Source organism: Wolffia australiana, chromosome 12 (genome assembly GCF_029677425.1).
Source record: "Wolffia australiana isolate 7733 chromosome 12, ASM2967742v1".
Lineage (NCBI taxonomy): Eukaryota > Viridiplantae > Streptophyta > Magnoliopsida > Alismatales > Araceae > Wolffia > Wolffia australiana.
The window spans coordinates 10,978,861-11,049,560 of record NC_135846.1 but is presented as its reverse complement, the minus strand read 5'-3'; the positions used below and the strand labels follow the sequence as shown (position 1 = coordinate 11,049,560).

Below are 70,700 nucleotides of genomic sequence, written 5' to 3'. Positions count from 1 at the left end.
ATATTGACATAAAGAGATAGTCAAGAGACTTACCAGAAGTAATTAATCTGAGAAAAGAAGATTGGCAACGAGACTAATGAGCCATATAGCTGATGAACCCAGCGCCAAGGACACGAGCAAGAACACGAAGACGCCGGCGATGATCGTCAGAGGTGGCGGGCCATCTACAGAATTTGAATCTTCTTCGGCTTCCATCTGCGTTGTATCCTGATCCTCGGAGTTTGCTCGAACAGCAAGGGTCAGAGCACCTCGGCTTTGGTCGTCGAAGTTTATTGGGAACCTAATCCGAAGTTAATATGCAAGAGTCATCTTGAAGTTTTCACTTTTGCCCAGCAACAGGGCCAAAATTGAGCACTCAAGAAAAGAACAGCGAGGATGAGGTCACGATGGTGTTTTGGAAGTTTTCCGATCACCAATGTTGAAAATTTTGAACACAAAAGTTCAAAAGATGTTTTAGCATTTTACAGTTCTTGTGCTGAATCAGGTGTCCATGAATTTTATGAAACATGCGTGACGAAATTTTACTGGGAGCCTGTGTCATATTTATGAAGCAATGCGTCATCTAGATTTATGAAATTTCACTTGTAAGAATTAAAATACAGCGGATGCATTGACTGAGGAGATGTAGTGATGACTGATGATGACATTTTTCTAAAACAAGAAATAATTTGACGATGAAATATACTCCCATACAAAGCCGGACCAACTGTCCGTGGATAAAATGGAGGCGAAGTCGATGCGCTATAGTCAAGCTCAATGAACATAGAGACAGAACACAAACATCCGCAGTGCTCCGTTGAAGAAAACTCTCAATCTTCCCCGCAGATGAGAAAACAAACCTCATTTTACAGGAAAATAATCCACACTCGACCTCTTCCAACAATGGAATGCACATAATTTGGCAGAAAAATCCGTACTCCCTGATTTCCTAATACAACGGAAACAAAATTCTCCGATATCCGCCGAAGAAACTCCAGAGATCGAGAGGAAGCCGGACAAATCCGCACGGAAGACTGAATTTCTCAGCTAGGTTTACGAATCTAACCTGGAAATCATCCGTGCCGAATAAATGCGACAAACCGAGGGAGCAACCATTCTCGAAGCTGGAGATTGTTCAAGAATCGATGCGCGCCGGCGATGGCACCCGGAGGCGGCTGCAATTGGGAGATGGAAGAGAATTGCCGTCATCGTTGCCCACTGATCGCGCGTTCGGGACTGACCGCATACTTATATAACGGTTTTATGAACTAACATAATTATACCATATATTAAATGACGCTTGTAGCTTTATTATTAATTACTTTACGAATTGACATTTTATTATCCTTAATATATTGCATATTATTTTGAGTTGCTCAGATACATCAAATTTAATGAAATTATTGTCTTTATATGGTTTGAAAATTTCAAATAAGAAGAATACTTGCCCAAACCTGAAATTCTTCTTCTCAGACGAGTTTTTTTTTTGTCTTCCTTCTACATTGATTCGACGATCAAATAGGTCCGATATCCATCATTTCATCGCGTTTACAGGAATTCGAACTGATTTACAAAGGTTTTTTTTGCTAAAAAAAAAAACAAATCAAACGTACACGAAAAAAGTTTCTTCATTAATTGAAGAAAATATTTACAGCTCTCCCTAAAGTAGAGAAAGACCAAACAGCTACATATCGTGTTTCCAGAAATTTTTTTGACAAACATGTACATATCAAGCTGATATATTACCAAAAAACCGTCTCTTCATCTGCTTCTGGGACTATCTTCTTCCGCAACACTGCCTCCGGTGGTCGGGCTGAGAAATTTCCACAAATAAAAGTTAGTTCGACTCCCTGATTTCTTTTTTGTTCTTCCAATTTTGTTTTCGTCCAAGAACTAGAGAAAAATAAAACTTTTTCGAAAAAATATATCAGTGAGAAGAAAAGGCACTCACAATCCCATAAACAGTTTAATGCTGTCGTAGAGGAACCATTGCATCGTTACAACAGGCCCGACAAGCGTAAATCTTACAGGAAGACTTCTCGTAAATAAATTCATCACGCCTATGTTCTTCACCGCCTAAGATTTAGAATCAAAATTAAAATTAAATTCAAACCAAAATTAAAATAATAATGAGTAATTTTTCTTCCTGAAAAATACCTGGAAAATGGTGTCAGCCTTCTTGTTATAAAGAGAAGAAAGGATGTTATCCGCAGGATTTGAAACGACTGTTCCTGCAGCGCCGGATAGATAGCCGGCCATGCACGTCACGCCAAGTTGCTGAATCATGGCGCAATCTTCTTTCCTCTTTTGAATAACATGGCGGTACATAACATCCACCGTGTGCTCAAATGTCGAGAACATGAGCATAGAAACTGCATTAGCATGTAATATTTCGTCAGATTATGAGGATGGGTGAGACCAAAAACATCATAACATCCTGTTAATCAGCTAAAATAGACAAAAAAGGTCGATTAAATGGATTTGTTGTCACTGCCGACGAGGCCGAGAGGACGCTGCTAACAGTCATCAGCCTCATCATTTTCATCATCCAGATGTTGTCATCGACATCTTCCTACATCTGCAAATGACAATGGTGGTAGTGACAGACTTATCATCATTCTCTTGTCATTTGCTCTATTTTCACTTTTCAGACGATGGTGGTGATGGTGATGGCTGGCCATCATCGACCTCGTCATTCATCAGTGGCTAGGATGATGATTCATCCTAGCCATCGCCCGTCGTAGATTACAAACTCAACACCCCCTCATAGTGTAGGCTTTGATAACATTGTACGCCATACCATGATGGGGTTACACCAAAATCATCATAAGATCAAGTTCACAAACAGAAAAAAATGGTTAATTACAACAGAGCTCAAGTGTTTCTTTCTTCTTTTTGAAGAAACAGAGCTCAAGTGTTGACAGGACGAGTATAGAAACTGCACATGAAATCGTCCCCGTGCTGAAATGTTTTAGCTTTCTTAGGCACATTGAAATCGTCTCCATGCACTTAAGACACTACTTAGGCAAAAAAAAATTTAGATATCATGGCTGTTTGTCAAACCATGATGATGGTTAGGCCAAATTCATCATAATTTAAAGTTCACAAGCCAAATAACAACAAAAAAAGTGGATGAAAAAAGTTTAATTACATGGAAGATTACGCCCCCAGAGTGGAAGTAGCCCCCGGTAGAAGCTGCAGAAACAATTAAAAAAATCAGCCGAATTCTCTTTCATAACACTAAAAATGCCCAAATCAAGGTTTAGGTCAAATCAAGAACTCACCCGGGAAGACCTTCGGAGGCATAAAGTCTGGGAAATCCGTCAGACAAGCCCTTGGCAAATCTAGGTTGAGTTTGAACGCGAACTTTAACAGCTTCAAACGGGCAAAGAGCCACATCTGCCACCACCTGAGCAGACGCACTGCTGAGAAAATAAAGGGAGGTTCTGCTCTGATCTGGTAGTCTCTCCGAGTACATCTTTTTGAAGTATTCGTAGAGGCCAAACTTGAAGCCACCTTGGGCACCATAGCCGTAGAGCTTCCCAGACCATCCCCTCCAAAGCCCAGATGCGCCCTGCTCCTTCACAAGAACATTCAGGCCTGACAAAATGCTTCTGTACTTGGCCGGATTCACCTACAGAAACCATAAATCGAAAAAAAGTTTAACCCAAAGGAAAATGATTAATTATTCGCCGAGAACCATGGAAGAAAGAGCACTAGCATAAGCGATGATATGAGCACTGGTCTAGCATAAGCGAATGATCGAATAATCCAAACGAAAAATCATAGTGAACAACCCGGTGGCAAGATAAGTCCACATAATCTTTACAATTCTGCGAGGATTAAGGCCATCTTTTTAGATCATTTCAAGCAGATCACAAGATAGATAAAACTTTCGGAAGAACAAAAAAGAATCGAGCAGCAGTAATTCGATGATGAAAGAATAAACTGAGACAAGGAAACAAAGACTGTCATACCTGCATGTTCACCTTCAGCACATCGAGCGGGGTAATAGCCAGATGCGTCGTCCCAGCACTGAGCATGCCGCCGACAGCGCAGACGGCATAATACTCGGGAGTAGAAACCCTCAATCCCTTCCACCACTCCCCGACATTGCCCGCTTCTTGATCCATCACAACCTCCATATCCACCACCGTCTCCATCATCCGCCGCTCTTTCCTCCCATACCTCAGCACGAATCAAATCCTTCCACCAAATCGAAAACCGCAAGAAACCGCAGATCAACGAGTTCTAAGCGACGATCGTAGGACTTCTGCGCAGCAGATCGAACGAAGATCAAAGATTTTGGGAAGATCGAGGAGCCGCGGGGCTTGGAAAGATCTGGAATCTTCACGAGGGATCGAAGGGACGGCTCGTTACCTCCATTCGAGGCCGTTTCGAGGTTTAAATACTGAATTTTCTGTGTCGCTTCTCAGCGCGCTACGTGGCGCAATGTCCACGTCGAGTTCCGAAACTTAGAGCAGAACTATGTGGGCCCTCTGTTTTAAAACCTTTGACCAATTTTTGTGGCTTTTGAGGGCTTTTTTGCAAATTCTCAAATATTTCACTGTGATGTTATGTAGCATAAGGACAAACTTATTACTCACCACTCGCTACAAATCAAGTATATTATTAAATTTAAGGTTTTTTCTCAAATATACGACGCGAAAAGTAGCTACGTCACCATCGCGCTCTGCCAATTGGACTTCAACTTCTATATGACTAGTTAAAAGTATTAGTATATTAAAATTTTATATGACACGTACCATATACTTGTTACAAGGATTAGTGGCTAGGATTCAGTATAGGTTCAAATATAGTAAGGATTGAATTTACACGGTTTGGATTAAATATAAGATTAAACATAGGCAGTTAGATCAAATAAAGTGGGTCGAGATTAAATCACAAGAAAGTGTGATATAAAGGCTATATATATAATTTAATACATTTGAACACATTTAACGAAACAATTAGAGTAATATGATCTAAGTGATGGCCTTTCTCGTGTCCTCTCTCTCGTCCTACCTTTTCCTTTCTCTTCCTTTATTCTTGCAATCTCTCTTGGAACTTCTTTTAGTGGCCCTTCGCCAGACCCCACTTAGCTGTTGTCCACCCTTCCATTGCCTATGATCATTATTATCACTGGCATCTACTTCTATCTCTCCCTCTCATACACTCTCACCAAGTCTCTCTCTCTTTTTCTACTTCTACATCTCTCCCTCTCTATCTTTTTCTATCCCCCTCCCCTTCTCTCTCTACTTCTCTCTCCCTCTCTATTTATATATCTCTCTCTTTCTCTATCTACTTCTATCTCTCCCTCTCTTTTTCTACTTATATATAAACATATATATATCTATTGTCTCTCTCTCTCAACTTTTCTATTTCTATCTCTCTCCCCTTCCCTCTTTATTTTTATCTCTCCCTTGCTCTATCAACTTCTATCTCTCTCTACTTTATATCTCTCCCTCTCTCTTTCTACTTTTATATATACATATATATATGTATTTTCTCTCTCTCTCTCTCGCATCCTTTCTATTTCTATCTCTCTCCCATGTTCTCCCTCTCTATTTTTATCTCTCTCCCTTCCCTCTCTATTTTCATCTCTCTCCCTTTCACTCTCGCACGTTATATCCCTCCCTCTCTCTCTCCATTTCTATATCTCTCCCTTTTGCTCTCTGATTCTATCTCTCTCTCTCTCTCTGTAGTTATATCTCTCTCCCTTTCTCTCTCTATTTATATTTCTCTCTTTCTCTCTCTCTCTCTCCCTTTCTCTCTTACTTATATTTCTCTCCCTCCCTCGCTCTCTCCCTCTGTCCCTCTCTCGATACTTCTTATCTCCCTCTCACTCACTCTATCTCGAATTCTGTCTCCTTCCCTTTTTCTCTCCTACAATCAGACTCCCTCTTCCTCTACTTTAATCCCTCCCCCTTTCTCTTTCATCTCTTCTCTCCCTCTCGCTCACTCTATCTCTACTCCTATCTCCTTCCCTCTCTCTCTCTCCTGTTATTAGTCTCCCTTTCTCTCTCTCTCTCTACTTCTGTCCCTCCCCCTTTCTCTTTCATCTCTTCTCTCCCCCTTGCTCACTCTATCTCTACTCCTATCTCCTTCCCTCTCTCTCTCCTATTATCAGTCTCCCTTTCTCTCTCTCTACTTCAATCACTCTCCCTCACACACACGCCCTCTGTATTTCTATCTCACTTTGTCGCTTGCTCTACTTCCATCTCTCTCCCTCTATCTCTCTCCCTCTATCTCTCTCCCTCTATATTTCTCCCACTCTTGCTCTCTCTCTACCTCTATCTCTCTCCCTCTCACACACTGTCTCTAAATATACATATGTCCCTCTCACACGCACTCTTTCTATATATATATGTCCCTCTCACACACACTCTATATATATATATGTCCCTCTCACACACACTCTCTCTATATATATGTCCCTCTCACTCACTCTCTCTAATTCCATCTCTCTCCTTTTCTCTAGATCTATCTCTCCCCCTCTCACTCACTCAACCTAATTCCATCTCTATCCCTCTCTCTAAATCTATCTCTCCCCTTCTCAGTCTCTCCCTCTCTCTAGTTTTCTGTTACTCTCAATCCTCTCCAACTCTAATTCTATTTTTTTTCCTCTCATCTCCCACCGTCTGTCTACTCTTTTGTTCCCCTCTCTATCTCTAATTCTATATCTCTTTTTCTAACATCCTTCCTTTCTAATTCACATCTAACTAAGGAAGCTTATGGTCTAACCAAATTTGGTCAAACTTGACAAATACGAATCGGCCTTGATTGGAATAAAATTAAATATGATTCACTATGTGGAAGATGAGTAACAAAATCATAACACTTTTTTTTAAAATATGATCAAATCAGTTGTGCATGGATTACCTTTTGATTTATTCATTCCTCGAGTGAGACAGATTGAGTTGTTCATTTGTCAAGCCTCAAGATGTATCCATGAATGGCTTGCATCTCAAATATCCCATTTCGTCTAGAAAATTTGTGTTCATGCTTCACTATGGTCATTATGACATCCCTATCACATCATGAATGTGTTGGGTTCTATGCCTTGGTTCAATCATGTAAAATGTGGTTTCCATGGATGTGAAAGCGCTTATCGATCTAAGTCGAGCATTAAAATTATACATCACATGTACCTTGTGGGGAACTTGTTCCACCCTTGACTTGCCCACTCTGAAACTGTTCTGAAGCCATTCATGTGCTCAACATGTATAAATATTCACGTGATCAAGTTGCTCTTGGATCTCCACTTCTTCTCCAACTCTTCTTAAAAACCTTCTATACTTTCTCACCATGAAGACTCTGTTCTTGGATGAGTGGAGAATAATTGAAACGGAATGAGTGTCACTTCCCTATTTATATTTTTGTTAAGTTTTTCTCAGAAACCCATCAAGTAAAATATATTCACCAATTCCTCTATGATCTGATGTGTGTGACCCTTTAGGACCATGTATCATTCTAGTTAATAACTTAAGTGGTCCAATAACAATTATTGGTCATCCTTATTAATTAAAAATATCAACATATATATTAATTAACTAAGGATTGATTTAACCCAATTGATAGGTTAAGTTTCTAGGTCGCGGGGTGCCGAGATATACCTCGGGCTCTAGAAGATATCGAGTAGTGTTCAAACTCTCTCATGGAACCTTTACCATCCCTGGTTAATGTGTGTGTATATATATATAATAGTGAGTGGAGAAGATATATTAAGATAATAATACTATTAAGGTGTTTTATAACTAATATAGAAACTATTGGAAGATACAGGTAGAAGTGTGGAAGAGTTATGTGTAAAGGATAGGGAGGAGATAGGGTAATGGCTGGCGAATGGAAGAGTTATCATAAGAGAGAAAAGAAAGTAAAAGAGGAAAGAAATTTAAGATGGTACCCCAGATGTTTGTGGAAATGCCTGAAAGAGAGAGACTCTATTTATTTGGATCTTTGTGATTAAATTTTATTTTTGTTCGTCATTTTTTTTTCAACTATTCATAGTGCTGACCTGAAAACCTCTTTATTTTTAAAGTTGTGTTAGCTTTAATTCATTAGAATTTGAACATAGGCAGAGTGAGATAATATCAATATCTGAGAATTTAGATAAAAAATTAATTTTATTCAACTAAAAATATAGAAAAGAATGAGGAAAACTAAAATGTTCAATTTAACACCTGAAACATAAAAAATTAGTTATTTTTGTACAATTTTTAGTTATTTTTATATTTCATTTATATGTATTCACACAAGTCTTATATGAATTAAATGAGTAGCGACTTACTAGATCTCACTGTCATGTGCCAGTCACCATAAGTTTCCAACCTATATCAGTGATGGCACCCTCCAAGTTTTTCCTCACATCTCATCTCCTCTCTCTCTTACTCATTTCATGCCCTTACCTCAATAATAAGGGTTTTCATCCCCGAGGCCTAAAAGGATCAAGGAAGAAGGGTGGGAGAGGAGGATCTTCCATTTTTAAGGTTCAAAAGTCAATTTCAAATGACTAAACAAAGAATTTATGGACCACAAGAGTGTTAATTTTCCCCTTTAACCTGTATGGGACCTTATCAATGATTTTATGGAGGATTATGAATGTATGTCTGGCTTCTCATCACCAGAAATTGCTTTTCTGGTGACGAGAATGATGGAGGGGTGAAAGTATTAGTTTAGTGCCGAACCAATCAACTTTCACTACTGAGGATTCAACATCTGTGATTAAATTGTAGCCATATACTCTTCTAATCTTTAGTGGTCCCTCATCCTTGTCAACAACAATCCTAAATAAATTCTACACATAATTAATTTCAAATTTAAAATAAACCTTCCCCACAAGGGGAGCCCATGCGTTTGATATGACATCTCCAGGTGTTCCCTTGGATGCACATCGAAGGCCTGTAATGGCCATGTGTTGTGTCTTACTACTACCTATTACTGCGCCGCTGTAGTTGCCTTTGTGCTTGTGGCGATCTCAAACCCTTTTTTCATACACCTTTTTTTTTCTAGATTTGTCTTACCACGAAAGGGGAAGGAAAAATAAAATTCTGAGATCAATATTTATTGTTTTATCCATGCAAAAAGATTAAAATATCAGCAAAATAGAAAATTTGTATAGTATGAGACTTAACACATGAATTAGGATTATTAATCAAACATGAATACATATGCATGATAGTTCAACATTTAAGACACTATATTACCTTTAAAATCATAAAATTCAGGCATGTAGTTGGATCTGACACTCTGTCATTCTCTCCCTTTCTCACTCTTATTGTCTCTCATTCATCCTCACACTCATAATCTATCCCTCTCTCATTCTCTCATCCCCTCAGTCTCTCCCTCTCTCATTGTCTCTCTACTCTCTCCCTATCTCACAGTTTCATTCCTTATCACACTCACTCTCTACCTCTCATTATCTCATCCCATCTTTCTCTCTCTTTTTCTCTCCCTATCTCACTCTCACTCCTTCATTCATTCTCACACTGGCATCTACACTTTCTCCCATTCTAACTCTCTTCATCTTTCATTATCTTAGTCTTTCCCTCTCTTTCACTCTCTCTTTTTTCACTCTCTCATTTTCTCACTCTCTCCCTCACTAATTCTCTTCCTACCTCACTCTCACCCTCTCTCATTCTATCATTCTCTCATTCTTATTTCTTTCATTTCCTAATTCTGTCAAACTCTCATATTCTCACTCTCCCCATCTGTCACTCTCTCATTCTCTCACATTATCTCCCTCTCTCATTCTCTCGCTCCGTCATGCCTTCTCCCTTCTCACTTTCATCTTCACTCTCTCACTATCTCCTTATCACTATTAGTTTTATTCAGGTTGAGGAAAAAAAACCAGCTTTGAATCTATGGAGTTGGACTAAGATGATATATTCTCGGGTTTTATTTAATTGTATGATGAGTTGATGCTTCTCTCAGGTACACACGACCAAATACCACTCGACACCCAAGGCAACATTCAAATGATGCCCATTTAGATGAAGTGAGATGACAACTTTTACTGGAACCCCTATAAATAGGAACATCTAATTTAATAATTTTGACTCAGAATATTTTCTAAGATTGACATTGCCTTTTAAACATTGACTTTGACACGACTAGTTAACCTGACCAAAATAAGACCAAGATTGGACCAAAATTCAGGTCTAGGTAAAGGTTTTCGCTAAAACCAGAATGAGACCTTCCCTACAGCTAACTAAGCATCTTTTGAGCATCAGGTCTGGTGTCAAGTAGTGGTCGGTCTTGTGAAACTGAGAGAATAAATCAAATCATGATTGAAAACATAACAAATAATGCATAAATAGAAGTAGAGAGTATGAAGGTGAGAGTGAATAAAATATTGACAGAGGTAAGAAAAATGGAAGAGTGAGAGAGTGTGAGAGTAAGAAGTATGAGCATAACATAGCTATTGAGAAAGAGGGAAGAGAGTGAGAGTTAGTGAAAACTAAGAGGGAGAGTGTGAGAGTAAGAAGTAATAAGAGAGTGAAAGATCCAGTAATAAATAGGGAAGCGTGAGAGCATGAGAAAATGAAAGGATGACAGGCAGATAGGGAGAGGCATATATTTAGAGGTAGAGAGTAAGAAAGTGAGAGGGAGAGAATGAAAGAGCGAGAGAGGGACAGAGTGAGAGAGCACGAGAGGGAGATAATGAGAGAGTGAGAGAGGGAGATAGTGAGAGGAAGAGAGTTAGAGGGAGAGAGTGTGAGAGTGAGAGAGGGAGAGAAAGTTAGAGGGAGAGCGAGAGAGTGAGCAAGTGAGAAAGTCATGGGAGAATGAGAGGGTAATAGTGATGAAGTACCACTGTCATCTCTCTGTTTGTCTCCCTCTCTCTCCCTTATCAACATATCTAGTACAAGGGGGATAGTGAGATGTTGAGAGAGAGAGAGAGATGGAGAGGACGATTAATGAATTATGATGAAAGACTGAGAGAGATTGAGAGAGTGAAATCACGATGAGAGATGGAGAGAGATAGAGACGAAAAGAGAAAAAAATCAGAGACTGAGAGGGATAAAGATTAGAAAGGGCTTACTAAATTGGGAGTCGGCTGTGGTATTGGGTTCTAGAGGCCTTGACATGGATGAATAAATGAAAACGATTCGCAGCGGAAGACTTGAACGAATCGAACGATATCAACAAAAACATCAAACAAAGTACCTTTCCACGAATCTCATTCGTGATTTCTTTGATCCTAGAGCGAGACGAGTCGAGTTGCTCACGTGTGCAGCCTCTAGACATATGCACGCGATCCTCGGCACGTCGGATCTCCTCCTTCTCCTTGACGAGCCCCGTTATACCTCCACCATCGTCGTTACGCTGTTCGGATCACATTGGACATGGAGAGGGGGTGTGGGGAGAGTGGAGAAGGGGAAGGACCCTGAACAATTCTGGCCTGGGTGCTTTCGTTCAGGGCCTTTCCCTATTTATACTAAGTGGGTATTTTTCATAAAAACCCCCAAAACTTAAGTATATCTTCCGAAGTCCAAAAGACCATTTGCGTGTGACCCTCTAGGACCACTAGTCTAGTTAACGACTCCAACGGCCCAATAACCTTTATTGGCATTCCAAATTAATTAACTATATCATCATATATATTAAATAATGTCACATCGATTTCACCCAATCGATAGGTCGAGTCTCCGACACGTGGGGTGCCAAGCTACACCTCGTGTCCTAGAAGATACAAATGAGTGTATATCGACTCACTCATGGAACATGTTCGTCATCTGTTACTGTTTATGTATAATCCCTCATCCCCTTGATGCTCCTAAGATGACTTAGGATATGGTCTACTGTCAAACCCTAATCGATCATTTGAGGTAGTATTGATGCATTTGGAAATCATCGGAGAGCACTTCTCTGATATTTCATTGCCTTGGCCAAAGACTTCATTGCATCGTCTTCCTTGAGCTGTCACCTCTTATACCGAGGGTGGACAATCCCATCTTTACCACTCAATCGTCTTTGTAACTTCTTGATGTACCCGAACTAAGACCGTTTAGAATCCCATGATTAGAGACTCGTTGGCCATAACCAAAGTACAACCGTCCATCCACAAGACATCTTTGGTGTCTCAGGTTTAAGGGCCACTTACACAACCGCGATGTGAATCAACTTGATTGACAGTTTGGTATAATACCATTCAGGGATTCGTACAGATCAATTCAATAAACTCTTTCCACTAAAGAGCACCCACTATCTATCCTTAGTGTCTCCACACTAATGGCTACGGGAATGGTCATACTCATCATATGAGTGAGGCTAGATAGTGTTATTTAATCCGGATACTTTGATGCCCTTCTCGCGTATCCTTCGAATAGAAATGTTTAGAACACATGCTTAAAGACTAGTGATCTCCGTATTACGATCTCATCATAATTCACTAAGTCTGATCATGTATTCATGGACTTCATTATGAGCATCACACACGCACTATAATGAATATGTTCTATTAATGAATATGGAACGAGATGGGGAATGTGTGATTGGCTTGCCAGCCACATATATTTCCATCACCTTCCACATCAAGAATGTGTTTTTCGTAGGATAAAAAGAAGTAGCAATGAAGTCATCCAACTCATTCGTAGTGGCTATTGACCCATCATTTGAATCATGCATCATGCAGAGCTTCAGTCCTTGTGAAAAAATATCAATGGATATGTGTGGCATTGGTAATGCATTTGTCCTACCAATTTGACAAGTACTGTCAGTTTCTCTTTCTTCCATTGTTTGAAGCATATGGAGCACATAACTCAAGACAACTGAGTGTCATTATAGATCCATAGAGGCTAATTTCATTGTAGGGTGCATCATAGCTGCAACATTTATGACTTACTTGCGCTTTAGCATAAACGTAGACTTTGACAACCTTGTCGCATTTGGTTGATTGCGGCCAAGCGCAAAAGACGTGCCTCTTCTCTCAATCTCCCACTGTAGTTTTCAAAGTACACAAGTGATTTCTCCAATTAGGCAATCAACAATGTGACATCACCTACAACCATATGTATTATCAACACAGTCATCTTAGTTGATGAGTTTGTAGCCTTAGCAAATGGCTTATAAATTTTTACAAACTCAGTGAGCATGTCCCACTCGTCATCGGCAATGCGGAGGTTTTGTTGTTGTGGCTCGAGGAGGAGGGCCATAGTGAACAAGACATGTCTCGTCTCCACTACTTCCAACATGTCGTGGATGGAATTCCATCTTTTTGGCATGTCGAGGGGTAATTTAATGCTATTTGGAAGGAGGAGTGTTGTGCATATCAAGTGATATTTTTTAGATCTGTTCGTAGACCCCCTTTATCATAGTTATCAGCTCTCTAAATTGTGACACAGCCTGCCAAAGAGAGAAATAAGTATCACTTGTACTAGATGACTCCATCATTAGATCATCCTCCTCTAAAAAGGCTTGTTCTCCAATGTGAAGCTTCGCTAGCCTAGCTTGAATGACTAGGTTAATGACGTGGGTGAAATAGGGAACATGATGGGCGTTTGTGAAGCACATACTCATATCCACTAATTTTTTCTGACTAATAATTTCATCATTCTACTATTGCAAGAAGCATTATCATTTTTAATTACAGCGACCTGTAACACAAAAAATCCATTACATTACATTAAAGAATCATCTAAGTATTAGTGAGCGATATACCTTAGTCATGAACTTGAATTCTTCGAGCTATGACATGACAATTTCACCCATTTTCTCCCCAGAATGGCCATGGGCTAGTTCTTGAATTGACAACGCCCCATTCTTTAACTTCCACTCAGCATCAATCCAGTTTATAATGATGCCAAGTAGTTCAACATCATTCTCCGATGTCCACATGTCCACAATTAGGGAGATATGGTCGACATTTGTGAGTTCCAGAGCAAACTGATTCTAAATTTCATGATATGATTCTGAAAATGACTCGTTCGCTACTCTTGAGCTTGGAATATGTATGCCTAAGTGTACACATAACTGAGACCATCGCACAAAACCCTCACTGTCTGCTATACTCCATGGTAGGTCTTCAACCCAAGCTCTACTTTAGTCACTTAAGGGTTAATCCCACTCCGTTGGGGTTCCTTCACAGTGCGCGGGCCACCACATAATAGGTAAGTAACTGATTTCTTTTTCTTTAGTAACCCTTTCAACTCATCATGTATAGCACGATGAAACTTCTTTAGATGCCTCCAAAAGAAAGTTGTACTGGCCTGCCTTTTCTAATTGATGATGGCCTTGCTGGGGGGGGGGGGGGGTTCACCCATAACTTACATACGTATTGTTGAGGTCTTGACTTCCTGAAATACTGGAATACCTTGGACCTGGATCCATAGGTGGGCCTGCTTGTGGTGGTTGATCGTCGGGTGTTAGATCAATCGCCTTGCTTGGGATATCGCTGACTAGTGCTTCGTCATTTTTTCGATCACCTTCGTGTTCACCATTGCTATGTGAACTAGTACGAGATGAGCTTTCAGATGTTTCCTCATCGCTAGTAGACGAATATCAAAGAGATCAGTCTATATGCAATCATAAGGCATCTCGGTGGAATCCATCGCATCTGGTAAGCATAGATAATAATGTTTTACAAGAGTTTCATGGATCATGTTTTATAAGGGTCCATTGTGATGGATCAAAATCATGATAAGTCATTAGAAAAAAGCAAGTAAATGATGTAGGAAAAATGACTCCAACATAAGAGCCCACTTAAAAACAAAAATGAGAAAGAGATGCAATTTTGGTGGGGTCTCAAGAATCTGAACGAACCACTCATCTTGGAGAAGATCTGTCAAGATCTCTTTTGGAAACGAATGAAAACGAGAGATGTGATGGAATAGTATAGGCAACTTCTAGTCCTTTTATATCAAATTTTGAAATATAATAAAAATCACATATAGCTGAAATATAATAAAAATAACTAGACCCTAAAAAGCCAATTGCTTTCTCCCTCAAACTTTGTTCATCTTCACAACTTTTACAAACAAATTATCTGTTTTTTCTCTTTAGACTTGGTGTATTTAGATGATAAGACATACTCTTCAGATTATTTGCTCATATTTTGAACATAGAGTTGCTATTAACTCGCTTCACAAAAATAAAAACAGAATTGTCAATCCAAAGCATGTGCCACTTAAAAGACCAGTCAATGAAATTTGGAGGAGCTTAGTTCTCTGAATTCTCATATAAAATGAAACTAGAATTCAGAGAAAACCCAAAGCTTTCAAAATTGGGATTCTAAATTGCATCTGAATTCAATTCAACAGAGATGAAGTTTTGCATGAACTTTGATCAATTCACCAGGGTAAAAGTGAAGCTTTGTTTTTTTTCGTCTTAATTTTAACAATTGAATATTGAATGAGCTATGATGATAAACCCACACTGATTGATATACACCACTAAAAGGTTAAGATGAGACTGTATATTTTTCATAATGCATGATAGAAGGGTTAAATCACTTGACACATAATTAAAATCTCTTTCTATCGAAGTTTGCCTTAACACAGAGGAGTTTGACTTGGAAAATGCTGGGAGAGATGCTACTAATAGTTCCACTTAAGCTTTACTTGTTCTATTGCAACAGAAATGAGGATCTTTCAAGACATTTTCCACTGGTAATCAAATGACTACTGTAGTGTTTTAAGGCTGACATTGTAGTCCTACAGATAGAACCTGAATCATAGATAGATAGATAAGAATCCTTACCATAACATGAACTAGTAGCTCAATTCACGTTACCTAATTCAATATCAAGGCCAAGCTGCGAGATGAGTCGTCCTAATTTAAACCAACTATAGTGGGAATGACATCGGCCGCAAAAGAGCCACCAATTTCTCCTCAATAAGCAGAAATTTCAAACGTCCAAACATAAAATGTGTGCAGGATGTTTTTTTGCTTGCGTAAAAGCCAATGTAATTTTTTTTTTGCCAAACATGAAATGTTCAAAATTGATATGAAATCAGTTCTTATTCAGTTAATTTTATCAACACAACATAACAACAGTTAACACCATTATAAATCATGTTGCCCATCATATGATAAAAAGAAGAGGCCAGATTTCCATAAATTATGGGTTGTATTTTTTCCTTTATGTCAATACATTATGGGTTTTACCATTTATTTGAAACATAATATGCACTATTCCAACAGAAGTCCAAGTTTTGAGTTGCCTCAACCACTGAAAATTTTATCATCGCATGAATACAAGATCTAGTGACAAGTATCAGAGGAAGAAAAAATAAATGGATTTTCAATTAATGGGAAATCAAAACAGGAAGAAATTGTGTAGTTTTTCTTCTGATTTCTAGTGGAAACCTTATCAAAAAGGCCTTTTGGAAGTACACATTTTATTTTCTTGGTTATATGAGTGAATACTAACTGCAAGAGTTTTCAATTATGACTATCTGAGCTAATTTACCTTGGTGACCTAATAGCTTTAAGAATCAAGCAAAAACTATAAGTAACATTCAATATAAGGGTGTTAGTGAGAGGTCTCTCCTAGTGGGTCATGTTCTATAAGCCCACTAGGCCCTCTATCTTATATCACTCTCATATTCTCCTCTCTCTCTCTCCCCTAGGGTATATATACCCCCTTGTGTACATTCTCCAACTAAGGTATATCATTCTCCTCCTTCCTCCAAACCCTAGCTTGGAGTTCAACATGGTATCAGAGCTGCCTGGTCCTCCTCTCTAGCCCTAAGCCTTTGTGCGGGCCTTCTTCAATCCCCATTCCACTTCTCCCTCAATCCCTATTTCTCATTCCCAATCTTGGCTCTTGATCGACCTCCCTCCCTTTCTTCCTTCGATTTTTCTGGAGGGGGCCCTCTTCATCCGCGCGCCGCGCCAGCAGCGCATCCCGCAAACAGCGCGTTAGCGCGCCGCAGCAGCGCGCCGCCGCAAGCAGTGCGCCGCCCGCAGCAGCGCATTCGCGCCGCCGCCCGGCAGCGCGCGCCGCTCCGCCGCCCGCCAGCAGCGCGCTGCCCGCGCGCAGTGCGTCGCCCGCAAGCCGCGCCTGCTGTCTGAGGGATCTGCTCCGCCCGTCTGTCGTCATGTCGACTGCCTCCAGCATGGGCAGTGATCCTTCTGCCTCCAACGCCCCGGCTCCGACCCAAACTGACTTCACCGCGGCCGATTTTGCCAAGGAGCTCCCGTCGCCAAAAATTGGCGTCCCCCTACCTCCGGCTCCGGACAATTGCCGCCTCCGTGCTCCAAACTTGATGTCGTGGCTGAAGTTCGTCGAGTACACTCTGCGCGGCCGTCTGCTCTAGAAACATCTCACTTGCCAGCCTCTTCCCGTCACGGATCCGCACTTCCCAGCCTGGAGTGCCGAGCAGTATTTCGTCCACTCGTGGCTCCTGACTCACACTCTCTCCCGAGAGGTCTACGACAAGTTCCTCCACTTGACGACACCTCGGGAGATTTGGGAGCACGCCCATCGCTACTGCGGGCACGATGCCGATGATTGGAAGATCTTCACTTTGGCCGAGCGGGCAAGTGCACTCCGACATGGCACCATGTCCATCATGGATTATAGTCTTGCCCACCAAGCCTTGTGGCGCGAGGTGGATTACTACATGCCGGTGGGGGATCCGAATTGTGTCGACCGCCGCCATGCTCTCAAACTTCGCTACATGTCATTCCTCGACAAGCTGAATCCGGAATATGCTGATGTCCGGCGCCAGGCCCTTCACTCCCAGACTCCTCTCCCGGACTTCGATGGTCTGGTTAAGGAGTTGACAGAGGTTGAACGCAGTCTTCGCCGTCAACGTCCGCTGCTGGATCTGCCTGCCGAGTCTCCCGGCGAGAGTGCTGCTCTCCTGTCCCGCCCTACGGAGCAACCTCCCCTGTTGCCCAAGCCTTCTTCAGGCCCCCGGACACCGGTGGTTTGCTCCTATTGCGGCAAACCGAACCATCTTGAGGCCCGGTGCATCAAGAAATTCTTGGACAGTACCCGGGATCCGGAGCCAGCCCCCTCGTCGTCATCAGCTCCTGCATCGTCTTCTCGCTGGTCCCGCAAAGCCAGAGCTCATCTTGCCCAAGCACCGGCCCCGTCGCCCTCTACCTCCAGCCATCCAGCCATGACTACTGACCAGCTGACTGCCGAGCTTGCCGTGACGGTGCCAGTGGCTGCCCTCTGCACCGCGCCTCCTCCGCAGCCTACCGTGGCTCACTTTAGTGACTTTGGTGCGTTCTTCCTCCCGGTCAGCTCGGTGGTATTGTGGACACTCGGCCCTCAAGCTCCATTCGTCTCGGATACCACCTGGGTGCTAGATACCGGGCCACCGAGCATATGACCCGTTCAACCACCGGTTCGTGTCTCTGAGCGGCATCTTAGAGGTCGAGCTGTCCACACCGCGGTGGGGATGACTTCAGCGTGACTGGTATCGGGTCGATCCATGTGGATGGCCTTGGTATCCTTCACAACGTCCTCCATGTTCCGTCCCTTCAGACTTTGCTTATGTCACCGCAGCGCCTCGTCGATGCGGTCCGCTCGTTCCACATTCAGCTGATGGGATCTTTTTGGTGACAAGGTGGGAAGACTTTGCAATTAGGCGGTCGGATGGCCTGCTGCTGTTGGGCGATGGGGCATCGGGGACTCGTGCAGCGGTGCTTGTTGGACGATCGAGGACCAGCGTCGGCAGCGGCTTCTACTCACTCACGGTAGCTCGAGCATCCGTCATTCCATGTTTTGAAAAGACTTTTCCGGCGTTGTGTACTGGCTTGGACCTGTCTTCCGTTGTTTGTGATGCGTGCAAACTGGCGAAACATCGCCGGGCTTCCTTTCCTCCGTCGACTTCTCATAGTGATGTTCCCTTATATCGCATTCATAGCGATGTGTGGGGCCCGCGTCGCGGTAGGCCAGCCTGAAGGGACACCGTGGTTCTTGATCTTCGTTGATGAGGCCACCGCTACGTGGACCTACTTGTTGCCGTCCAAGAGTGCCGTCTCCTCGACTGTCCAAGCTTTCGCACCATGCCGGACTCATTTTGGCGGACTATTCAGCGGTTCCGGTCCGACAACGCAGCGGCGGGACTATGTCAACCATGAGTTGACCTCTTATTTCACCGCCCATGGATCCTCCACGAGGCGTCTTGCGTGGCGCGCCCGAGCAGAATGGCCTTGCCGAGCGGCGTATTGGGTATGTCACGTCGACTGCCCGCACTCTCCTGCTGGACTATCACGTCCGTGGACTTATTGGGGAAGCCGTCTGGCGAGTACTCATCTTATCAACGGCTGCCCACCCCGACCCTCCAGTTCAGCCCTCCGATTGACCGGTTGTCGGCTGCCTTTCCCGCCGCGCAGCCGCACTCACCTTCTTCCCCGCGTCTTGGCTGCACGGCATATGTTCACGACACGACGCCCTCTTTGTCGAAGCTGGATGCCCGGGCGCTCAAATGCGTCTTTGTTGGCTACTCTTCGCTCCAGAAAGGGTATAAATGTTTTCATCCCTCCTCCCGTCGTTTTTTCGTCTCCGCCAATGTCACCTTCTCCGAATTTCAACCCTTCTTCTCTCCCTCATCTTCCCCGGCTCCCCCCTTGGAGCCGGATCCGGTACTGGAGCCCGCTGCTCCCTTTCCTCCCACAGTCGTCTCTCCTCATTCCTCATCTATTTCACCCTCCTCTTCTACTCCTCCATCTCTTGCTACCTCCTCGACGCTTCCGGTCGACCTCTCTTCCTCACCCATCGCTCCTACTCCATTATCCTCTTCATCCGACTCTTCGCCTATTGCTTCCGCTCCCTCCCAGTCTGCTGATTTCTTGCCTTCCTCTCCTCCGCCAGCTCCTTCCGAGCCTCCCTCCTCTTCTCCTGATGACGATGACTCGATTGACTTGCCTATCGCTTTGCGTAAAGGGGTCCGCCAGTGCACCCGCACTTCCCTTTACCCCCTATCTCACTATCGCTCCTTCGCCAGGTTGAGTACTCCCTACCGCCTGTTTTTGACCCGCATTGACTCCGTTTTTGTTCCACGCCGTTTAGCCGATGCTATCGCTTGTCCTCATTGGAAAGCGGCGATGGACGAGGAGATGCGCGCCTTGCTCAAAAACCACACGTGGGATGTGGTTCCTCTACCGCCCGGGAAGACGGCTGTCTCGTGCAAGTGGGTTCACACCCCCAAGCACAACGCCGATGGCTCCTTGGAACGCCGCAAGTCACGGCTCGTGGCTCGTGGCTTCACTCAGTCCTATGGTGTTGACTACTTCGAGACGTTCTCTCCGGTCGCGAAGATGGACACCGTCCGCCTCCTCTTGGCGCTGGCCGCTCATCATGGGTGGTTGATCTGCCAGTTCGACGTTAAGAACGCCTTCCTTCATGGCGATCTTACCGAGGAGGTCTACATGCATCATCCTCCGGGCTACCCCCTCGGGCCCCCGGGGACCGTCTGCCGCCTGCGGAAGTCCTTGTATGGACTGAAGCAATCGCCGCGGATGTGGTTCGGCCGCTTCAGCTCCGTCATGCGCGCCGAGGGGTACACCCAGAGCAATGGGGAAGCCACTCTCTTCTTCCGTCACGGCCCGGCCGGGGTTGCTATCCTGGTCGTTTATGTGGACGACATCCTGATCACTGGGTCGGACACTACCGAAGCTTCACGCCTCAGCCACTCCCTTGCTCGCGAGTTCGAGATCAAGGCCCTTGGTCAGCTCCGGTACTTCTTGGGGCTTGAGGTTGCCTACTCGGCTCGCGGTATCTTCACCAGCCAGCAGAAATACACGGTGGACTTGCTGACTTTGACGGGTATGACCGACTGTGCTCCAGTGAAGACCCCCATCGATCCCAATGTCAAGTTGGGCGAAGGGGGTGACTCTCCGCCGGTCAGCACTCATCAATATCAGCAGTTGGTGGGGAAACTCCTCTATTTGACCCACACGTGTCCCGACATCAGCTATGCAGTTAGCCTTCTCAGTCAGTTCATGCATGCTCCCCATGAGATTCATCGCCAGGCAGCTCACCGGGTGCTCGCGTAGCTGAAGGGCTGTCCCAGGAAGGGTTTACTCTTCCCCCGGAGCTCAGAGCCGACTGTGAAGGTATATACAGACGCTGACTATGCAGGCTCGATTGTGGACTACCGGTCTACCACCGGCCTCTGTATCTTCGCCTTCGGGGGTCTTGTGAGCTGGAAAAGCAGCAAGCAGGATCGTGTCTCCCGTTCGAGTGCAGAGGCGGAATACCGGGCTCTTGCGGATGGGGCCTCTGAGGCTCAGTGGATTCACGGGGTGCTCCGCGAACTTCGCGTCGAGTACACCCGTCCGATCCACTTCTATTGTGACAACAAGTCGGCTATTGCTTTGGCTCAAAATCCGGGCCAGACGAGCCGAATCAAGCACATGGAGATCAACCGCTACTTCTTCAAGGAGCGGATGGAAGAGGGCTTGTTCAACTTGTCTTTTGTGCCATCCTCCGACCAGGCGGCCGATGTTCTCACGAAGGGATTATCGAATCCTCTCCTTGTTCGTGCTACCTCCAAGCTTGGCATGGACGACATCCATACCTCGCTTGCGGGGGGCTGTTAGTGAGAGGTCTCTCCTAGTGGGTCATGTTCTATAAGCCCACTAGGCCCTCTATCTTATATCACTCTCATATTCTCCTCTCTCTCTCTCCCCTAGGGTATATATACCCCCTTGTGTACATTCTCCAACTAAGGTATATCATTCTCCTCCCTCCAAACCCTAGCTTGGAGTTCAACAAAGGGATAAAAGGTAAAATTGATGATTTGATGTTCATGAATTGTAATAACCATTTAATATCCTTTCAATAAACATAACCATGTAATTACGGCAGTTTTTACATACTATTGTGCATTTCTAAGCCAAGAACATGGATTCTAGGCAAAACCTGAATTTACTGTTCCACATTTCGTCAATCCAATAGTCAATCTCTGTGTCAATTTCCACATTCTTCAGGCCCATTTTCTTTACAAATTAAAAATAAATGAGAGATAAAATTGAGCTGCCAAGCATTTGGCCTTTTTGTGATGTTCATAGAACTCTAGATAACAGATATCCTACAACTCTAAAATCCCTCCTTTTAGACCAAAACTCTGAATGAAGTAACCGATTTCTTGTCTGATTCGAGCATCATTCATCAGTATGTGCAGAGATGAAGACAATGTGTAACAATGAAACATGGTAAATTACTAGATTTGAAATCTGAAATCACTCAATCTGAAATCTGAAACAACAACGAAACATGGTAAATTTACTGAAATAACAATGCATAATGCAGATGCAACATTGCAGAAGAGAAAAATGATTGATTCACTGTACCTATCACGTCTCAATCAATAACACGCCTGAGCAGACCTCCACGATTTAATCCCACTGCAGAGCAGATATGGAAAATAATGCAGAAATTAAAACAGCAGGAAGAGCTCCTGAAAATATATCGTCATTTTTTGTTTTCTTTTCGAACATTCAATCCGATCCGATCCAATCAAACTGAACGTTCAAATTCAGTCGAATCTGATTTTATGATCTGAACATTGGGCTCAATCAAATAATTCTATCCGAACCCAATGCGAAGATTAGGAACGAATCGAATTTTAGCCGGGTCTGATCGAGGTTCGGATTCGATTGTTCAAATGCTCGACCCAATCAAGCATTTTAACAATCAGTTCGAATCCCCCATCACTAATTGAAATTTAACCGTACAAGCATAAAAACAAAATTAAATTTAATCTTAATTTCATTAGTTAAATTAAATTCAACATAAATGATAAGTTCAATTAAGTAGGAAGTATCCGACGAACAGTTCTTTAAATGCGGGTCGCCATCCTGTCCAACTTCAGGATCTGCGATCAGGAGGAAGAGCGGCGAGCTCTGCGAGACTTTCGTCGCGAGCTCCTTTCAAATCTGATATAATTAGCCTTTGGATTTCTTATATTTCTCTGGTTATTGGGGACCAATCTAAGATGGCTGCTGCTTTGGCCGGCTCGTTCTTGTCTGCAGGAGATGTGCGTCTTTCTTCATTCCAGCGTAAGTTTCATGTCTCAAAAATCCGCATTTTCTTGCTATTTTTATGGGATTTTTTCATCTTGAAAGGCCCCGAGATTTGTTTTTCCGGGATGGGTGTTGGGTTTATTCTTTTGTTGCCGTAAGCTGTGGTTGGGTTTATCTCGTGAGCTTGAATCTGTTTTGATGCCAAAGGATTTATCGGTCCTTGATTCCATTTCATGAAGGGACACCCATTTTCCGGGATGTGAATCATTGGGGATTTTAAAGATGGTTTTTAAACGCGGGTAAAGAACTGCACCAATGTACATCCGTCGATTTCTCTCCTGGCTTCCCAAATATTTGTAAGATTTTAGTGCACTTCATGAATTCTATATATATCAAGTATGTGCACGGGAAATTCTGAAATGAATTTCTAATTTGAAAGAAATGGATGCTGTCAGTGACTGTGGAACACTGATCGAAACTTTCGGGTGCTGTGATTTTCGGATGAATTAAAAAAAAAATTCGGAGGAAGTGAACTTAAATCAACTCAAGTTACAATAATTTTGCATAATTTTTCTTCTATATCATGTCCTTATGATTGATGGCTTGAGTAGCGCTGTCTTGTTTGATGAATCCTTTTCGAGCCCTCCTATTTTTTTTCTACTCCGAGTACGGTTATCTAAAAATAATATTTTCGAAGATGTTTCAGAAAGTACGAATTAGTTATGTCTCTGTATTATTATTTACTCGAATGGTTATCTGCCTTAGTAGCTAATTGATAAACTAATAGAGTGTGAATTAAAATATCCATACCCTCTATTATCATAAAGTTCAATTCCACTGAATACGTTCAAGTAGTTTCCTTATTTAATAGCTGCGCAAACTTCTGAAAAATCTTAAAATTTGAACTTTAGGTTGTTACGCAAAGAAACCAGAGTGCTTTCGAGTTCTCGACAATGAGAAACTTCTTTCCAAATCTGCGGCTTTTTACAGAGTCAGTTTCTCTGCCAACAAGAAAGGCAATTTTACTGTTGAGACTATCTACAGGTGCGGTTTATCATCTCATCATCATTATCATGATTATGATCATCCATCATTTTCTATCATAATTATGTTAAAAGTCATGATGTTTTAGCTATTGACCAATCATCTGAATATTTTACCATGATGTTGACGCTGCCCAATTACCTACGTCAGCTCTCAGATTAAAGATTCTTTTGAAGGAACTCTCATATCAAAGGATATTAAAAACCATTGTTAATATCAGTATATATCATCAGGACCCTATTGTAAATCAATCACGACCTGGGTCCTTTTTCACATTTGATCTATCCATTTAGTTGTAGACTCTTTGAAGTACTTATATTCTCACATCTATTAGCTAAGGCAAAATGAGCGAAACCCCTTGGGCATGATGTCAGAGACTTCTAACTTCGGATCTTCCCTAAATGTCTTGATGAACCCTCTCCCCCAAATCTACATTGAATCTGAGCGATAAAAGCTTTCAATGAATATACATCCAGCTTTGGGATGCCAGACACTGCATCCCTAGAATGACCTATGTTCCTTCACACAGCGAATAAACCAACCTAAAAGTAAAAGGTGGACCAAGTATAGTTCGTGGGCCGTCTGTTCAACGAGGCAATAAGAAAGTAAGTTCATATACTGAAAGGTACGCGATAATTAATCATTGCCTGACCAACACAATCCAGTATTTTTAATGAATTGTCCAGATGTCCCCTATGAGGTAATTTTGGGGAGAGCTGAAGAATCTGATAGGATTCTAGTAATAACATGTAGCGAATTTAGGGTGCTTGAAAATATGGCACTTTCATTTTCTAATAAAACTGTTCAGCCCTGGCGCCAGCACAGTGGAAAAGTTTCTTTTTGGAGCAGAGATCTACATATCAATGAAGAATGGTTATCAAATGATCCCAATCTATTCAATTGCATTGGCTTGATTGCTTTCACATGTGAGAATCTTGTTGTTATAAAACTGAGACATGAAATCATAAACTCATTGAAATTTGATCTTGTTTTCCTGATCTTGTGTTGCTGACTTCATACCCCAGCATCAATGTTATAATCTCTGATTTTCCACAATCCATTGGATATCACTCATGGCATCTGAGTTATGCCCCCCACAATGATACATTTTATCCCAAGGAAAAACCCTATGCCTTGACTTTTCAAATTTTTTTTGTATATGTCATCTATCCTCACATTCTGCAATTCTTCATGCATATTATCCTCTATGGTTGCAGATCTTCCCCCATTCGATGCTCCTCCAAGGCCCAGGCCACCCATTCACTTTCCAAAAGCGGAGTGGAGGATCCTTCTCCTGTCTCCACCAGCCTAAAGGCATTTGCTCCAGCAACAGTTGCAAATCTTGGCCCTGGCTTTGACTTTCTTGGCTGTGCTGTTGATGGGGTTGGTGACTATGTCACCGCTTCTGTGGAACCCCACATCAGGCCTGGAACAGTTGCCATCTCTGCTATCACTGGTGGGAATGGTGTTTCCAAGCTCAGCAAAGACCCATTGTGGAACTGTGCAGGGATTGCAGCAATTGAGGTCATGAGAATGCTCTCTGTCCGGTCAGTTGGCGTCTCTCTTCATCTCCACAAGGGACTTCCCCTTGGCAGCGGCCTTGGTTCGAGTGCTGCGAGTGCTGCTGCAGCTGCAGTAGCAGTCAACAAGCTCTTTGGGGGACACCTCTCTCCGTTGGAACTCGTCCTCGCCTGTTTGGTATCAGAGGCAAAAGTGAGTGGGTACCATGCCGATAACGTCGGGCCAGCAATCATGGGCGGCTTTGTCTTGATTAGAAGCTATAATCCGCTTGACATAGCCCGCTTGGACTTCCCACCAGATAAGGAGCTTTTCTTCGTGCTCGTGAGCCCTGACTTTGAGGCCCCGACAAAGAAGATGCGTGCGGCACTTCCAGCTAGTATCGACATGAAGGATCACATATTCAACTCCAGCCAGGCGGCTGCACTTGTCTCAGCAGTGGTTCTGGGAGATGTAAAGACTCTTGGATCAGCTCTATCATCTGACGTCATTGTGGAGCCGCGGAGGGCTCCATTGATACCAGGAATGGTGGAGGTTAAGAGAGCAGCCTTGCAGGCTGGAGCATTTGGGTGTACAATAAGCGGCGCTGGGCCGACTGCTGTTGCCGTCATCGATGATGAGGAGAAAGGGAAGTTAATTGGTGAGCGAATGGTCGAGGCGTTCCTGTCCGATGGTGGTCTAAGTTCGAGCATGACTGTGTCTAGATTGGACCGTGTTGGTGCAAGGGTCATCAGTAGTTAGGAGTGAAGAGTCAAAGAAATGTCAGAGGTTACTTATTCTTCCTATTGCTTGTTCTATGACTTATGTTTTTGTAGATTCCCATAGTTTGTAATGGAGTTGATGTCCCATTGTTTTGGGGTCATATTTAATAGTCAGAGTTTGTGTACATCGGTATTGCTCATAGCCTGCTCCGAAATTCAACATTGAATGGTTTTCAGTCTCTTTTCAATCCTGAACTCAAAAATGAGGTTTCCAATTTATATCTCTTAGTTATTTTCATCATCCTATGTTAAAGATAGTTCTTGAAATTTTGGTACGCAAAGATTTGATACCACTGATGCTTTCGTCATATTTTAAATGAATCTTCAAGTCTATGAAGATGCTTGAGTTTTAATCATTATTTCTCTGTCAATCAAAAGTTATCCAAAGTTAGAAAATTGGGTTACCAATGGTGCAGACTTTGGGAGGAATAAATTTGTGAATTAATGAAATGGTCTAGGAAATTCATTCCGAATGAGGGATGCTAAGGTCTTAGCATGCCAAATGGTGGAGGTCCTCAGCTAATACTCTCTCCCAAGATAAAAGCAAACAACATATAAAGGATTTCTTCGTGATGATTATACAGCATCGATATCAACCTCGACCAATATGATTTATCTAAGATTATGTTGAATGTATAAATTAACTACTATTGTAAATATATCTTTTACTAATAGGCCCATTAGTATGAGGCCCATTATCCGAATTAATTAAATCGGATATGTGACAGCTAGTCAAACTAGCCATTACAGCTAGCCAACTAGCCATTATATGCGCTGTATAAATAACCCTGTGTACAGTTAATGAAAGTGATCTTCTACTTTTATCTATTCTGTTGTTCTTCTCCCCCTCTCTCTGTTTCTCTTCTCTCTCTTCACAAGTGATTAAGCTAAATCGACAGATATCAACCTCGAGCAATATGATTTTATTTAAGATTAGACTAGTAAGAGTCGAACACGCAAAGATTGTGACGAGATTAGGGAAAAAGATTCAAATAAGGTTCAAAGGTAGGATGAAAGTTATAGAGACATGGATCAATCTAGATACAATGAAAGTTAGGCAGACAAGATTCAACCAAGATTGGATGAAGGATAGACAGACATGATTCAATTCTAGATATGAAGGATAATAACATTATTTTATTATAAACTATGGATTGACACACATGACATTGATTTGAGGTAAAAGATCTGAATGACAACAACCTATCTTGCGTCTCTTTACCTTTCTCTTTCTCTCTCCTCATATTTCACATCTTATTCTTATTGAACTCTTTACGCAAATGAAAGGACTTTTCATTCATATTAAAGGACTTGAGATAATTTGTGGCTGTTTCACTTGGCCATCCAGAGATGTGACACATACATAATTTTGATACATTTAAGGAACGAGATATTTTGTACCAGGGCTTTTCATCTCCTTGTCCATGTAATGATGCATCAATGCATATTTATTTGCATGTTATCATCGAAGAATCCAATTTTGAATTAAAAGGTTGTATTCTTTCATTCAAATTTTATTTTATTACACTAAAATGCACAAAACTAATATAAAAGAGGACTTTACGGGCCATTCAGGGAAAAAACATGCTATTATTCATCATATACCACTTAAAAAGTTTCTACTTATGTTTATAAAATGATTCATAAATATGTACTTATTTTCATGTCTCTTACATTGAAACATCTTGCAAAATTGAGAATGACTGTTTGAATGACGTGTATTAAGTGCTGGATTTTGCCAAGACAAGGCAGATTAGAGGGAGGGAGAAAAATGACATAATGCCACTTGATTCTTCTCATTTTCTGAAAATTATTACCCATAGATTATGGCTTAGTTATTTAATGAAGTCCTATGTCTAATAATCAGGTTTCACATGTGTAATGTAGAGTGTCATAGGTTAACAAGAAAAACCGATGATTAGATCTTCACATTGTGACTCGAAAAAGGATTCATATGTGTTTGACGAAGTAGGATATCACAGTTAATGAAACAATTTTCAATTATGATAAAGTTAGTAATGTAAATGTATGTGGCCGGCAAGCCAATCACACATTCCACATCTCATTCCATGTTCATTAATATGACATATTAATTATAATGCATGTGTGATGCTTATAATGAAGTCCATGAATACACGATCAGACTTAGTGAATTATGATGAGATCGTAATATGAAGATCACTAGTCTTTAAGTATGTGTTCTAAACATTTCTATTTGAAGGATACGCGAGAAGGATATTGAAGTATCCGGATTTAATAACACTATCTAGCCTCACTCATATGATAAGTATGGCCGTTCCTGTAGCCATTAGTGTGGAGACACTAAGGATATAGTGGGTGCTCTTTATTGGAAAGAGTTTATTGAATTGATCTGTACGAATCCCTGAATGGTATTATACCTAACTGTCAATCAGGTTGATTCACGTCACAGTTGTGTTAGTGGTCCTTAGACCTAAGATACGAAAGACGTCTTGTGGATGGACAGTTTTACTTTGACTATGATGTATGTGTCCCTAATCATGTGATTATAAATAGTCTTCATCAAGATCTAGGCCTCTAGAACCCAACAATATTTCCATCAGCACACACAAGCACACATTGAGAGGTTTAACTCAAAAGTAGAAAAGTTGTAAAATCCTGTAATGATAGCTGATTAACTTCTTTCTATTGCATGATTTTGAATAGTAATTAATATTTGGGATCATGTTCCAATATACTCTAATCTCAGAGAATTCTAAGACACACTTTTCACTAATGGGAGATGCATTATAAGTCTATTAAACACAAAAGAGAGGAATCTTAGGCAATCTGAGAATTCCACCAACATGCTGGCAATCTGACATGTGGATCAATGGGAGCGAGAAAAACTAATGGGGCATAATTATCTAAGTTGAAATTGTCATCTCTATAAGTCCAGATGGAATTTTGAGTTGAGATTTTTAAGTTAGCTTGTCTCTCTCTCGAACCTCCATACCCTTGCTTATACAAAAGACCTATACCTATGTAAAATTGTCTTAAACTTTCTCCTAGATTGGGTTCTCTAATAAAAGAAAGTGATTTTGAGATCCATCAAAGATACTTGTTCCAAATCATTGATTCAAAGATGGAACACAAAAAATAAGTGGAGGTATTACTTGAATTATAAAATTAACTTAATCTTGGAAGTATATATGGATCTTTGATAAGTTCCTCGCGCATACATTGTCATTTTCTTCTCACATTTCCATCAGTCACATTCACTCCATCCATTCCATCCATTTCATTATGTCCTAAATGATTCACCATTACCATTTCCATCATTTCACAATGCCCTCCCAACTCCACACAATTACTATACACTAATTATTCCATACATGTTTATTTCGACTTATCATCCCTCTGATACCTTCACATTTCTACACTTTATCCTTCCATGATTTATTCATAATATTTATTTATCACCTTCTTGTCACACTATCATTCATATTTCTAATATTATAAACTATTATTTATCATCCTGTAATTACTATTTTAAAAATTTATAAATCATCTACTAACTGTTCCAGGAAAAGAAGAACCTTGATTGTTATTAGCTGATCATATTTTTAAGAGTTAAGGTCTTATGTAAATTTTTTATACTCAATTATCAACAAAATTAAATCCTTAATCTTGAGTTTATCACAAGAATCATTGTTCTAATCACTATGAAAAGGTGCGAACATTGCATGCAAATCACATTGCAATAATGGTTTAATAATTAGTTAATTGTTGCCTCTCTAATTTGTACGGACACATTGTTTGAGAATAAATGCGATGGAGTGCTTTGGACAAGTGTCAGGAATACAAAAGTTTGAGATTTTATTTTTAATAAATGTGATTTGAAAGCAGAGATACATGGAATAATGACAGAATTTAATGACTTAAATCACATCAGATGTAGTTTTAAAGGCTAAAAAAGCATGGTACATTGAAGCACTCGATTAATCAATAGCAGAAAATGAGGGAATTTGTTTGGGAATCCTTGAAGGGTCAAATAGGAATTTAAACCCATATAATCATGGTGGAATTTTAGGAGATTCTGAGGATTCTGCTAAACTCTTGTGATCTGATACGTGGATTGATTAGGATACAGGAAAATTAACATCTCAGAATTATCCAACTTCAAAACGTGATGTATGGTTATCTAGAAGGACTTTTAAGCTCAAAACTTGAGGGTAAGTTTATTTCTCTCTCCTATATCCATCCATACTTTGGACCTACAAATAGATTCCCCTACCCATGCAAAACCACCTTGAAATTACTCATACATTGACATGCCTAGTCAAACAAAGTAATTTTGAGGTTAAATATGTTGTTTTAGGTTTTTATTCATGGAAACATTTATGCTTTTCCATATGATGAGATAGTGAGTGAAAATTGAATTAGAGAGTGGATATTGAAAAGGAAAAAGAATTATTTAATACATTTGCATGCAGAATTTGTATAATATTTTAGGAATCAACTATAACTTAATGAAAATAAGGTACTAAAAATGATTCAAAGATGGTGAGAAGATATTTATCCTATTTAACACAAAATATCTAACATTTAAGGAGTATTTTTAGAATTTTGTAAAATTTAGAATTTGGAAATATTAATTAAGTATACTTGAAAAACATTTGCTTCGGTAGGAGTGGTGACAGTTTATAAGATGGGTGTGGATTTTCAAACATTTACACCAATTGCAGCAGATATGGTTTCATATTTATGCCAACAAGTAGTGGACCGGAAGGAGTAATGTGGACAAGTGCTGCTGGTTACCAAAAAAGTAAGTGGCTGTTATGCATTAACGAAAGGTGGAGTTAGTGGTGGTGTGAAAAAAAGCAACAACTCTAAGATATCTTTAGGAAAATAACCTAATACAAATGGTGATGAAATTATACCAATAATGAAAAGTTCACACACATCTTGTTGTTACATGCCCAAGGAGACAAGTGGTGCTTTTTCCTCATGACTCTTCATCAGATCACTACTCCAACTCCTCACTCTTGAAAGTCATGAATGGAACCAAACAAGATTTCAAATGAGCAAACCTGTAGACTAAAAATAAATAGGAATAAAATAGAAGGGTCATTTTTATGAAGATGGGGGATATTTGACTAAGAGAACAGGATCATGGAGGATAGAAGAGATAAAGATTGAGCTGCCCTCAAACTTTGAGAAGGAAAATATTTTCCATTGATTATGTTGTCATGATCAAATAATCCAATTTGAAGTTAAAAACTTCTGGGCTGTTGATAATTTTTCCTTAGCTATGATTTTTTCAATCCAGAAGAAGTATTGAATTACCATTTTGATTAGCGCAACCAATCATTGTCCACTGCCAATCATTTACTATAACCAACATTTGGTGCTATCCAAATGAACAGCACTGCGAGAAATGACAATGCATAATTATACAGAGTAAAATTCATTTAAAGCTATCAAAATATTTAGATGAACCCATAAAATATATTATGACTTATAAAATTCATTTCTTTGTTAACTTGATGTAAGAAAATATTTAAAAATACAACAAATTTTAGAAAATCATAATATAAATATAAAAATATAAAAATATTGTAAGCTTAAATAACATTATTATATTATCATTTAACTTAAAAGAAACATATACAATATGAGATATTATTATTATTAAATTAATATGTTAGTTTTGATTATCTAATATTCCCCAACTTCATTATTGCTAGTTTCATAGGAATGCCCATTAAGTTCTCCTTTGGCCGTCAATTTATCTTGATACAAAGAGACAATACTATTAAAATATATGGTTGTGGTATTAAAATTATGATATTTTTTGTAGTGTTATCAGAGATCCATCAAGTGTTTTGTACAAATCATTGATCAAAGTTAGATGGAAAAAGACAAGTGAGTGGGATCTCTCGATGCCATAAATTGCGATCTACGACAAGTTCCTTGTACTTGCATTTTCATCTTCATCTGAAGACATCCATCCATCCATGTCTGGTTCCCATCGCTCATCATAATCATCATCACCATGTCCCTTCTTATACAATTGTATATACATTAATTATTATATATATCCTTGCTTTTCACATTCTCATTTCACCGTATTTCTATTCTTATAGAATATAATTTTCATCCCCTAGTAATCATTAAAAATTAATTCCCTTGGCATTTTTAGATTCAAGTTTTCATAATATTTATCAATTAAATTCATTTATCGACAATAAACTAACATCTCAAATTTGAGTTCATCAATTGACACGATTGTCAAGGACCAGATGTCATTAAATATTTTTTGGCTTTATTTGGTGTTTTTATTACATTTTTTCTCTTTTGGGGGTCCATTTAGCATGAAAATTCATGGTTAGATTCAGCAAAAGGCATAAATTTAATAAATCTCAATTTGCATCCTTAACCTTTCTTGAAACTTTCATCATTAATAGTCATAGATCACTTTCCATGAAAATATTAATGAAGCTGATATTGAACAAACATAAAATAATATAACCATGTTAAAAATAATATATATACATGATTTTGATCAAATGTTTAATTAAAATTTTAGGGTATGAAACTCTGACTAAAATTAATCCACCTATTAAGGAAAGATCAAAATTAGTTATATCATCATATAGTTCAATCTCTTTCTAACTTTCATGGTCTGTCAAATATTTTGGAAGAACCATATAAATATTTGGGAGAAGTTACTCATATTTGTCAAATATTTCATTTCTGTAATGTTACTAATGAAGTTGTGAAAATGAGACTCTTTATAACCGTCATAAGGATAGAGCTAGATGTTGGGTCGCATCGTTACCTGTAAATTTTGACTCTTGGAAAGAAAAGGAAGTTTTCATTTTACAATAGAATATATTCTATTGAAAAATAAGTGCATATAGAAGAGCATGGGAAGGATTTTATCAAGGTCATGATGAATCTCTTGGTGAAGCATGAGAAAAATTAAAATAATTAATGATAATCATGGGATAGAAGATTAATAAAAATTTCCAAACATTTATGTAGGTCTAGGAGATCAAGATAAGAAAATGATCAATGACCACAATGGGGATATATTTAAGCATACATATTTGGATGATTCTCTTGGATTTTAATAAACTATTGATATAAATGATGCTTATTATGCTGTTTTAGATTGTAATGGGAGAAATGAGAAAATTCTTAGAGGGGTGGGATTATAGGTGAAGTGTAGTTGAACCTGATTCTCATTTTAAAAAAATTAGAAGAATCTATTTCTAATTTAACTCCATGTCTGAGTAATCTTAGCTTGAATCATTCATCCCATTCTTTTCAAATAAATATTTCACTTTTTCATCATTTTTCTAGCTCTGACTACATATGCACAGATTTTTTCTATGCATCAACATATTATGGCCATTGATAGGAATTTTTTTTGAAAATAATGGGTATTATAGAAATATTATATATATATGTGTATTGATTCTATTAACATTTCCTCTTTTCATCATTAGGAGTAGAGGAATGTCTAACCATGTCTAATCCAATACAATTTTCAACAGAATTATAACCCTTCTAATAATTATTTTTACAAGACAACATGGAAAATTTTCGAGGGTTTAAGTGTATCCATAAAATGAATCTCAACCACATCCACCTCGTCCGCTATTGTGAATGAATTCAAAATGAATGGTGCGAGTGAGCATCTCCACCACGTCCACCCCTTCTACTTGTAAATTTGGTCAGTTTAATGGTTAAAATGATAGTTTATATTATAGAAGTATGATATAAATGTTAGTAGTTAGCACTATCCATTACAATTCATCATTATCTATCGTTTATCTTATGCTACATATTTATTCTATCTTCACCAATATATATTCCATCCTACTACCATCACTATTTAAATATGTATCTAGATATCATACTTTATCACTTTGTCTCTTCTTAATTCTAATCTCAATTCATTAATTTTGGAGGTAACTTATCTGAACTAATGGTTGGAAATATATATGACCTGCAAAAAAATCACACTTTAATCATCTCTTTCAATATTATATATATCATATATTCATTATAATACATGTGTAATGCTTATCAATGAGGTCCAAGAATACAAACAATGACTAAGTAAACTATGATAAGATCATCATACGGTGATCACTTGCCATTAAACATGTATTTTAAATATTTCTATTCGAGGGACATCCTAGAAGGGGATCAAAATATCTACAAATGATAGCACTATCTAGTCACTCTCAAATGAAGGGTATGACCGATCACACTAGTATTAGTGTGGACACACTAATGATAGATTGTGGGTGTCGTTTGGGGAAAGACTTCACTAAATTGATCCATATATATCTCTGAATGGTACTACACCTAACACGAATATGGTTGATTCATGCCACACTTGTGTTAGAGATCTTTAGACCTGAGACACCAATTAATGTAGTAGATAGAAATATGTAAAAAGTTCTAGCTCAGACACATTGACAAGTGCATGAAAGTGATTGTGTGGCCAAGATGGGATTGTCAGTCTTCAATATGAGAGGAGATTGACTCAGGGAAGAAGATGGAGTTAAATCGTTGGTCAAAGGTAGTGTAAATATCATATGTCTACTTCGATAATCACCATGCGTAAGTACTAACTATAATAACTAATCAGTGTTTGATGATTGACATACCTAAGTCATTTAGTAGTCTCATGAACATTAAGGATTCAAAAGGCTCCATGAGAGCATAATGTGTTGGCCAACTTTGACTTGCAGGCTGACAATTCAACCTGTTGATTGGTTTAAAGTGGTCCTTAATTAATTAATTAATCCATATGTTGATGTGGGTAATTAACATTTTTGGCCAAATAAAGGTTATGAAATTTTCTCATAAGTAATGAGTTTTATGAAACCTTCTCAATAGTTCTCATTTAATTATCCTAGAGAGTATTTATAGAGGAGGACACCTTTTAATAACCATGCAAGTCATTCATGAGTATCTCCTCTTTATTATCATTGTTATTAATCGTAAAAGTGTTACCTTTAGAAATGATAGATGGTGAAGAAAACAGATTTATGGTGGTACAGTTAGAAGAAATGATGAGGAGATCCAAAAATATGTAGATCATGTAGATATTGTAGAGGCGAGACACCTGAACAACTCAAAGATGATCACTCAAGGAACCAAGAAATTCTTGTTTTGATCAGTGCAAATGTGATATTTTTGGATTTATCTATGCTTTCTATTTTAAGATACATTTTTTATTCAATTTTATGCTGCACAATCAAGTTTGGATTGAATAAATTGGAACCATGATTCCTAGCACTATTACCTACCCAGGCTAACAGGAGCTTATGATTTTAATTCAATGTTTTCTTTGGCGATAAATATAGAGCCTAAATGACACATAATATATGCATTCATCAATTTGGTAGGCACTAAGATAAATCCCTATATTCTTCTATTGTAGGATCACTCAAGAGTAAATATGAAAAGTAATCCATGAAAACTACCAAGATATTTGATAAAAAGCATCATCAAACAAAACTATCTCAAGATTGGGGAAATGGTCAACCTAAGAGGTGAGGAATGATTGATAGAAAGCAATAGAAACATGGATTTGATAAAAAATGTTCTATTACTATTTTAGATATGTCCAAAATTCGTAGCAATACATCAAGTTACCATCATCATTATGCTTACCCTTGTGCATATTTCTTTGGTTTTGACCATGTGGAAATGCACTGCCCTAGAACAAGTGAGTGGTTGGTGGTCTCAAGTGGTCAAAATCTTTGAGGCTTAGACAACTATAGGAGACCTACATAGGGTCCATGAGGTATGCCTAAGTAACCTAATACCTACTCCTACATATATATATATATATATATATATATATATATATATATATATATATATATATATATGTATGTATATATATATATGTATGTATGTATCTCTGTTTGTATATACTATTACTAGGTACATTGGACAGTTTAGGAGGATCCAAGAGAAAGATTAACACCTCAACCATGAATAATCAGTCTCCTTTTATAATGATTTAGAATTTGTAGGTTGACGTTTTTTATGAAAATTAAAATTTAGGTTTCATTGGCTATATTATCAAAGCATTGGTAAAATTTACTGTCTTTGTAAACCACACACACATATGTGTGTGTGTGTGTGTGTGTGGATACATGTCCATAATATCAAATAGTGACAATAGAAATTATTTTTTTTTGCTAAAAGGATGAAGTTAGAACATTGTATCTATATGTAGGTAAATATGAGTTTACTTTTTCAGCCAAGGTCTATGGGTGAAATCTTGGAACTGAAATCAACAGGACATGATTTGAGTATGCCATGTTTATGTGGTGATTTCTTAAATACCAGCAAAATGTCCTTGATGATGCCAATGTTAATGAATTTCTCCATATTGAGAAAATGATATCAGAAAATTTTACATTCCAATCAAAATCAATCATTCTACTTCTCAATACATATGATCCCTCCACCCAAAACATGATGATGCACATTAAATAGTAGATATACCAAATAAGCCAGCAAACATGGGAGCTCGATCATGAAAATCATGAATTCAAAATCAAAATATCCATTCCTTTGGTATATCCTATCAATCATATTTCTGAATATTCATTTCATCAAATCAAGCTCCGCCCTAATTAGATCAAAACTAAGTCACTATTTTTACTGGTTATAAGTTCAATTGAATGAGGAATGACAAATGTGTTAACTAACACTAATTATAAAATTAAATAATCTAATATGGAGAGTTATCAAGGAGTAAAATGGATAACAAAGGTTCTTGAATTAGCAAAGACTTTGTGATCATTACAACATTAACCCAACGGGTAGGACTATAAGATACCAATTCACAGAAATTATTGAAATATTAGGAAAAGAAGAGGGCATATCGATACCTCAACCTCGGTCACACATGTTTCTGATTTTTATAATTAATTGCCTAAGTTAACGATAGGTTTCTAAGATATTTTTCCTCTGACTCATAGACATCATTTTGCACTTTCTTTTTAAAAAAGATGCCTTGAATTCGGTGAAAGCATACATATTTTCCTCAAAAATAAGTAGCACAACATTAAAACTTCCGTAAGTCCCACCAAAATCAATAAATTTACTCTGTTCACCCCACCCTACTCATATAGGCTTCCTCACCACTAATGTACAGCAGTAATGAAACTCGTACTGCCCAAATGAATGCCTTAAATAGGGACTCCCAATATATATTCAGTAATCCAGGTTAAACAAAAAATAATGCTTAATATTTTTCTTTTTTTAATGGGGTCAAATTCGAGGTTTTATACACTCCTCAGATGTTCGCCATAGTACCCAAAGGGTTATATTTATTCACAATCATAAACATTGCCAATAAGTTTACCAGGCATATTCAAAATTCACATTCCCCAGAGAGAAGTAAAATCATATATAAGTGAATTAAATATGAAACTATCTTTTATAATTTTGGATCATGTGGGCGGTGAGAGGTTTCTTAAAACCACCGGCTTCGTTTTCTTAGACTTACTGCAGCTACATGTACAATTACAGGAAGGGGGCGAAATTTTTGAAGGCCTGCGAAGTTGCGGCGCGAGGCGATGGCGATCTCTCGCATTGTGCTGCTTTTGTTCGTGGGAATTGCATTTCTGTGGACGACTACGCGTGCCGATCTCGTCATTTCAAAGTTGGATCGAAAGGTGATGTTTTTTTCATCATGCGCGAACCCTCTTTTTTGAAATCACTTGTTTTATGTCGTTTTAAGTGTTGATCTGGGTGGAGATTCTGCTCATTAATCAGTTGCATTCTTTCTTTTTGTATACCTTTGGTTGCTTGTTCGAGCCACATTTCTAATCCATATCTCTTTAGCAATTTTGGGAAATGGGTGGCTTTTCGATTTTCATTTTGTGTACCCTAGACCCATTTTGAAAACCCTCAGTCGTTTGGTCAGAATTCACCCTTTTCTCATTAATCCGTCTTTTATAAACGAATACATAATACTGGATCTTTTTTATTTTCTTTGAACTGGATTTTTTCTAAATAGTTTTCGTGCGAAGCATTTTCCGTTGTTAGAACTTAGAAAATTTTCTAATCCTGAACTTGTTGGCATGGTCTACTCCCCCTTTCAAACTTTTGGATTAAATAACTCTCACCGTTGGCGCTTATTTTCTTCTGTTCCTCTTGGTTTTGTCGATTGTAATTTCTTTCTAATCACCATGGAAGACCTGATTTAAATACCAGCTGAAGAAGTAAAAACAGAAATGACGATCTGATAAGGCCCCAGTAAAGAACGCCCTAAATCTGGTACATAAATGACACAGTAATGCCTATGTCTAACATCTTCATTTCGGTGGGATAATTTTTTATTTCTCCTTGGTTTTCCTTGTTTAATTTGCGAATAGTGTCTGAATGAATGTATAGCATCAAATAGACAAGAAAATCACGATCTTTAGGGTCAGCATCCACAAAGCCATTGGAGTGCAGAGACCTTTAAGCCCAGCATCCAAAGAATAGATTAATTTGGAGCGTTGAGATCTTCAGAACGCCATAGAAGAGGATTCAAGACGAGCAAGCAGAATAAAGGGAGAAATAACCATTGATCTATTCATTGGTGTTGAAGAACAACATACTGGATAAAGATGAAAAGTAGTGGTCTTGCTATCAGTTATGGCTATTAGCACAGTTGGTAAGCGCTTGAATCGAGCGCCTGGGGAAAAGTCCTGACTTTATACACTCTTATCGGATCAACTATTTGTTAGTGAGATCCGTAACCATGTGCCACAAGGTATACAGTTCAACAAATTTCAACTGTCCAATACAGGAAAGGTTGTATTGGACAGTTCATGGGAGTAATTACATGAACTTTTAGAATAAAAAGGTAAAAATACAGAAAAGGTTGCCTTTGCTAATACTATCCAATTTTCTCTTATCTTCTACAAATCTGTACTTCCTTGTCCAAGAGGGTAACTGTTTTTTTCTTCATTGTTTACTAGGCAGGTGCTAGTTGTCATTTTGGAAGTTAGATGTTATGCATTATCTTCTACATTCCGTTGTAGTTGTAAATAATTGTATTCGTTTTATGGGAATTATGTATATTATGTCCCTAACTTCCCATTCGAATCTACTTCTCGGTAACTATATTCCTTTTATATCCTTTTTAGTGATGAAGCTTTTCACTTGTGTTGCAGATCGACGTAACTAAGCAAGTTGTTCGTGTGACGTCATCCTTCAAGGCATGCACCTGACTCTCCCTTTTGGTCCCCATTCTAGCAACAGATGAAACTTGAACGATCAGAACTGCCATCACATTTATAAACCAGGCCCGCTTATGTTTCTTACATTTAGGATCTACTTTATCTGTAGAAAAACTAAAAACAGTTTTTCATCTCTGTTTTTTTTTTTCATGCCAGGAATCTTAACAGATTGGTCCATTTATTGATCTATCGAGTCATCATCATGCAATTTATGAAGAAATAAGATTGAGACCTCTGTTATCTTCACTTCTCATCCGTTCCTCCTGTTTTAATCAGTTTTAATTTATAATTCAGATACTTTCATCAGGTAAAATGCTCTTAAAATAAAAAACTATGGGCACTAGTATCAGCACACTAGTGTACAGGATCCTATTAGAACTCCGAAGTTAAGCGTGCTCGGGCATGTGCATGTGCATGGGCATGTGATCACAGTTCAAAAATTTCCAAAAAAAAAAACTATGCTCCTACGTAGATTCTACTTGATATGTGGATCATAAGTTAATTAACGGATTCTGCAGGTAGAGAATGCTGGGCCTAGCGTTGAGTCGAAGGTTCTTCTTGCTTTCCCTACCCATCAGGCTAAAAACATGGCAGAGCTGCTGGCATCGCCCAAAAACCTTCGGGTTGACTTAGTCAAACCTCAGGGAATGCCCCCAGACTTGACATTCTATGCGGTGCAGCTACCCAAAGATTTAAGTGTTGGAGAAACTTTGTCCTTTGACGTTCTGGCTGTGTTTACAAACTCTTTGCAGCCATTTCCCGAGCAAATCACCCAAACCGAAGCCCAGCTCGTTGTTTTCCAAGACAGTGCTTACTTTCTCTCTCCATATGCAGTGAAGGCCCAGTCACTTTTGATAAAATTACCTAACAGAAATGTTGAATCTTTTACCAAGTTAGAAAATTCAAAGCTTACAGACTCTGAGATCAGATACGGTCCTTTTGAGAACCTTCCATCTTTCTCGTATAAACCGATAGTCGTCCACTTTGAGTGCAAAGGGCCTTTTGCGGTAGCCCAACAACTTCATCGAGAAATCGAAATTTCCCATTGGGGTAATGTTCAGGTGACTGAACACTACAAGCTTGTTCACGCAGGAGCTCTCAACAGAGGAGGATTCTCCAGGTCTTGAAACTTTGGTTCCCTTCTTTATTTATAAGGTCCTGAACTTAGGACTCTTCTTTTCGTAGAAAGTCAAATGATGGTTTTCAATTTTTCTTTTGCAGGTTTGATTATCAGTCGAGGCCTTATGCAAGTGAATCATCCTCATTTAGGCATCTCATTGCCAGACTACCTCCAAGAGCTCATTCTGTCTATTACAGGGATGAAATTGGAAATATATCCACTTCACATTTATGGGGAAACTCTAGAAAGGTGAGTATTACACAATTCAGTTTGATGCATTTTTTCACTTACCAGCGATATGGGATACATTATGGATAGGTCGGGACGAGCAGCGTCCTGACTGGCATTCATGGATAGTTGATGGGATGCAGGATTTGCATCCCAGTGCCATGATGCATGTTTTTAATCCCATCCCATGAAGGTAGACCAGGCGCAGGGATGCGTCTGGGTTAGGCCTAATAATATATAGTAAAATTTATTATAGTGCCCTCCCATACCTCATATGTAGAGGATGGGACCAGATAATAAATAATAAATATGATAGTATGGGACGAGATGCGGGATGTGTGTGTCCTTGAACTCTAATTGCTGATTCAGAAAATATGATAAATTTTGGCATTCCTGCAGACAGAACTGGTGATTGAACCTCGCTATCCAATGTTCGGTGGGTGGAGGACATCGTTTACTATTGGATACGGCTTACCACTGAAAGATTTTTTGTTCCAGTCCGAGGGAAGGCGCCTTCTAAACATTTCGTTTGGGTGCCCCATCGAAGATGTAGTTGTTGAGGACCTAACTGTAAAGGTAAGTGAGAAATTTCAATTTGGTTTGATTTATACGTTACCAGTCAAATACCTTATTTTTTCCCAAAAAGATATTAACTCTCGACCACCTGAAAAATAATGATATAATTCATGAAGATTAGATAGACTGACGTCATCATGTTTATGTCTATTCCAAATTTAAATGAGGACAGTACGTTTATCTTTTAAAGCCTGTGAGGTTGGGAGAATGGTGAATGAATCCTTTCTATATTTTGAACTCATAAATCAAATCATAAGTGCTTTAACATTACAAATTTCCACTCGATCAGCATGATGCTTTAAAAGAATTTTTCTTTTGAAAGATGACGCTTAAAAATTATTATACCACTTAGTCGTGATAAATGATGGACATTTACTGTTTGGATACTCTTACAAACCTCACCTTTATGTTCAATTGAATTTTGGAATTCACCCTATCAAACTATTGACAGTACACTTTTTACCAATAGACCATTGAATCATGAATCCTGCATTTATTACAGGTTGTCTTACCCGAAGGGTCTTATGATTTCTCCTCATTCGTTCCCTTCTCTGCAGAGAAACGGCAAGAGGTAATTATAAAAATTGCTCCGCAAAATTTAATGGATTCATGATTTTTAAAAAAATCACTTTATGCATTTTTTATTAATTAACGGACCATCACAGGTTAAACAATCCCACCTCGACATCGAAGGGAGACCAGTCATTGTGCTAAAGAAGAGTAACGTCGTGCCAGAGCACAATCGACCTCTGCTGGTGCGCAAATTGATTGCTAGAACACAAACGATGTTGAACCATTTTACTCCAAATCATCATGATATAAGCTGTGATTACGGTTTATATAAATCCAGGTTAGCTACCGGTTCAACAATCTTTCACTGCTGAGGGAGCCCCTTATGCTGGTTTCCGGATTCTTTCTCCTCTTCATCACCTACGTGGCGTTGACACGCATTGACATGTCGATCTCCAAATCCTCCGCTTCATACATTGCGCAGCTCCAGTGGGACGAGGTACTGCTCCCAAATCAACCACTGTCAAATCTTAGCAGAACCATCAAACTTATTTTAAAGTACTTTAAAATATGTTCTTTTTTCTCTGGGTTCAAGGTGCAAACAACGGTTCAAAGGGTGCTGGGCCTGATGAACCGGTCCCTGACGGCCCACGCTAAGCTGGAGCACTCTCTAAGGGACCTCTCTCATACTGGGGACATCCAGTCTTGTAAAGCTGCTCGAAAGGTGGCTGATGGCGTCCTTAAAGAACTGTTGAAAGAGCTGAAGCTGGCCTCAGTGTCTCTGCAGTCTTCCCCTCAAGCTGCTCATATTTGCCCCAAGGTATGTACTTCTCTTCATGAGACAACGTGTTTTGACCCAAAGTCAACGGTAATTGACAGAAGTCAACGTTAATGGCACAGGTGGAGGAGATGATTGCCAAGGAGAGGGAGATCCAGGAGAGGCTGATGCTGAAGCATTCCGCTGTGGTCGATTCTTTCGAGAAGAAACACAGCGGCCGAGAGATCGAGAGCAGAGTGGCAGTCCACGAGCAGAAGCTTGCAACCTTGAAACATGAGGTGGCCAAGATTCTTGAATTCCTCGACGAGGTATGCTGATCAACCTACCCTCTTCGCTCTGTGCTGTTAGACTTTTGCAAAATTCTCTTCAAGAGATTATGTAGCTTGTTTTTACGCGCGCTGGACCCGCCGTGGTCACAGCAGTTGGGGTCCCAATTGGGCAGCGCTCTCTTCTTCGGCCTCCTTTTCAGGGATTGGAAAGTCGAGAAGGTGCTGCTGTTGACCTTGCGACGGGGTTGTTGACAAAGTCAAACGTCCGGCGGCAGTTTTGAGACGGCGGAGTGGATGAGCTGGGGATGGACTGCCTGATGAGCCGCTGCGGTTGTGCCGTCTCTTGGCCCCCATATGCCATTTCCTGAGGGCTTTCGCCGTCTGCTCATCGAATATGGACCTCTTCAATCGCGAGCCCATCTGAGCAGAGACAGACAGAAAAACCCATGCAAGAGCCTTGAATTTAGGGCAATTAGGTGAGACCCACATTGGGAAAAATCAACACACCTGTGATACCAAGGCGTAGAGTGGGAGAGTGACATAGCTGCACAGGATCTGGACCCCCACCCTGCTCCAAAGGCTCAACATTTTGAGCTAAATAACACTCCTTTAAACTACCAAAGAAGTATCCATCAAGATAGGAGCCTCACCCCAGGCCTAATCTGGCTGAAATCATCTTCAGATTGTCATTAAAGCAAGATGTGAGCCCGAATTCGTACTGTAGAGCAGCAAATAAGTATAAATATAAGGCTATTTTTTTGGGATTAACAAGTGTAAAGAAGGGGCAATACTTAAAAAGTGCAAAGCTCTTTACCCATATCCATAGGAAGTATGTAATCTGGAACGCATTCTGCAGAAAGGATCAGCCAAGAAAATAACTGGTCAGAGTGCCAAGAAAAACAGCTGAGTTGTGTAGTGGACGATGATGAAAATCATCACTGTCATTCAAAACCTGTCATTGTCTGCAGCTTGCACGACAATCCTGATTTTGCTATTTTGCTATTTTCCTATCCTGGTCACCGGGGAATGATGATGATGATGACAATGACGATGATGATTTAGGCATAGGTTAATATTGAGAGCAAGGAGATGCAATGACGAGACAAAATCGTCACTCTTGAATGTCGTTAGTAGAGGCATATGCTAATTGGGGTTATTTGTGATGGACATTTACCTGGAAGAGGGTGAAATGGATGAAGAACAAGATCAAGTCTGGGCGCCGAAACCAGAAATGTTGGTCTGTGAGTTGGACGAGGGGGATTCCTCGGATGATCACATGCTTCTCGGTAATATCAATGGCCATCTGGGTGATGATAGCCTGCAGCTTAGTTCCCACCGCTAAAATCAGCTGCCAGATATGATATATGCATCATTATCATATTAAATTTCATGGGTCAATACATCAACCGGGAAAAGGCAGTTATTACAAAGAGAGGAGTTAAGGAGACCCAGAAGAGCGTCTGCCACCCTGAAAATAAAAGTAATGGGGGGGGGGTGAATAATCATAAGCCTAGACTCGCAAATGGAAAATTATTAATTCTCGCTATTATTATTATTATTATTATTATTATTATTATTTAACTCACCGCCGACATTCAACAGCAAAAAGATCACCGCAGAACCCCACAGAATTGGACTGGGAATGGAAATGGGAGAAGATGAGCATTAGATTTGGATTTCAATATATGAATTTTTAAGTGAACCCAAGACATGGATCCATATTACTTTAATGATGGAAAAATACACTAATTATGTCACAATTATGTGACCTTCTGCATTGGAGGGAAATCAAGGACAGCTGACTACCTGATGCCAACAACAACAGTGAAGTCATCCTCCAACGAACGTTTTATGTACTTCTGAAAGTCAAATTTACTGGCTGGGCCTAAATGGGCCTGCCATAGCGACATAAATCACAAGATTGTGTAAATGAGCCAAATGCCACCAGAGAAATCTGATTCTTTGTTGAGAAAACTCACAGATATGAAACCATGGCGCATTGCTAAATAATCTGCTTTGCGAACCGACCTGAAAAACTGTCGAAAGAAGCTTACCTGCAAATGAGGGAACTTATTAGTTCTTTAAAAATAAGATTTTCCGCATCCGATCATTAAGAAAATTCTAATTTTTTTATGTCACTGGTAGAAAAATCATTGATGGGGTCAAAATACTTAAAACTCTTACGATATAAAGCGAGGACGGAACCCTATCCCAGAAACCTATATGCTGCCTCACGAAAGTCGTCTGATGAACAAATCTAAACCTTGTCGGATCTGCAAATACTCCCATATCAATTAAAGATGCAATATTTATCAAGCAGTAGCCATCGCCTTTAAGGGTTCTTTGATGTACCGTTTGAGAATTCAGAGTCAGAAGATAAAGTTTCTCGTTCCCAATCTTTCCAGCAACGAATCTGCAGTAGTTCAGAGAACCGATCTTAAATGTATATTACAATGCAGGAATCATGGAGAGGAGAGAGAGATACCTTGGCCCTTCCTAGCGCCATGGTTGTAGCACTGCATATGACGTGAAAAACCGCCAAGAAAAACACAAAGATATGCAGTTGGTGAATCCCGCTGACAGATATCAGAGGCACATTTCCCTGAACATCGAAATTTGTGATGACAATTTTTATAAATTTCCGAACAAGGATTTTCACAGATGTAGATAGACTTATAGATCAATGGAAAGAAAGCTGGTTAGAGAGAGACAGAGCAAGAGAGAGAGAGAGAGAGCTGGTTAGAGACAGACAGAGCAAGAGAGAGAGCTGGTTAGAGAGACAGAGCAAGAGAGAGAGCTGGTTAGAGAGAGAGAGATGGTTATAGTGACGGAGAAACTGAGAAAGAGAGAGAGAGCTGTTTAGAGAGACTGTGAGCAATAGAGAGAGACAGAGAGCAAGAGGGCAATCTCGTTGAGAGAGAGAGTGGCAGAGAGCTACAAAGACCGACAGAGAGAGAGAGAGAGAGATAGAGATAGAGATAGAGAGAGACGTAGAGATAGGGCAAAAGAGAGAGAAAGAGAGACATAGAGATATAGCAAGAGAGAGATATGGGCACAGCCTGGCTAGTTAGAGAGAGAAATAGCGCACTAGATAGAGATATCAGCAATATTTCTATCTGTAAAAGCACCCACTTTAGCACAAACTGGTCCATGGCTTGACCCCAGAATGTCAGCTAAGAGCCGCCCGTGTTCCTTTTTTTCATTTGTATCATCATCATGATCATCTTCAATGCGACATGGCAGCATTGTCCCTGCAATCCTTTCCGGGATGCAGATTCTTGCGATATAACTCTGCCCAAATGACAGCAACAATGAAATGAAACCAAGGATCATCAGCTCTGCAAGAGAAAAACAAATCACGTCAATCTCAAGAGAAGCCGAAATTCAAGCAACAATCACCATCAAGAGAGAGACTCTAACAAAACATCCAAAGAGAATTTAAGATGGAATTGGAGATTCCCTGATTTCCATTACGGAGCATTTTAATCTCAAGTTTCCTGTTTATCGAAAAATCCCAATATTAGTTCTTCTCTTCATCGACCCATATGAATGGCTCACGTGATACTCATCTTCTGTTTACTGAATTATGGAAAATTCTAGATAATCCCATTCCTGATTTATCGACTTCTCACCAGCTTTCACCTTCTCCAGAGCTTCAAACAGCGATTTCTTCCGTCTTTCTGTGAACCACTGAAACCCAACAATCCCCAGCAAGTCAGATCGACCCAGGCCCAAAAAATCGATCTAAAAACAAAAAAAAACAGACGTCTGATGGAAAACTACTTTCAAGTTCAGTTCAGAGAGCACTTTTTCTTTCCCTCGTTCCTTAAATCAGAACCAAAAAATGGTTCACTCATGAATTTACCTTCCCAAGACGGTGGAGAATCTTCTCCAGAGCGATGGAAATTAGGATGAGTAGCGTGCAGATTGAGGCGACAGCCCAAGTTGGCGTTCGATCAAGCTCCCTTGAGTTGCCCATGGCTCTGTTCTTCGTTCTGCCTCAAAGCATAGATCTGGACAAAAGAGATTATAACACGTCGCTGAAGCAAATCCAGCCACAGACGGCCCCCCTGGACGCGGTTTCTTGGTCGGCGTAAACTCGATAAACTTCCGCCCAGTAACTCCATCTTCGTTGTCTTTATTCCCACACGAGCATCAATTCCACGAAGAACGGTTAGACTAACATAAAAACACAGATAATAAACTCTCACAAAACTCCAAGAAACAGCAAAAAAACTGACCGCATCCTTCCATGCATCCCACAAAGTCTTCGCTTGATTCTCCACGCAATCCGCAATTCTTCCTCGCCATGCTTCTCTCGATATAACTCTGCCATCGGATTGGTTGCGGTAATCGGCAATCATCCAAGTATCGGCTCTGGAATCAAAGAGAGAAATTTGAACATTGATTAGGCGCGCGATCCGCGGATTTGATCAGCACATCTATGAGAAAATCGCGTTTGAAACTAGGATTAAGCTAAACCCTAGGCGAAGATCAACCCGCTCTTTCACTGTCTTTTGACTCTTTTCTGCTAACGACGAGATTTAAATATTGATAAAATATAGTTATAAGTGTCCACGTGGCGTCCCCTCGTTATCTCATGAACGGGCTTGGCTTTTGTCAATGGGCTTTGAAGAGGGGGCCTGAAACTAAATTGTCATCTGAACTACGACTAATGACCTAGTGACTAGTGAAGTATGTGCTCGTCTTGAACCCAGTGTTGGAGACTAGGGAAGGACACCGTCCTGTCTCAATCGGGTTTTACTGAAAACCTAAACCTGGACCTGTTCGGTCAGGTCTTGATCTCAGTCCGGTCCGGTCTTGGTCCGGTTTTATCGAAAACCTAAACCTATACCTGTTCGCTGCGGTCTTGATCTCGGTCCGGTCTGGATTCGGTCCGCTTTTATCAAAAACCTAAACCAAGACCTGTTCGGTCCGGTCTTGATCTCGGTCTGGTCTGATCTCGGTCGGGTTTCATCGAAAACATAAACCTAGACCTGTTCAGTTTAGGTCTTGATCTCGGTCCATTCCGGTCTTGGTCCAGTTTTATCAAAAACTTAAACTTAGACCGGTTCAGTCCGGTTTTGATCTTAGTCCGGTCCGGTCTTGGTCCAGTTTTATCGAAAACCTAAACCTAGACCTGTTCGGTCTGGTCTTGATCTCAGTCCAGTCCGGTCTTCGTCCAGTTTTATCGAAAACCTAAACCTAGACCTGTTTGGTCCGGTCTTGATCTCAGTCTGGTCCGGTCTCAGTCAGGTTTCATCGAAAACCTAAACCTAGACCTGTTTGGTCTGGTCTTGATCTTGGTCCGGTCCGGTCCGGTCTCAATCGGTCATGTTGACTAGTTTGTGAAAGGCAATGTCAGTTTGACTTGGTCTACTCACTGCATCTAATTAGACGCCATCTGAATGTCGCCTCGGGTGCCAAAGTAGTGTTTGATAATGAGAGAGTGAGAGAGAAAGAGTGACAAGACTATAATTATAGAGTGAAAGAGTGTGAGAAGGGGAGAGGGAGAGAGCGAGAGAGTAAGACAGTAAATGTTGGGAAGAATGAGAGGGAGAGAGAGGGAGAGGGAGGGCGAGAGGGAGATAATGAGAGAGTGAGAAGGTGAGAATGTGAAAGAGTGAGGGAGTGAAAGAGGGAGAGAATGAGAGAGAGAAAAGGAGAGACTGGGAGAAAGAGAGGGAGAATGGCAGAGTGAGACTGAGATAGTTCACAACAGAGACAATAGGAGAGTGAGAGAATGAGAGGGTGAGTAAGAGGACGAGACTAAGAGAGAGAGAGAGTGCGAGACTGAGAGGGAGAGAGTGCAAAAGGGATTATGAGAGGGAGAGAGTGAGAGAGGGAGAGGAACAGACGAGTGGGAGAGGGATAGAGGGAGAGAGTGAGAGAGAGGGGAGAGGGAGCAGGCAAGAGGAGAGAGTTTGAGAGGGCGAGAGTGAGAACGGGAGAGAAGGAGAGAGAGACAGAGAGAGAGGAGCAGAGAGAGTGAGAGAGTGAGAGAGAGAGAATGAGAAAGGGAGAGAGTGAGAGGGAGAGAGAGAGGGAGTGCATGAGAGAGAGAGCGAAGGAGGGAGAGAGTGAGAGTAGGAGAGAGGGAGAACGGGAGAGAGGGTCAGAGAGAGGGAGAGAATGAGATGGAGAGAGGGTGCAAGAGGGAGAGAGTGCAGGTGGAAGAGAGGGAGAGCGTGAGAGAGAGAGGGTGAGAGAAAGAGAGAGAGAGGGAGAGAGGTGAGAGAGAGAGGGAGTGAGGAAGATGGAGAGAGGATGAGAGAGAGGGAGACAACGAGATGGAGAGATGGTGAAAGAGAGAGAGGGAGAGAGGGAGGGAGAGATAGGGAGAGGGAGATGGAGAGAGGTTGAGAGAGAGGGAGATAATAAGATGTAGAGAGAGTGAGATAGGAAGAGAGAACGTGATCGAGATAGGGTGAGAGAGGAAGAGAGAACACAACGGAGAGAGGGAGAGAATGAGATGGAGAGAGGGCGAGAGAGAGGGAGAGAATGAGATGAAGATAGGGTGAGAGAGGATGAGAGAACGTGATGGAGAGATGGAGAAAAAGAGGTAGAGAACATGATAGAGAGAGGGAGAGAGTGAGAGAGGGAGAGAGGGAGAGAGGGAGAGAGGGAGAGAGGGAGAGAGGAGAGAGGAGAGAGTAAGAGAAAAAGAACGAGAGGGAGAGAAGGATCGAAGGGAAAGAGAGGGAGAGGGAGAGATGACGAGAGGGGGAGGGGGAGAGAGAACAAGAAGGAGAAGGGAAGAGAGAGAGGAAGAGAACGAGATGGAGAGCAAGAGGGAGAGAGTGAGAGTGGGATAGAGGGTTATAGAGAGGGAGAGGGTAAGAGACGAAGAACGAGAGTGAGAGAGGGAGAGAGAGAGAGAGGGAAAGAGGAAGAGCGGGAGAGAGTGAGAGCGAGAGAGAGAATAAGAGGGAGAGAGCATGAGAGGGTGAGAGGCAAAGAGAATAAGAGGGAGAGCGAGCGAGAGACTGAGAGAGGGGGATAGGGAGAGGATGTTGTTGGGTTCTAGAGGCGTTGATATGGATGAACAAATCAAAACATTCCACAGTGGATGACTTACATGGAATCGAATGACATTGATAAAACTATGAAACGAAGTACCTGTGCACGGAGCTCATCCGTGATTTCTTGGATCTCGGAGTGAGATTAGTCGAACTGCTCAGGTGTGCAGCCTCCAGACGTATCCACGCGATCCTCGGCACGTCGAATCTCCTCCTCATCGACGAGCCCCGTTCAATCTCCGTCATCGTCATTACGTTGTCTCATCGCATCGGGAGTGGAGAGGGGTTGTGGGGAGAAGGGAGAAGAAGGGGAAGGCCCTGAACAATTCTGGCCAAGGTGAATTTCGTTCAGGGCCTTCCCCTATTTATACTAAGTGGGTATTTTCATAAAACCCCCCAAAACTTAAGTATATCTTCTGACGTCCAAAATATCATTTGTGTGTGACCCTCTAGGCCCATGTATCAGTTTAGTTAACGACTCGAGCGGACAAATAACCTTTAGTGGACTTCCAAATTAGTTAACTATATCACCATATAGATTAACTAATGTTGGATCGATTTAACCCAATCGATAGGTCGAGTCTCCGACACGTGGGGTGCCAAGCTACACCTCGTGTCATAGAAGATACAAATGAGTGTATATCGACTCACTCATGGAACATGTTCGTCATCTGTTACTGTTTATGTATAATCCCTCATCCACTTGATGCTCCTAAGATGACTTAGGATATGGTCAATTGTCAAACCCTAATCGATCATTTGAGGTAGTATTGATGCATTTGGAAATCATTGGAGAGCACTTCTCTGATATTTCATTGCCTTGGCCAAAGACTTCATTGCATCGTCTTCCTTGAGCTATCACCTCTTATACCGAGGGTGGACAATCCCATCTTGACCACTCAATCATCTTCATGAACTTCTTGATGCACCGAACTAGAACTATTTAGAGTTCCATGATTAGGGACACGTAAGGCATAGTCAACGTACAACTGTCTGTCCACAAGACATCTTTGGTGTCTCAGGTCTAAGGACCACTTACACAACCAAGAAGTGAATCAACCTGATTAACAGTTCACTATAATACCATTTAGGGATTCATACGGATCAATTCACTGAACTCTTTCCACTAAAGAGCCCCCACTATCTACCCTTAGTGTCTCCACACTTATGGCTAGGGGACCGGCCAGACTCATCATATGAGTGAGGCTAGATAGTGCTATTCTACCTGGATACTTTGATGTCCTTCTTGCGTATCCTTCAAATATGAATGTTTAGAACACATGTGTAAAGACTAGTGATCTCTGTATTACGATCTCATCACAATTCACTAAGTTCGATCGTGTATTCATGGAGCTCATTATAAGCATCACACATTCACTATAATGAACAATGTGTTAATCCATTGCAAGAAGGATATAAAATAATGTTTTTTTTTCATTTGTATTTCTGAAAAAATCATTTCTATTGTTTTTAACTTTATTTTTTCCATATGGGACAATCGGGTGATTATTTTTTATACCGACATCCAGATATCAGGTGTCAATATACAGATTCCAATTTTTGTGGGGATTTCTTTATCTTCTGTTAGATCTTGATATCCAATAGCAACATCTGCCACATTCGCTACTTGTTGTTTGATATCAGACGTATATTGGATGGATATCAGACATATATTGGAAAGCTGAATACTAACTCTTGTTCACCTTTTGGTATGTATCACAATATACTATGGGGTCTGTGGAAATGGATAAAAACCTTGAAAACACTTTTTGTGGAAGCGAAAGAAAAAAATCAATTCCAAATTGATGATTGAATTAAAATAAATTTTTTTCTACCTCGTGGAGAACTTGTTCTACTCTTGACTTTCTCGTGAATAGAATATTATGAAGCTGTTCACGTGTTCATACTCTAGATGTCTCCACATGAGCAAGGGGTACTTGGATATCCACTTCTTCGCCAACTCTATTTCAAGATCTTGTTGATCTTCTCACCATCAAGGTTCTCTTTTGGTTGAGGGACAAAGAGAGAAGGAAGAAGGGCGGGAGCTGTGGCTAGCCTAGGTGCTTAAAATAGATGCCCTTTCCTCTATATATACTTCACTTAAAATTTTTCATAAATATCCCTTAAATAAAGTATATATACTAGCGTTCTTTTAATCTTATTTGCCTGACCCTCTAGGCCCATGTATCATTCTACTAAATGACTTTCACAATCCAATGAAAATTATTACCCAACCTTATTGATTAATTGTATCAATATATAGAGTAATTAACTTGGGATCTATTCAACCCAATTCATAGGTTAAGTTTCCAACCCATGGGGTACCAAGCTACACCTTGTGCTCTAGAAGATACATAGTAGTGTTTGAACTCTCTTAGGGAACCTTTACTAGCATTGGTTGTTGGACAAGTATTATTCTTCGGTAGCGTGAGATTCTCAAATGACTTAGGGTAGGGTTAATCACAAAACACAAATCAGTCATCCAGTTAGTGCTCGTGCGTAACAAGGATCACTCGAGAGTGCTTTCTCCAATATCTCCACTAAATGGCCAATGATTTAACGACATAATAGTCCTTGAGTGAATCGCCTCTTATACTCAAGGTGAACGATTCTGTCTTGACCATTGAATCACATTTGCACACTTCTTCTATATTCAAGCTAAGTCTTATTCAAATCCCATAATTAGAGATTCATAAGCCATAATTAAAACATAGTCCTTGATCCACGAGATGTCCTTGACATCTCAGATCCAAGAAAAGGAAGTCGGTATTAGTTGACGGTATTGGATGCTGGATGGATATCTGTCATGTGGCAAATATCTGATATCAAGACATATACCAAGGGCATGCAGACACTTCAAAATAATGGTATTATATATCAGATTCCATTGTAAATTAGCTTTGTCCAATATGGAGAAAATTAAAAAAAGGGTGTTTATTTGATTTTGTTTTGGCTTGAGATGAATTCCACTGTTGACTTGCCTTTTGAGTCTTGATTCTGAGCTAGGTACAAGATTGCACCTTTGAGAGCCAGATGAAAATACAAATGAGCCTGGGCAGGGCTTCATCATCCCTTGTTGACTATGACCGTTCAAAGTCTAGCCTCAGTTCTTGATCCCTATATTGCATTGACGGTATATAAAAATCCACTTGTACTCTCAAAAAATGGAGAAAATTAATAAAATTATCAACACATCAATCAAATAATATAGTTAGAATTTTTGTTATTTATAGTACGATGAAAAATATCTTACTTATGTAATGCATTTAATCACTTATTTTGTTTATTGCAATGATATAAAAAACTATTTAAAATATATTGATATTGAAAAAACAGATTTCCACAAAAATAACAGACATGACATCCAAATTGACTGACAATGGCGAATGCTGATAACATGATGGATATAGATGCCGGATATCAGTACTGCAGCAACCGATATACAATATCATCATCCAATATTGAGATATCAGTAAAGCTGGATATTAGATTTTCCACTTTTTGACATTTGATCCAGCATCTGTCTCAATATCGACATCTAAACAGGCAAATCCTAGCAGAACATGTTGAGTTAATGACCAAATCTTTTACTTAAAAGTCATAAGACACAAATATAAGCAAACCTTATTTTCATCGAATAAAGAGAGGATCTTTAGGCAATAAATAATTGGGTCAAATTCAGTGTAAAATAGGAAAATATTTAAAATAACTTGTTTTTTATTAAGTAGGTGGCCTTCTTGTCGAACTTAGGAATTGTCGATCAGGGGGAAGAGAGGGAACTCTGCGGAGACTGCTCGTCGCTACTTTGTTGCGAGCTGCAATCAAATCCGAAATTACTTGTCTTTGGTTTTCTAATCGGTCGATAATTGCTGAAGAAGAAACGGGAAGGTTACAGGAAATCAATCTAAGATGGCAGCGGCGATGGCTGGCTCGTTCTTGTCTGCAGGAGATGTGCGTCTTTCTTCGTTTAAGCGTAAGTTTCATTTCTCCCAAATCGTCATTTTTGTTTATCATATTTTATTGCATTTTGCCATCCTGAAAGCTCTGGTATTTTTTAACGGGATGGGTGTTGGGTTTATTCCTTTGTCTCTGTGGTTGTGGTTGGGGTAATCTTGTGAGATGGAACATGTTTTAATCTGTTTTTGATGCCTTCGACTGAAGCGAGAATCTGGGTGGGATTGTTAGATGCATCCAGATGATGTTTCAGACGGTTTTTAAAAGGGGAAGTATTACTGCTCTTATGTAGTCGCTTCTCAGAATTTTATGAGATTCGGGGCATCCTCTTGAACTCTAAAGATGCTAATTATGAGGGAGGGGGGAAGATTAAATGGCCACCAGCTTAAAAAATAAGCAATGGCAGAGGAAACTTTCTGGCATCGAAAATTCGGATGTGAGGTTGGGCTCCAGTCGGAGATTTACAGAAGGAAAATTTCAACCAAATTCACAATTTTTTTACGGAAATTAACTTAAACAGCTCTAGTTTTTCCTCAATGTCTTCTCCTTATTAACTGATTTTAAAGTTGTGGGTCGAGTTCCAGCGTCGACTCTGCTGAATTATCTGTGATCCCTTGTTTACTCCGATTACTGTCATCTGAAATAAAATTTTCCAAGATATTTCAGATGGTGCGAAGATTTTACGGCTCTAAATTACTCTTTACTTGGATTTCTGATCGAGAAACTAGTATATTTCAAGACAAAGAATAGTTTATGTGCAAGTAGAGATATCCTACTGTATCATAAAATATTATCAACCTCCAACAAATAGATTATTGTAGTTTCCTTATTTAATGGCTGCGTGAACTTCCGATGGATTCTTGAAGAATCTCAAATTTTGAATTTCAGGTTGTCAAGCAAAGAAACCAGAGTGCTTTTGCATTCTCGGCAATGAAATATTTCTTCCCAAGTCGGCTACTCTGAAGAGAGTCAGATTCGCTCCTAATCGGAAAGGCAAATTTACCGTTGAAGCTAGCTACAGGTGCTCTTCATCATCTCATCATAATCATCATCATCATCATCATGACCATCCGTCATCATATCACCATAACATTAGAAGCCTTGATTTATCCACAGAATCCTGACATCATTGGAATGTCTGGTCATGATGTTGACACTGCACAATGATAAGAGATCTACATTATCAGATCTCAGATTAAGTATCTATTGTTATTTTTTATCCTTCAAATAAATCAAATTGCATGTTTAATCATGGACACTTGAAGCGACTTGATCTTCTTGTATTTATTAGTTGAAAATAAAAACAACACAACAATTTTCATGTTAGTTTTTTAGTCAACTGAGACTTTAAAAAAAATAACAAAAATGCAGTCAAGAAGGTGAAAGATCCAGCAATGGAAGCGTCTTCGTGGGCGGCTTCATCTTGGGTGGGCTCATCGTAGGCGCACTTGGCTGCATATATGCTCCCCAGGTTTGAGTCAATTATCTTTTTTCGTTATACAATTTCTAGGAAATGGGTCAACGTTGACTTTATCACTCTGGTCAACACCTCGCCAGATCAGCCGAGCACTTGCTGGTGCTGACCGAAAGGATCTGATGAAGAAGCTGCCCAAGTTCATCTATGATGAGGACAAGGCCTTGGAGGTGAGTAGGCCCATAAGCACAGTCAGTGCTTGATTTTCTGTCAGTAAAAGTCAACATTATTGACTGGGAGATGACTTCTTCTTCATTGAGCAGAGGAATCGCAAGATCTTGGCTAGTAAGATTGAGCAGCTGAACTCGGCTATCGATGACGTGTCTTCCCAGCTCCGGCCTGAGTACAGCCCGAATACCGGTGCTTATGAGCTGGCAGATGACCTCGAATCCTAGAGGTGAGCTGGATTTCTAAGTTTCTTTTTTTCTTCATCTTAGCTCGTCTAAACCATTTGTGTTGGTCCTCGTTGCAGTATGCAATTTAGGAAAACGCTTTTAAAGTAGAAATTGGGAACAAGTCCCTTCACGAGGAGCAATTAATTATGAGAATTGCAAGTGATTGTTTCTCTTTGTTTAGTTTTCCACTTCTCTCATGCCTAAAACCAACCGAAATAGGCTTTTTAAGGAACTTGGAATATAGTATTCTTTTTTCTCCAGGATTTTAGTGGGGTTAATTTGTAATAATGTTTCAACTACTTACCAAAAATTTAGTCTGATGACACACTGAAAAAGTGGGACCTGCAACTGTCGAAATTCAAATTCATGAAAAATTAATTTTTATTTGATGAAATAGACTTGGGCTTGGAAGAATATTATTAAATGATGGGGGTGATGATCTAAGCCAAAAATTATCTCTAAAATTCCCGCTTAACCGCAGTTAAAGATACTTCTAACAAGGTCATTTCCCAGAATAAATCACTCCAATTTCCTTTCTTATCACCCATCCTATTAGTTAGAAATAAAAGTCTTAACGTATGACAGGAGAATCTCACCGAGTTCCTTTTGTCAAAATCAGCATACTATTCTTACAAACTCCAGTCGTGACCGCAAGAAATGAAATGCTGCTTGGACCTTCTTGAGGAAGAACTTCACTGTTCTTCTGCTTCAAGGCACTGATATCCCAAATCAGAAGAAAGATGGAACTCTGTGAGCTTCTTATGTCATAAAATTAAAGAATACTACTTGTTTCTCTCTCATAACATTCTCTCTCATACCAGAAAGTGGAGTTGATGACTGATGACTATGTTCAATGTGGGTAAAAAGTCTGTTAATATAGTATCTCAACTCTTTTCATGGGCTCTGATCATGCTTTTGCTAGTCATGCCACCTGTTTATTTTGTAACACAGAAGCAGTAAAAAAATCACTCAACAAATAGGGGAAAACCCTATTAAGATAATCTGATGAACGATATATGATCCACAATGAATAGGGTTTATATCACTCATGAAAATAAGGTTTGAACTCTTTTCATGGGTTTATATCTCAACTCTTTTCATGGGCGCTGATCTTGCTTTTGCTAGTCATGCCACCTATTTATTTTGTAACACAAAAGCAGTAAAAAAATCACTCAACAAATAGGGGAAAACCCTATTAAGATAATCTGATAAACGACATATGTTCCACAATGAATTGAGTTTATATCATTCGTGAAAATAAGGTTTGAAGAAATTTGTACGGCCATAATTGGCAAGATACATTGGTGTGCACGAGGAATTCTGATATCTTACATGATTTGATGCATTATGAGCCACTGCCTGATATTCATTAATCTCCATTAAATTAATGAATCCTCCAAGATGAGACATTCTTGCATGGTTGTATGTGTATCAAGAACACATGCTGATCAATTAGCATCAGATGAAGCTCAGAGATGAATAATTGAGTTGCTAGGAAAGAGCAATTATTGGCTAGATGCAGACTTAACTACATCGTAACATGTGATAGAGTGCCTGAACATTCAAATTACTTGGATTATCCAAATATGGGCTAAGCTCTTGCAAAACATAAGTGATGTATGGATGAAAAATTTTCAGATACCTAAGCCTCCCAATTGGATGTTTATATAGGGATGAATCATCTATTGAGTTATCTTCCTCAAACTCTGTGTCAAGATGAAGTTGTAGTGTATAATTGTGTAGTGATAGGACAATCTCATCATTAGAATGAACAATATCGAATCCCAGGAAAGATCTGAATGACCCAAGATGGTTAAGTTTGAATTTTGATTTTAAGAAGTGCTTGACCCCAAAACTCCCACATCATCATGAAGTTGCAATGCATAATTGCGTTGTGACAGGGCAATCCCATTATCAAAACACATGATATCCAATCCCAGGAAAGATATGACTGGTCCAAGATCATTAAGTTTGAACTTAAGAACTGCTTGACTGGTTGAATTTCAATAGAGAGAAATCCAAAAGCGAGGATGTCATCCATAAATAAGAATGATGCTTATCCCATCATCCATCATGTTGATCAATGAGGAATAATCTGCTATTGAAAATGAAATTACACTCAATAACAGATGATGTTAGCTCTGAGCACCAAGATCGAGGTGACTAAAGTTAACCACACAATGAATTGTTAAGCTACTCGACTATTGAAAATACACTTAGTACGAAGAGTCTATAAGATAAGTTTTTCAGTATCTGGCTAAAATAATAGTGTATTGATAACCCACCAAGTAATTTGGGGTGTTATCTCTTTCAGTCTGATTTTATAGGCAGATTCATAACGACAAATGCTACATCAATATTAAATCACTAATTATCATCTTTTGTGACTTGTGGGAGAATAATTTTTTGATTCAGGGAAATAACACCATAGTGATACCTTTCTTTGGTTGGATACTGATGTGGTAACCACTATCTGGAAGTTCCTATGTGGATTGAGTCCTTGGATCAGAAATAAACGGTATGTGACATCAAACCTGGAATCCTTTCAGGGAATTTATATTTATGGAAGATAAGATCCATTGACGAAAAGAGCTGATACATTTTCATGTTATATGATTTACATACTTTTCACTCCAAAGGTACACCTAAAGGAAAAAATCAGTTTGAAAAGGGAAAAAATGGCCTAATTTTTGTTGCATGGATTAAAAGGTAGAACAGTTTACACTGGTTTACTATATAACATCTTGAATGGGATATGATCTCCCAAGGTCAATGAAAAAATGAAATTGATGAGATAAGTTTCTTTCAGAACACAATCAAACCTTTAATGAATAGAAATACCTTTATGGAATAAAAATACCATGGAACTATTTTACAAAATCTTATGCTAAAACATTTTTGAAACATTTTTTTTGAGTCTTTGTACTTGTTCGAGAAACAAATCCTTGAGCTGAAGTTCCTTTTTATTTATATGATTATAAATTCTTGGACATCACACCAAATTATGTACTTGCCATGGAGATTAAATATTTTAAATTAATAGACAATAAAAGAGGAAACTGAGTCAAATTTCATTGAGAGGAACTTGACATGATCATTATTCTTCAGTGTCTGGGATGTGTCATTCTTGATAAAATAAAATAGACAGTAATAATTGTGTCTTATTTAATAATTTATTTTTAGTTATAAATATGTATCATCAATTATTTATGATTAATAAGGGAAAATCATAAATCACATATTGAGTTCTAATTTATTCAAATTCATTGGTTGTAAGACTAACCCCACTTGATTCATTTGAATGAAGTGGATTATTTTTTCTATTTTATTGGATTTTTATTGAAATAAAGGATTTAGGTAAATAAAATATTCCGTTCTAGGTGCTAATAGAGCATAAGGAGAAGTCTAAGCCATGACTGGATGAGAATAGGAGGCCAAATATGCGAGGAGGACAAATAGCCCAAATTCAAGGAGGCATGACCTATGGTGCTAATTCCCAAATTCAAATTTGAATCCGCTTTCATATTGGAAGATTTTATTATATTTTTGGATTTTTATATTTAATTTAGACAAAGAACAAGAAAAATAGACCCTTGTTGGTGCTGGGCGGCGATTAACAGCTTTTTATGGCACCTGGTGGAAGTATGTGCATGTCATTGACAGTCATGCATGAGAATAGTGCACAATCATTATGGAAAAGTGGTTGCGTAGAGGTAATAGTATCAGAGAGTGGTGGTGATGCCATGGTTGCACCCAAGATTAGTGCTTAATTAACTCTATTTTATGGTTAAAATTATGCAATTATTGATGTGATTTTAATAAATAAAATTTACAGCTCAAGAATTACGTAATAATTCTAGTTAGAGGATGGTGACGGAGTGCGAAACTTAGTGACAAGTCAGCTTCCAGCTCAGCATCAAGGGAACAAATAGGATTTATAATAAAAGATTAGTTTGTCAAAATGAGCCATGTACCCTATACTCGATATGAGAAATTAGCGGCTAGGATTAAATATAAGTTCAAAGATAGATGGTCGGGATTAAACATAGATTGGAAATAATCTAGCGGCTAGGATCAAAGATAGATAGGAGATAATCCAATGGTCAGGATTTGTCATAACATAGCCATTATGCTTCGTTATAGGGGCTATGATTAAGTTATAGAAACTAACTATTTTAACAGTTATGAGCTAATAGAATAAATACAAACCAATGTTATGAATTTCTTATGGATAAATAACAATCATTGGCTAACGGTCTTTACTACTCCTCTCTCTCTCTCTAATCCTTTTCTTGTTCCTTCTTCTTGTTCTTGTGCAAGATCTTGAGTTCCTTCATGGTATCAGAGCAAAGAGCAAGCACCAACATGACAAGGGAAAATTAGTCTGCTACAACCCTGTCTTCTTCCTCGAATGAGCTACGTATGACAAACATGGGACAAGTCCCGATCATCATCCCAACCAGAGCTATGGTGCTAACCAAGCTCACCTCACTCTCTTTTGATCTGCCTCTCTACGAGGAAGTGAGTTCAAGTATAATTTTGCAAAGAAACCGGACTCAAATTATGAATTGAGGGGAGAAATAAAAAGCTGCCCTCAAAATTTTAACACAATTGTCATTCTGGATTGTCAGATATGAAACCTTGAAGTTGGAAAATTTCTAGTTGTTGATTTGAACCAAATATTTCTCTCTCCTTATCCTCATCGGTGCTGTCATATCACTTTTAGGGTTTTTATATTTAGTTTGGCATTAAATGAAATTGTTGTCTCAGATTGAATTGTGCCATCCTTGATTGAGGACTCATCTCACACGATGTTTTTGTATGTGAAAAGGACAAAAATAAGGAATAAGGGTGTATTTATATATAATACTAAGGAAAAGATGCATGTGATATCACACTATGTCAGCGCATGCCACGTCAATACACTTTTATTAAAAAATCCTAGTTAATCATGGACACTTCAGCACACATATACATATGGTTCCAGGTGCCTTGTGATAGGCCAGTGGGTGCCGCCACTTTTGACTAGTCAATAATAGTTATTTTAACTCGAATTTCCTTGGTCTCTGCATCATATTTATTGTGAATAAAATCCCATCTTATTTATGATTGTGAACATTCACACGAGGTCTTCCCCAATTATCATGCACATTTGTATTATTTGAAACAATAGAGGTGACAATCCAGAAATTTTCTTTCTATAACACCCATTATCATGGTTTCCACACTCATGCCATGCCCCCTTTAGACAATAAACGTTATGAGTGGGGGGCAATCACCATCATTAGGATCTTTCTCTACAAGTTTATTGCAAAATGCTTCAGATTCATTTTCCAAAGAGCATCATGTACTTGTTAATGACTTTGAAATGATTCAAGAGAAAATTTCTCAGCTTGATGACTCCGAAGAGAGTGACCAGTTTATGATGAATTATCTTCTTGAATATGCGGATGATTTGAAACATGAATGTCTTTCCAAAATGAGTCTACTTCATAATATGATTACACGATTTTCTACTAGAACTAACAATTTATGTGAAAGGGGAGAATACTTCTTAAGGATTTTGCATATGGAGAAAGAAGTTTGTAAATTTTTGAAGGATTAATTAGCAGAAAGTGGTTCCCTTAAGGAATATTATTTCGTTAGAAAAATGAAAATTATTAAGATGAAGATTGTTGAAATCATTCATTTACATTTTAGTGAGGAGGAAGTACATGGGAATGGGGAATCGCAATCAGAATGTTCTACTGCTTCTGAGTTAATGCTTCAGGATGATATGGAAGAATATGTGAAAAGAGATGAGGAAGGGCAGGTGGAACACAACCATCCTCAACTTGAAGAGTATCAACCTCCTACCCTTTTTCCAGAAGCACTGCGTACTAGAATTGTATGTAAACCCACATACAATAGTAGTAGAGAAGAGATGAATGAATTTGCGAGACACGACTTTTTTTGTCAAATCATGGAGGGATAATTTTGGGGAATCGAGCATTTCAATGGAAGAAATTGATGAAATAATCTCTGATGTGCACATGTTGTTTCCTGATGACAGAAATAATGTGAAAGAAAATAACGAGCAGGCTTCAATGAGGATGATGATGAAAATAGAAATGGAAAGAGAATTTTGGAGTAGTGAATTATTTAAAGTTGAACCCATGATAAGGATGAAAGAAAATTGTGATGAAGTTAACATTGAACCTTTTTTGCATAAAATGCTTTTTACAGATTGGCATGATCATTTCTTTGAATGGAAGCGGCAATTTTTTTGCATAATTTTCTTTATATCATATTTCTTTAACATTTTACTCTTGTGGGCCGAAGTCAGAAGGAAATTCACTTTTAAATATAGGTATGTACACATGGGCGTGGGTTTCTCATACACGATGCTTTGAGTTTAGCTTTATGCTTGAGATAATATTTAGTTTGATTTATTTTCCTTTTCCTAACAGCAACAGGGATCCTTTTCCAGTTCCCCTTTATGCCTTTGTTCCTATTTTCTTTAGTTGTCACACCAAGTAGGTGGAGCCCACATGGAGGAGGAATTGAGGTATGCAAACTTACCATAAGGAGGAGCGGGTTTGAAGAGGTATCCACAACCTGATCTTTTAGGACCCAAGTCCTCACCTGATTTTTCTCTAATTTTTCTCTTATTTTTTAAAGCTTGAAACATTCTGTTCATGTGGAGCCTCTATCAGTCTGGGTGATTTTGGCTTTGCTACATTACTTTCATGGATATAAGGATCTGTCCTTCTATCCATGAGTGCTTTTCTTAGTTTTTGTGTGTTTTTCTTTTTTGACCAGGATGGGACCTTTATGACATATGATGCAGCCACGACGTCTCCAGGATCTTTTAATTATCCGCTCAACACCAGCCACAACGTCCATACCCACGGTTTGCCATCCTCTCCCTCAACTTTTCTTTCGGTCATTTGTTCACTTATGCATTGAGGACCATGATTGTTCTAGTAGAGTGGGGGGAGGGGGCTAGCTCATTTTATTTGGCAAACTATGATGTATGCATTTAAGTTTGGGGAATATTTCATGAATTGAACCTGCTCATAACCATAATCAACCTTCATCAAATTTTTCATCCGTTGGTTTAGGAACATGTATAGAGAAGTTAAGCTCCTAGAGCTAATCAAGCGCATGTTTAAGGTGGAAGAACGTGTGATTTTGAGCAATGTGAGTTTAATTTCAATTTGGGGAGGGTGTCTAGTGGGTGATTAGATGATGGAAAGTCAAAGGGTAGAAGCTCTATGCTCCAAAGGTAGAGTGATGAGTGAATTGAGGTCCCTCATTCCATCAGCTCGAAGTAACCAATTGCACTTATGTATTTTATCTCACTATCGGCCTACTCGTATTTCTAAATACGGATGAGTCATTTTCCAAGTCCTATGCACAGAATGCATTGTCTTCATCCACCTCATTGTTCACACACATGTCATATCTTTCCCATCATCAATTTATTTCCACTACCGAGGATATGCCTATCTCCCAAGTACATCTATCTTCCTTTCCACGATATCACCCCGATATCGCCTCTTCCCCTCTTCTTTTGTCCATGCTTCACTATGCATTATCTAAATCTTATTCTTCTGTCCCTTCTCTCTCGACTAATGTGATTGCTATGTCATGCATTGCTAGTTGTGATAAGATGTTTAGAAACCATTTATAAGATGTAAGGTATTTTTGGTCACACCCCTTTTCTATAAAAAAAGGAAAGAAAAAAAATATATATTGAAAAAAAAGAGAGAGGGGTTTTGACGTGAATGAAATTCTTATGTTAATTTTTCCTTCATGGTCATATTGGTCTACATGTATGTATCATCATATTGTTCACATCTTTTGTATCTTCCCCACTTCTTCTAAATCTTGGGAGTAAGTTGTCTTAGGTAGCACTGCCCGTCTTTGTCCATAAATTCATCGAATTGTTAACACCTACCCCACCCCATTCATGAGACTTCCACATTTCCTATCACAATCCCAACAATTCTGTCATATATTCTTCTTGTTATCTTTCATATTCTGTGCTCAACAGGAGGAGGAAATTGACTTCTTCTATTCTTGGGTAGGAGGAAAGTTAATGGAGAGACAAGTACTAAGTGGCCGCCACCCCGGGAGAGAGTGATTTTGCTTGCGAGAGAAGTGAGGCCAGCATCAAATGAGTGCAAAGAGATTACCCTAGGAGTATAGTGTCATACCTAGCGAAAGGTACACTCCCTTTTCATCTACCTAGGCATTCAAACCAAGGCGAGGGAATCTCACGTTCCTGAAAAGGTCAATGCTCAAATTCTCATTCGTTGTTTTATCTCAACTTGTGATTGATATGTTGACCACTTCCAACACGTGCTTTCTTTGACCGACATGATGAAAATGATAATTTGGCAAAATACCTAGATATTGCTAAGGGACTAGCAATGTCTAAGTAGGAGGGTATATGATAACACCCTAAATTTGGTATTTAGTTCAAGTAATTAGCACAATCCTATGCATTTAAAGAGTTTAACATTGGGTTTTTATCATATATTTACATGTTAATTAATTTTTCCAAGTAATTTCTGATTTTTCCCTAATTTTCTTTTAATTTATGAATTTTATGGAATTTCCTTTATGCTTGGAATAATTCTGTTTAAAAATTAATTTTCATGTTAATTTATGTGGGAACGGATTACTGAATTCTAATTTTTCTAGAATTTTATTAGATTTTTGGGAATTTATTTGAGGAAGAAATGAATTTTTTTATTGAGAAAGGTATATTTCTAAGGAAAATAAGAGTTTTAAAGCAAATTTTAAAGTCAAAGGGGTTTTTCTTCAATTTTCATTACAATTATGCCCTTAAAACAGCTCTTGGTCACCCATTGCAGGCGTAAATATCTAACTAAAAAATCTACAGGGTTTTTATGAAATTAATAAGGATTTTTAATGTTTATTTAGGAAAATATAGAGGAGAGAGAAATCAGAGGGGTATATACATAGTTATTTTCTAGGCGGCGTCAATTTGTGCACGCAAATATTTTCAGGGGCTTAAGTGCAAAAACTCCAAGAGATGGATCTAGGTTGGCCACGTGGCCAATCCTTGGCCGTTGTATGAGAATCTGACAGCGTAAAGGTGACACGTTGAAGAATATTCCTTTGAGCGGTAAGTTCACTGCCCGTGCGGGGCATAGAAAGCGCACACACAGGAGTGACATGGCTATTTGTGGTTGGCTGGCGGCAGTAAAAGCACAAGGTACGTGCAAAGCGCTACGTATGATGTGTATTTTTTATTTTTCTTCTCCTCATTTCAGCTGGGTGTACATGGCGCGCCATGAGAGGAGGCCCCAAACATTTTTAAAATGCACCAGCCAATGAGAGATCGACATGTCATTGTGTGTAAAAAAATTATTTAAATAAATGAATATTGATCCGACGGCTATGATTGGTCAAAATTCATTTATTAGTAACTTTTGGCCCTGAAGTTCAATTGAGGTCATTTTTTATGGATTTTCTTGGCAACTTCCTATTTCTATCTGTATGCTTGGATCATTCAGATCAAGCCTACATTGATGGATAAGACTGAATTACTAATTTGGGGTAAAATGATAATTTTTACCATTTAACCTAAGTATAAAAGCTGAATTTCGAGATGAAGAAGTCATTCTGGAGGTGGCTCTTTCACAACTGCAAGACAGGGAGGAGCTTCATCCTGGATCAACCCTATTAGTTGTTTTTTACTTCATTGTATTTGTATTGTAGTGTAACTTGGATTATTTGTTAGTGAAGTTTGTGATTTTTCCTGTCGACCTTGGTCTGAATTTCTAAATCACTAGGCTTGAGCGGCATGTACAAGCCCTTACTAGGATTGAGAGGAGAGATTATTAAATCGATCTAGCTATTCCACTTGCACATAAAGAAAAAAATCATAAAAAATTTAATTTCTAGGATATATTAGATTGTGTTTATGATATAGTAGCTTTTGAATTTGGATTACCCCCTAAATAAACTAAAACCAAATCTCCTGATTAACCCCTCTAATAGACCCCTTTGATCCTTTTTATTAGATCAAAGAAGTCAATCTAGAGCTCCTCATTTCTTCTATTCTTCCCATCTCTTCTACCCCCCATTCTAAACTCTTCATATAATTAGGGTGATTTGATCTTCATTGAAGATTACATTAACTCTAATTAGGGTCAAATTATTAAAGCAGATCACTAATTGAATTCCTTACAAGCTTCCCTTGGATGATACCCACACTTATCACTATACATCTTAAATTAGGGTTTATAAATTTTATTGTATAAGCTAAAATCAACAACGACAAGGGATAAAAAATTGCATAATTCACCCCTATTTTTTGGCTTATCACTACTCCAACACGGATGACATGGTGTTGGGAATAAACCCTTGCGGAAGCAAATTTGGACGTCAATGAATGCAGAAGATAGCGGATGATCAATAAGCCAATACGAAGTCTAGGAGAGAGAAGAGAGAGAGAGAGAGGGAGAGAGAGACTTCTTATTCAAAGGAACTTTCAAAGAACAACTCTACTAAATGGGATACAAAAGGAATACAAAGGGGATGTCTAAAACAGGAGGAATGGGGGCACTTTTATAGGCACAACCAATTTTCTAGGATCTGCAACTCATTGTTTCATGTGCCAAGTCAAACCCCACAATCCCATAACATAGGGATGGGGTAGAGCTGTTGGACTAAAACGGATGACGTTTTCCAACGGACAGAATGAGACTGAACAGACTTCCGTTCCGTTATTCGTCCATGGAATTTTTTTCGTCTGATTCGTTATTCGTCACAGTTTCATCATCATCACAAGTCCATCATCAGTCCCGTTCCGTCATACGTCCGTTCGAAAAAAATGGAACGGATAATGGACGTTTAGATGACGGAACGAGGACCCTTTTTTAACATTCCCCATCAACGTCTCCTGCTTTGTTAACGACTTCATGTTCGTCGGCTTCTCTGCCGCCACCCAGGCCAGCACTAAGGCCCATGACATCCACTAGTGGACCTTCTCTCTGCCGGCCAGTCGGTGCCACCTACGGCAGCGCCATCTGCTCCATGGCCTGCACCAGAAACGAGCTCTGCCGGCGGGGACCCGGGGTGGTGGCCAGAGTGACCACCGGCGGTGCCTTCTTCCTCGCCGCCTTCGCTGGCCCCGTCCTCTGGGCACGCCGGCGCCGCCGCCCTGGCCTTGGCGTCGATCAAGCGGTGGAGATCACTACCTCGCCGGGGGAGATCTTGATCTCCCCCATCCCCGGCGTCGATTTAACCCGGGGCTTACCTTCTCGCCGTCGACTTACCTTCTCGTCATTTTAGAGTTTTTAATTAATATATTATATAAATTGGAAAAAGTCATCCGTCATCCGCCACTTTCTGTCTGTAATTTTCGTCCTCCGTCGTGCGTCACGAATGACGGATGACAAATGATGTATGAAGGATAGCCCTCCGTTTAGTCATCCATCCGTCGCTACGGACGATGACGAATGACGATTTTTGAACAGACGTGCTGACAAAACGTCATCCGTCCTCCAGCCCTAGATGGGGGGTTTGACAATTGACAAATCCCAACCCATGGATTAAGTCGGAGGCAGTGCACACATGGAGAAAGAGAGAATGAAAGACAAAATATGAGTTTCCGACCTGCTCTACCGCGAAGGATCTCAAACGGCGGCAGAAACGCGGGTACGCTGGGCTTGCCCGTCAGCTTCATTCTCACCGGATAAGTCCTCAAGCGACCTCCCGTTTGATTCCGGCACGAGGAAGGTGAAGAGGAGACCCAGAAAGTTGCAGACGGCGAGCACGAAGAGGGCGTTCTTGATGCCGATACCCGGAGGGTAACCCCTATCCGTCTTCGTCTTGTCCTTGTTCTGCGCCGCGTAGAGAAACCCAAAGGCGCCGATAATGGCGCCCGCCTTGCCGGATGCGGCGGAGATGCCGTGGCAGGTGGAGCGCAGCCGCGCGGGGAAGATCTCGGCGGGGACGATGAAGGTCGTGCTGTTGGGTCCGAAGTTTGCGAAGAAGAAGGTCAGCCCATACATCACGACGAAGCCGGTGTGATTGTCCTTGGCCCAGTGGTCGTAGGGGAACGCGAGGCCCAGCATAAACACGGTCATGAAGAAGAATCCCATTAGCTGGATTTTGAAGCGGCCGAGGACGTCGATCAAGGCGACGGTGAACCAGTAGCCCGGCACGGTCCCGCACATGGCGATAATCGTCTGCGCCCTCGCGATCTTGTACACTTCTTCGATGGCGCTCATGGTGCTGGCCTTGGGGATCCAGCCCACGGCGCTGAATATATCCTTCTGGAACAAGTTCTGGCTGTAGAAGGCGATGTCGAGGAGAAACCAAGTCATGGAGGTTCCGACCAGGTGCATCCCGTGGCGGTGTGCGAACTCGGGGCTGAACAGACCGAACTGGTTCGACTCTTTTGTGGTGATCCTCTCGACCTTGTCTTGCTCATCTGCCAGCTCCACCTTGAGCACCTTGGACATGTCGGCAGCCGCGAGCTTCGCGTTCTGGGCGACCAGAGCCGTGTACCGAGCCGTCTCCGGCATCTTCATCCGCCAGTAGTAGGTCACCGCAGCCGGAAGCGCTCCAAGCATGAGAATTATCCTCCACACGTAGTCCGCCTCCGGAGGGGTGGATCCCTCTTTGTCAACCATATAAGCAGGCGCGTTGGAGCTGTTGTTGAAGCCCGCGGAAACGACAAGCGCTACAATCCCTCCGGCGAGGATGCCGAAACCCTGCATGGCGAATACCGCGGCAATAAAGGCTCCCCGCGTCTTCTTGTTTGCGTACTCGGACATGATCGTGGCTGAGAGTGGGTAATCGCCTCCGATGCCGAAGCCCAGCCAGAAACGGAAGAAGCAGAGCGTGGCCATCGTGCCCGTGGCGCTGTGTCCAAAGGAGAGCCCGGAGGCGATGGAGCAGAGCACCATGAGGATCAGCGTGATACCGTACACCTTCTTCCTGCCCATCTTATCGCCGAGCCACCCGAAGAAGACCTGCCCCGTGAGGGTGCCACAGAAAGCAACGCCGTTCACGGCGGCGGCCACGTTCGGTGGAAGCGAGCCGGGCCTGTCGGCCTCACCCTTGTAGTAGTATATTCGCCCTAGGACCTTGGTGATGAGAGAAATGCAGAAGAGATCGTAAGCGTCCGTGAAGAATCCCATCCCCGCTATCACAATCGCCTTGAAATGGTATAACTGCGTCTTCGCCGCGTCAAGCGCCGAGAGCACCTCCAGCTGATCTCCAGCCATGTCGCCCAATTCTCCTCGTCTGCTCTTTCAAGAAAGACTCGGAATGAGATATATTGTTCAGAAAGACAAAAGGGAAAAGAGGGTACAGGAAAAGTTGATCTCAGGGAGAAGGAAGAGAGAAGTCTTAAGCTTTCTTGATGGGGGTATGGGGTCGTTTAAAGGGGGATTTAAGCATGCTTGTAAAAGAGGATAATCCGCAAGCATATTCCAGTTGCATGCATCATCCTCTAACGATCGCGTTTTCGTTTTTCCCACAGGAATTTGCATTACTGAGTTATCCGTGAGATATTTTCCCTTAAGCTGTAGCTTTCAAACAGGTCAAATCATCGGGGAGTTGATGGCTGCCGGGGACTTCGCGGTTTTGTCCTGCATTCGTTCATATTCGACTTATTCGTCGCCACCGGTCCAGAAAGCTTTTTCGCTATCATAGACTGAGCATACGGAAATGGCGAAGCCCCCGTTTCCCGTGAATGATCTGAATGAGACGGGTAGATTGATTAATAGATAGGTAGATATATTTCATCGATGTACAATTCCACCAACGTGTAATAGTAGGATATCTTGATACATAGATATTTGTCAGTGGACAGGTGGACAATAAATTTAGTAGACTTGGACCTCGAGATTATGAACTTCGGCTCCTTCTATTGACTTTGTGTGTTATATTTTTTAGAAAATTGACTTTTTGACGTAACTTTTTGTGTTATGTTCCTGATATAACTATTTCTTTCCCAATTTCTTGATGGACTATTTCCTAGCCGCGGCAAAGTTCTGGAGGAGAACAATGCAATTTTTTTTTATTTTTCCTAGTGGATCGTTGGGAAATGGCAATTTAAAAAGAAAGCCCTCTGAAAGGGACATGGGAAATTATCAAGAGAGGATACCTGGGGATCGCCGCTGATTCTACCTTGCTCGTTTCATTCCCAAAAGTCAACGGCAGCCCATTCGAAAACTCAAGCCTACCGTAAGAATATCAACGTCATGCCAAACATCAGCCACGCCCAATCACATCGATATGCCGCTTTAGTCCTCTTTATCATTCTCTACTGAAACAGAATACCGCGCCCCGTCTCATTTCCGCTCTTATTACCTGTTTTCAGACGCTTCCTCTACTTTTGTCGCCCGGAGTCAACAAATGGAACAGCCCACGGTATAAGCAGTGTAAAGGGATGACTTTTCTATACATTATTGCCTCACAAGATTATCTCCTATAAATATATAACACATACAGTACATGTACATAAGCACATATGCACAAATGCACATACATGCATACATACATACATACATACACAAGTACATATACATAAGCACATACACACATACATATTTATGTATGTACATAAGCACATACATACGTAAGTATGTATGTATGTATGTATGTATACATACATACATACACACATACATACATACATACATACATACATACATACATACATACATACATACATACATACATACGTACATATATACGTTAGGTCCGGTGCGGCCTTGTCTGGTCCCCGTCCAGTCATGTTGACTATTCAAAGTCGAAATAAAGGAATTTTCATGGAATTTATGGTTAAAGGAAAAATGTATTGCATAGTGATCTATAGAAAACAAAATTGGAAGATGAAAAGAAGAATAAAAAGATAAAAAAGAATAGAAAA

The 70,700-nt window shown here is 40.0% G+C and overlaps 7 protein-coding genes across 13 annotated transcripts in view; 4 read left to right on the top strand and 3 right to left on the bottom strand.

Annotated features, from left to right (window-relative positions):
* LOC144710475 (uncharacterized) overlaps nt 1–526 on the top strand; it is a 2,581-nt gene extending 2,055 nt beyond the window's left edge. The window contains exon 1 of the mRNA XM_078584266.1: nt 1–526. This exon is cut by the window's left edge and continues 2,055 nt beyond it. The gene's annotated coding sequence lies outside the window, so the exon portion shown is untranslated.
* A 1,063-nt stretch (nt 527–1,589) lies between these two features.
* Nucleotides 1,590–4,372, bottom strand: PHT3;3 (phosphate transporter 3;3). Its single transcript, XM_078584530.1, has 6 exons — nt 3,957–4,372; nt 3,264–3,613; nt 3,131–3,174; nt 2,137–2,351; nt 1,931–2,055; nt 1,590–1,792 (listed from the first exon to the last, which is right to left on the bottom strand). Exons 1-6 carry the CDS (start codon nt 4,143–4,145, stop codon nt 1,741–1,743), a joined length of 975 nt encoding a protein of 324 aa, XP_078440656.1. The 5' UTR covers nt 4,146–4,372; the 3' UTR covers nt 1,590–1,740.
* Nucleotides 4,373–22,725: 18,353 nt separating this feature from the next.
* HSK (homoserine kinase) lies at nt 22,726–26,356 on the top strand. Its single transcript, XM_078584198.1, has 3 exons — nt 22,726–22,944; nt 23,820–23,952; nt 25,170–26,356. Exons 1-3 carry the CDS (start codon nt 22,881–22,883, stop codon nt 26,209–26,211), a joined length of 1,239 nt encoding a protein of 412 aa, XP_078440324.1. The 5' UTR covers nt 22,726–22,880; the 3' UTR covers nt 26,212–26,356.
* Nucleotides 26,357–37,753: 11,397 nt separating this feature from the next.
* Nucleotides 37,754–43,075, top strand: LOC144710655 (Ribophorin I). Of its 2 annotated transcripts, XM_078584478.1 has the most exons (10): nt 37,754–37,915; nt 39,404–39,448; nt 39,988–40,589; nt 40,691–40,838; nt 41,217–41,393; nt 41,896–41,964; nt 42,059–42,148; nt 42,244–42,402; nt 42,499–42,723; nt 42,804–43,075. In XM_078584478.1, exons 1-10 carry the CDS (start codon nt 37,817–37,819, stop codon nt 42,996–42,998), a joined length of 1,809 nt encoding a protein of 602 aa, XP_078440604.1. In that variant the 5' UTR covers nt 37,754–37,816; the 3' UTR covers nt 42,999–43,075. The 2 variants fall into 2 exon arrangements, with proteins under 2 accessions (XP_078440604.1, XP_078440603.1); XM_078584477.1 differs by having other exon boundaries at nt 42,244–42,723.
* Nucleotides 42,007–47,428, bottom strand: LOC144710657 (MLO-like protein 9). 5 transcript variants are annotated; one of them, XM_078584480.1, is made up of 16 exons: nt 47,192–47,428; nt 46,816–47,086; nt 46,583–46,640; nt 46,083–46,288; nt 45,436–45,552; nt 45,303–45,363; nt 45,135–45,223; nt 44,930–45,004; nt 44,757–44,845; nt 44,537–44,586; nt 44,378–44,418; nt 44,125–44,274; nt 43,765–43,800; nt 43,601–43,668; nt 43,458–43,518; nt 42,007–43,370 (listed from the first exon to the last, which is right to left on the bottom strand). In XM_078584480.1, the coding sequence occupies exons 2-16, from the start codon at nt 46,927–46,929 to the stop codon at nt 43,095–43,097; spliced, it is 1,491 nt and encodes a 496-aa protein (XP_078440606.1). In that variant the 5' UTR covers nt 46,930–47,086; nt 47,192–47,428; the 3' UTR covers nt 42,007–43,094. The 5 variants fall into 5 exon arrangements, with proteins under 5 accessions (XP_078440606.1, XP_078440607.1, XP_078440605.1 ...); XM_078584481.1 differs by having other exon boundaries at nt 44,125–44,268; XM_078584479.1 differs by having other exon boundaries at nt 44,125–44,298; nt 47,192–47,425.
* Nucleotides 47,429–53,707: 6,279 nt separating this feature from the next.
* On the top strand, nt 53,708–56,674 carry LOC144710585 (uncharacterized). Of its 2 annotated transcripts, none has more exons than XM_078584394.1 (6): nt 53,708–53,942; nt 54,812–54,944; nt 55,295–55,394; nt 55,481–55,567; nt 55,661–55,794; nt 56,412–56,674. In XM_078584394.1, the coding sequence occupies exons 1-5, from the start codon at nt 53,879–53,881 to the stop codon at nt 55,790–55,792; spliced, it is 516 nt and encodes a 171-aa protein (XP_078440520.1). In that variant the 5' UTR covers nt 53,708–53,878; the 3' UTR covers nt 55,793–55,794; nt 56,412–56,674. The 2 variants fall into 2 exon arrangements, with proteins under 2 accessions (XP_078440520.1, XP_078440522.1); XM_078584396.1 differs by lacking the exon at nt 56,412–56,674 and adding an exon at nt 55,870–55,966.
* A 10,675-nt stretch (nt 56,675–67,349) lies between these two features.
* LOC144710420 (putative inorganic phosphate transporter 1-3) lies at nt 67,350–69,312 on the bottom strand. The gene has a single exon (XM_078584182.1). It carries the CDS (start codon nt 69,046–69,048, stop codon nt 67,450–67,452), a length of 1,599 nt encoding a protein of 532 aa, XP_078440308.1. The 5' UTR covers nt 69,049–69,312; the 3' UTR covers nt 67,350–67,449.
* Nucleotides 69,313–70,700: the final 1,388 nt, after the last annotated feature.

Coding starts and splice junctions, on each gene's coding strand:
- HSK (XM_078584198.1), top strand. CDS start 22,881: ATGGCTGCTGCTTTGGCCGGCTCGTTCTTGTCTGCAGGAGATGTGCGT. Junction 22,945..23,819: donor GCGTCTTTCTTCATTCCAGC/GTAAGTTTCATG, acceptor TTTGAACTTTAG/GTTGTTACGCAAAGAAACCA. Junction 23,953..25,169: donor ACTGTTGAGACTATCTACAG/GTGCGGTTTATC, acceptor CTATGGTTGCAG/ATCTTCCCCCATTCGATGCT.
- LOC144710655 (XM_078584477.1), top strand. CDS start 37,817: ATGGCGATCTCTCGCATTGTGCTGCTTTTGTTCGTGGGAATTGCATTT. Junction 39,449..39,987: donor GTGTGACGTCATCCTTCAAG/GCATGCACCTGA, acceptor CGGATTCTGCAG/GTAGAGAATGCTGGGCCTAG. Junction 41,965..42,058: donor CTGCAGAGAAACGGCAAGAG/GTAATTATAAAA, acceptor GGACCATCACAG/GTTAAACAATCCCACCTCGA.
- LOC144710657 (XM_078584479.1), bottom strand. CDS start 46,929: ATGGGCAACTCAAGGGAGCTTGATCGAACGCCAACTTGGGCTGTCGCC. Junction 45,005..45,134: donor TTCCGTCCTCGCTTTATATC/GTAAGAGTTTTA, acceptor CCTCATTTGCAG/GTAAGCTTCTTTCGACAGTT. Junction 44,299..44,377: donor TCTCCTTAACTCCTCTCTTT/GTAATAACTGCC, acceptor CATATCTGGCAG/CTGATTTTAGCGGTGGGAAC.
- LOC144710585 (XM_078584394.1), top strand. CDS start 53,879: ATGGCAGCGGCGATGGCTGGCTCGTTCTTGTCTGCAGGAGATGTGCGT. Junction 53,943..54,811: donor GCGTCTTTCTTCGTTTAAGC/GTAAGTTTCATT, acceptor TTTGAATTTCAG/GTTGTCAAGCAAAGAAACCA. Junction 55,395..55,480: donor GCTGCATATATGCTCCCCAG/GTTTGAGTCAAT, acceptor ACACCTCGCCAG/ATCAGCCGAGCACTTGCTGG.
- LOC144710420 (XM_078584182.1), bottom strand. CDS start 69,048: ATGGCTGGAGATCAGCTGGAGGTGCTCTCGGCGCTTGACGCGGCGAAG.